Source organism: Triticum urartu, chromosome 7A (assembly GCF_056163025.1).
Source record: "Triticum urartu cultivar PI428250 chromosome 7A, HENAU_Tu73, whole genome shotgun sequence".
Lineage (NCBI taxonomy): Eukaryota > Viridiplantae > Streptophyta > Magnoliopsida > Poales > Poaceae > Triticum > Triticum urartu.
Window position 1 is genome coordinate 460,994,679 of NC_141879.1, and position 72,089 is coordinate 461,066,767.

The following is a 72,089-nucleotide window of genomic DNA, read 5'->3' on the forward strand; positions in this document are numbered from 1 at the left end:
CCGCCACTGCTGGAGCTGTCGCTGGGGGAAGAGCTGCCATAGCCAGATGAGACGCGGTTGGCACCAAGGGCGGGTTCGCCCTCATCCTCATCGCGGTTGTCGCCAAGGCCGAGCACCTCCTTGCCGTCGTTCACCTCGGGGCAGCACTCGACGCGGCGACCATCTTCCCCAAACACCCTCACATAGAGGGTCGCGTCACCGTCATACTTGAAGTGGAGGGTGCACCGCCTGCCCAGGCCGTGCGCGCGAGCGAACGTCTGCCAACCGTGGGCAAGAGCTATATTGCCCGCGGCGGAGACCTCGGCCGCGACCCAGGAAGCCCTGCTGCAGCAGCCGTCTGCCTGTAGCCAAAGCCCGCCTGGACCTAAGGCCGGCAGCTCGTCGGTGAAGAAGCGCGAGAGCTGAGGCCAGTTGCCGGCCGGGTTCTCCGACCAGACGACGAACTCCGGCAGCATCTTCGCCGAGTGGAAGCACGGCCGGGGAGGCCGCGCGACCATGGCACGTCTCCCTTCATCAACGGGACCGCCACGGCCGGAGCGACCCCTGCCCCGCGAAGCGGCTCCACCACGGCTGTGTGGGGCCGCGGCGGAGGTTGCGGTGTGCTTGCATGGACGGCCGCGTCCACGCTTGGGCACCGGAGAGCCGGGCCCCTCTCGAGGGGCCTTCCCCTTCTCCACGGTAGTGAACCTCCTCGACGGCGCCATTGGTAGTAGGAGAGGAGCAAGGATGGAGAAGAAGTGGGAGAGGCAGAGGAAAGATGGACGACTGGGGCTCCGCCCCACTCCCATTTATACCAGGAGAAGGCCAACCAGCACCCCCCATGATCACAGGTAATGATGGTTTTCCTTGCATGTCGCAGGGACTTGTCAAGTCGGGCAGTTGCCGAGGCAGTGTGGGGAAGCGGAGACGCCCACGTCCAATCAACCACCACGCGTCGACCAAGGCCCCGGGCTATTGGGGCCCGCGGCGCTCCACACTTGACCTTTGGCTTCGCCTCGAAGCCAAGCCCGATCGCGCCTTGGGCCCGGGGGCTACTGTCGGCATTCTAGGAACGGGGGTCCCTAGAGTTGCCTGCCTACGGCCCACGACGTGGCTTTGCTAGCAGGCCTATACGGCCCATCTTCATCAACAAGGCATTCAAGACATTCGCGAGGGGCCAAGCCTCGCGAGGCGGATGACACAAGACCTCCTCAGGAGCGGCCTCACCAGGCTGGCTCGCGAGGGGTGGAGAGTTCAGGGCCACGCAAACCTCGTGAGGTTCTCGTGACGTGAGCCATGACGATCGAGACCAGGCGGGCGCCAGCGCGCGCGGCGTCCTTGTTTCCTCTTTGGTGCTAAGGGGGCAAGCGCAGGCGTGGAGTACCGAGGCATCAAGCAAAGGTTTCCATATCGGTGCAACAAGACCAAGACCAGCAGGGCGGCAAAAGCGGAGGTCACCATGGAGCCCAAGGCGGCGTCACCACCAGAGCCTTTTGCAGGCGAAGACCACTTTTGTCAGGATAAGCTGTACTAGCTGCCCCCTTTCAAATTGGTCGTTGTTGGCTCCCTTCCTGCTCAATATTTTGGGAGAGGACCAGGGTCTCTATAAATATGACTAGCCACCACCATAGCTAGGGGGCCAGATCAAGAGAGACCAGAACACACACAAGTTCACCAAGCACAAGAACACCTCAACCTCAGGAGGCTGTTCTTCCCTTTGTATTGTTCATCCTCAGCCCTAGAGGCAATCCACCACCACCACACTGGAGTAGGGTATTACACCAAAACGGTGGCCCGAACCAGTATAAATCTTGTGTCCTTTGTGTTGCAAGTTTGTCGAGTTAGTCCGTAAGATCTTAGTTGAGTTAGGACATGGATCGGTAGGGGGGATCTTCGCGTGCACCCCAGAGTTCGAACCTTAAGGGTTTTGCCAGAACCCATGATCCAACAAAATTGATGATGTGGCTTTGAATGGTGCATTTTGAACACACATAAAGTCTGGAGTTCAAATAAGTTCAAAAAAAGAAAGCCATATAAAATAATGAACTTAAAATAATGAACTAATTTCAGGGTCATTTAGTGCAAAAAGAATGAACTAATAGCAAAAATAATGAACTTAAAATAATCAATTAAAATAGTATGTTATGATCAACTAAAACAAAACTATAATATTCTTCAATAACAAAAACAATCAACTAAAAAGTTTTTATAAAACTCTAATAGCAAAAGAAATCAACTAAGAAGATTTTATAAACCTCTAGTATTTTTTAAACTAAAATTATATAAAATTTATGCAACTAAAATTGTCAGAGTATTTTCTTTTCAAAACATTAATGGCAAAAAGAATTTTCATAAAGAAATTTTTTTGTTAAAAATTTTAATAGAAAACTAAAATAACAAAATCTATTCTTGATTAAAACAGATATTTAAAATAACCTAAAAATTATGAAATTTAATATAATGATAAAACACAATAATATTAAATAGCTGGAAAAAGAATCACTCAAAAATCTATTTTTCCAGTAAAGTTATTCACAAACTAGTAATTCACACTAATTTAAAAGAATTCGAATTTAAACTATTCAAATTTGAAAATTAATGACACTAACAGAAAGTCTATAATTTTTGTGACCTAACAGCAAAAAGAATTAAAGAAATAAAGCAAAAAACAAAAGAAAATAAATAATGCAAAAAACAAAACAAAAAACTAGAAAAAAAACTAGAAAAAAATGCCACCAATTGGGCCACCACTGGGTGAATACGACTAGAAACCCCATTGGGCCAGGATTCGGGCCCGCAGCAGGCCCAGCAGGACCACAGGCACAGAGATAAGTTTAGGCCAGAAGGCCTGCAATAGTGAGGAGTTCGAATGGGATGGCACATCAGCGCTTATAAACAGGTGCCAGAGCTCCTCAACTAGCGAGGTGGGACTAAACTTCCCACCGCACCACACTAGTACAAGGCCTTTGATCCCGGTTGGTGGCACCAACCGGGACTAAAGGGGTGCATTGGTATCGGCACCAACCGGGACTAATGCCCCCCTTTAGTCCCGGTTGGTGCCACAAAGCGAGACCAAAGGCCTCTGCTTCCCGCCCTTTGGGCTGCTGAAAAGAGACCTTTGGTCCCGGTTGGTGGCACGAACCGGAACCAAAGGGGGGCATTCGTCCCGGTTGGTGCCACGAACCGGGACCAATGCGTTGTGTATATAAACAGGACTTGTAAATTTTTCAGTTTCATCGACCATTTGCCCCCTGACGACGCCGAACTCATCGACGCCGCCAGGCTGCCCGTGCTCGTCGTCGCTGCCCCGCGGTCGCCGTCGCCTTCGCCGCCCGCTCCTCGTCGTCGTCGCCCCACGCCCTTGCCCTGCCCCAATGCGCCGCCCCGGCCCATGTCCTTGCCCCGACGTGTCGCCCCCGGCCCGTGCGTCTCTGCCCCGACGCGCCGCCCCGGCCGCGCCCGTGCCCCTGCCCCGACGCCGCCCCACGCCCCCAGCCTTCCCCGACCACACGTCGCCGCCACGTTCGGTCCGACCGCCGGCCTTCCTCTCTGTTTTTTTCATATATATGATGTGTTTTCAGATTATATGTATATGTGTGATTATATGTATGTGTGTATATATGATTATATGTCCTGTTTTTTCAGTTTTTTTGTTCATATATATGATGATTTGTTTTTTGTATTTTTATAAAAATGTATATATGTATGTATGTTCTTTGTGTATATATGTTCATATATGCAAAAGTTAGATTTTTAGAAAAGTTTTATCTATGTATGCAAAAGTTAGAAGAAGAAAGGGTTTTATATGTGCAAAAGTTACATTTTTAGAAAAGTTTTATATATGCAAGAGTTACATTTTTAGAAAATAAGAGAAGGAAGAAGGAGAAGAAGAGGGGAGGAGGAATTGGACAAATAAATAAGAAGAGGAAAAAGGAAGAAAAAAAGAGGAGAAGAAGAAAGGAATAGAGGAGAAGAAGAAAAATAGAATTATTTTTCTTCTTCTCCTCTATTCCTTTCTTCTTCTCCTCTTTTTTTTGTTCTTTTTTTTCTATGATATTCTCCTCTATTCCTTTCTTCTTCTCCTCTTTTTTCTTCTTCGATCTTTTTTCCTCTTCTTACATGAGGGTGGGGGGTCGATATACCCCCTCCCCGATAACTTCGACATGAGGGGGGTCACTGAGGGTTCGAGGGGCGAGGGTCGGGAACTATAGGGTAGAGGTTCGAGGGTCAGTGAGGGTTCGAGGGGCGGCGAGGGTTCGAGGGTCACTAAGTGTTCGAGGGGTGAGGGTCGAGAACTAGGGTAGAGGTTCGAGGGTCACTGAGGGTTCGGGGGGCGAGGGTCGGGAACTGGGGTAGAGGTTCGAGCGTCACCGAGGGTTCGAGGGTCGCCGAGGGGTTGAGAGATTGCCTAGTGTCAAAGTATTGAAGAAATCCATGGCTTCATCATTAGCCGGAAGTAACCGGGGCATGATGGTATGAAGTTGTGCAAAGTTGTTTTGGAACGGAGTTCCGGATAGAATAATTCGCCTTTTGTATGAATTTCAGCAAAGGCCTTCCAAATAGCGATATTCGGAAGGCTCTCGTTGAACTTTGTATGAAAAAGCGAATTATCCTATCTGGGACTCCGTTCCAGAACAACTTTGCAGAACTTCGTACCATCATGCGCCTGTTACTTTCGCCTAATGATGAAGACATGGTTTTGTTGAATCCTTTGACACTAGGCAAACGTGACTGAGGGGGTCGAGGGTCGAGGACTAGGGTAGAGGTTCGAGGGTCACCGAGGGTTTGAGGGTCGCCGAGGGGTCGAGAGGTTGCCTAGTGTCAAAGTATTGAAGAAATCCATGGCTTCATCATTAGCCGGAAGTAACCGGGGCATGACGGTACGTAGTTGTGCAGAGTTGTTTTGGAAGGAGTTCCGAATAGAATAATACGCCTTTTTGTACGAATTTCGGCAAAGGCCTTCCAAATAGCGATATTCGGAAGGCTCTTGCAGAACTTTGTACGAAAATGTGAAATATCCTATCTGGGACTCCGTTCCATAACAACTTTGCAGAACTTCGTACCATCATGCGCCTGTTACTTTCGCCTAATGATGAAGACATGGTTTTGTTGAATCCTTTGACACTAGACAAACGTGACATGAGGGGGTCGAGGGTCGGGGGTCGTCTAGGGGTCGAGGGTCCAGATTTATCAAGAATTCCCCCATTATGGATGTGCACAAGTTGATCCAAACCCTAGAAGCGCTACCGAGGCCACCCAAATTTACCAGGTTAAAAGAGCGTGGTCGTCGAGGCCACCCCGAACCCTAGAAGCATTGCCGAGGCCACACCAAACCCTAGAGAAGCCTCGAGGCCACTAACATGATTCCTTTTTGTGATTACTAGCTAGGTCTACGTTTGCCACTAATATATCCATCTATCATGTTTGTATAATAATTGCCATGTTGTAATATTTGCAGAAATTATGGAGCACGGCCGAGACGAGGCTGCAGAAGCGGTGTTGGGCGACATAATCGCAGCCGAAGGTGATGTCATGTCGTATCTCAACGACACTGATGGTCTGGAAGGAGAGGGTGAAGCAAGCTATGGTTATCAAACAATGGAGGAGGAAGGACATGATTATGATGGCTCCAGTGACCGAATGCCGATGCAAGAAGGAGACCGTGATGACGGCTCCGGTGACCGAACAGAGTCTGGCCAGGTATATACATTAATTAAGCCTGTGCTGACTAGCTAATTGATGCATTCATTGTCTTGGTATGTACACATATTAACTCTCATCTTTCTTCTTTTTTCTAGCCCTTCGGATCGAGCACAACTTCGGTAAAGAAACGAGGCCCGAAGAAAAAGTTGCGCCCGGATGAAAGGTTCACGATCATAGCAATCGTGCGCGATGGCCAACCGATTGAACCCATCCGGACCAAGGAGGCATTTGCTGCTCAGTGCAGGGTTCTTGTTAGGGACAAGATCCCAATCAGCATCCAGCAATGGTGTAAGCCTAAGAAGGATGTCAGCGATATGCAGAAAGATGATCTTTGGACTGCGTTGAAGGCAAATTTCACCCTACCGCCAGAGGAGGATCCGGAGAAGCCAGTTAAAGAGCCATTGATCGAGTCTCATGCTCTTAAGAAGATGGCAGATCTATTCAGGAGGTGGAAGAATGAGCTGAAAACAACGTTTGTCGACAAAAAAGAGACACCAGAATTCATCGGCCGGTATGAGAAGATCAGAGATCACTGGGACGCATTTATGGCCCACAAGACATCGGACAAGAGTAAGAAGATGTCAGCGACAAACAAGATAAATGTTGCGAAGAAGGAGCATCACCATCACACAGGGTCAGGTGGCTACCTCAAAGCCCGGCCGTTGTGGGCCATGGCTGAGAATGGCCTGCTTGATAAAGGGGTCGAACCAGAGACATTGCACTGGCCAAACCGTTGCCAGACTTGGTTCTTCGGGGTTGACGGAAGCTTGGACCCTGTAACAGGGAAGTGCATTTGGACGAATGAGCAAATGCGAATACCCGTCACGAATCTTCAGGAGTATATCACTGAAGCGCAGCAAGGGACGTTCGTTCCAGACAGAGAAAATGACGAGCTCACAATGGCCCTCGGGAATCCTGAGCACCCTAGACAGACACGAGGCACTCCAGGCTCCGTTCCATGGAAGGCTGGGTTTCCGGACACAGGCGGTTACAAATGCCAGGAGAGGAGGAAGAAAATGGAGCAAACCAAACTGTAGAAGCTGCACGCAAGGGTGCAAGCGCTAGAGGAACGAGAAGCAGTTCACAGCAAGCAACCTGCCGAAGCTACCCCCGAAGCTACCCCGCCATCTCAGCGGAGAAGCGGCGTGGCTTCCACCAAGCTGCTTCAGCTGGAGCCTGTCTTCACGGCTCCTGCTAGCTACCCCGTGGATGCTATCATGGAGTCTCAACATTGCCACCTTATGACGGAATGGCAGAACTTCAAAGTCAAGGCGGTTGTCGGCTCTGTTCGACCTCCTGAACCCGGCGCAACTTTTCACTGCCGTCCAATTCCAGAAGGATATGCTAGGGTGACAGTGGACGAAATAACGGAGGTATTTGAGGACCTCGAGCTTGACCACCCTACCGGTGAAGGGGAGACTCGGCTGGGTTCTGCTCTGAAGACTCCATGCCTATGGCGGAAGGAGCTCATCAACCTTCCTAACTAGACGCCTCCGCCTCCTCCTCCTCCTCCTCCTCCTCCGGTGAGTCAGGGCACTCCGCCTCCTCCTCCGACGAGTGATCAGGGCACTCTGCCTCCTTCTCCGGCGCGTGGCGGCACTCCGCTTCCTTCTCCGTCTGCGCCGGCGCACCCGAGCAGCTAGCCTCCTCCTTCTCCGCCTCGTCAGCAAGGGCGGGAGAGACCCGCCGCCGCTCCGGCTGCTCCGGCGTGTCGTACTCGTTCTCCTCTACCTCGTAAGCAAGCAAAGAAGACAGCCGCAGCCGATCCGTCTGCTCCGGCATCTAGCAGTACAGCCAGAGGCGGGAGGCAATTAAGATTCGATCCATCTCTAAAGCCTCTAGAAAAGTTACCATACGAGAGGTCTTTGGAGGAAAACAAGAAGATCGTGGAAGACGAAGTGAGGGACTTCTTTGAAGCGGTGAAAGCAAATAAACATCCACCTCCGGAGGAGAAGATAGATCTGGTGAAAGCAAAGCGCACACTCGATGCCCTGAAGAAACCACCACCATCTCCGCCGAAAACCAACTATGAGCGCATTATTGGAAAGTCATTTATCGAAGCGGAGCGGTCGGGAAGTACTATCAGTGATCGAAGGTTAGCAGAACGACGAGCTGGGAAAAAATTACCTAGCTCGGCGAACAAGCGAACCAATCGTGCCCCCCCCCCCGCTCAAGGTGTCTAGCGATATCGTCGCTAATGATCCGAGGATGGTGCCCGGTTATACCAATCTTGGAGATTACCTGTCCGATGATGTAAATTTTGATATAATGGAGGTGGACGAACACACATACTAGTACGGGAAGCCTCTCATCAGAGATAGAACTACTCTGACAACAATGATGCGAAGATTCCATGATTGGTACATGAAAACATGCAGCGAGCCTGGGGGGAAGGATACTTTGATGTTGAGAGTTAAAGAGGAGCACGACCTCGTCGGAATTGAACTGTTGTCTGTTCCATTTGAGGAGTTCTTCCAGTGGTTCAATCAAAAGGCCCTCGATAAATTAACGGTCACTTGCTACTGTCTATAAGTACAACTTCTGTCATTAAGTCTCTATATATATAGCTCAGCTCTTTCATTGCATGTATATATAATTATCCTCACTATATTATGCAGATTGAAGATCGTCGAATGCAGAAAAGCAGAAATCTATGATATTGGCTTCATTAACACAAATCTCATAGATGAATATATGGTTAAATTTGATGCCAAAGAAACCAAAGCCAACTTGCTCAAATCGTTGCTTCAAAATCAAAACAAAGATAAAATACTCTTTTCTTACAACTTCAAGTGAGTGTTATTGTCTTGTGCATATTCGGTTTTCCTTATTACTCGAGGTTATAGTAATGTAATTGATGAGTTATGCATGCATGTGCAGCTTCCACTATATTCTCCTGGAGATTAAACTTGAGCAGGGACTAGTAACCGTTTTAGACTCGAGACGAAAATCTCCCGAGACCTATGCGGACATGACTAAAATGCTCGAGAAGTAAGTTCAATCGATCATTATCGCACCATATCGGCAACTTTTTGATCATTTCCTGATATCAAGTAATTGTTTTCTTTGTCTCGCGGGGTTTGGAAAGTATTCACCCCACAAGCTCCGGGACTGCCGGGGGAGCTGCGATGGACATACCCGAAAGTAAGTAGTACTAGCCAGCTAGTTCCGCGCATCTCGATCCCGTTGATTCTAGCTACTTTCATCAATGCCATTTATAATGCCTCATTACCAGTTTGATTGACCTCTATTTCTCGTAAAGTGCTTGTGGCAGGAATAAGGGAATGATTACTGTGGATACTATGTTTGCGAGTTCATCTACAACGCGACTTGCAAAAAAATACGGGACTACTCTAAAAGACAATTTGATGTGCGTAAGCAATAATATTCACAATTCCATTATATTACCATCATTTGTGTTAAGTTTCATTCATATATATGTATTGATCCCCTTCTTCAAATTAGATGTGGCAGATGCGGGATGAACTCCTACCACAAAAACGCATCAAAGCAATTCAAGAGGAATTGGCGGGATTTTTTCTTGACCACGTCATCAATAAAGCCGGAGAATACCATCTGAAAGCTGGGTTCATATATAATTAGGGGATTATATTGTAAGAGATCTTAATATTGTATATATGTAGCCAGTAGCGCCGGATAGATATACGAAAACTTGTTATTCGACCAATCTCTCGAAGAAGGAGAGGTCGATATCATTTCTCTCTGTATGAATATGTTCATGACGAACTTTTGTACTTAATGGTTTCCTTCATTTGCTTACTAGCTAGCGTGTCGAGGGCCTCTCTATACATATAGTACGTAGCGTCGACCAAGCTAAGAGAGGACACTTCTCTCTATTAATTAATTAGCTACCTAATACAATATATGAAACCCCCAAAATTAACCATACAAAACCCCCCAAACCCCTCCCCTCTTTCAGAAAAAAAAACCAAAAACCCTAGCCCCTGAAATGCTGACTCGTGGATGCCTTTTGATCCCGATTGGTGCCACCAATCGGGACAAAAGGCCCCCCTGCCAGGGCTCGCCGCAGCGGCCACGTGGAGGCCCATCTGTCCCAGTTGGTATAAGAATCGGGACTAAAGGTGTAGGGCTTTAGTACCTACCCTTTAGTCCCGGACTTACGAAGTGAGACAAATGGGTCTTACGAACCGGGACAAATGGCCATTTTTCTACTAGAGTAAACAAGCTTTTTGTTTAGCTTTTTTACTTGTATAATGTTTCATGTCACGAGACATGTGTGGCCTAAATTATTGTACATATAACTTGAGTAAACCATGTGTGATGTGTCTTCTTTCTGATACAGTAGTGTAGCAGGGGCGCCTTGCTTTTTTTTTTGACAGCAGCAGGGGCGCCTTGCTAGTTAGCAAATGATTCATCTTTAAAGCATACTACATGAGATAAAAGCTATTTTAAACAAAAAGGACAATAAGATCTGGAAAAGAACCGAAAGTTAGATCATGGTTCTTTGAAGTCGTCGTTTCTAGCTTCAACTTTTGCGCCTCGAATTTTTTAACGTGACTCGGGTAAATAAACCCGTAGAAAAGTAAACATGCACAAGTTGGACTAATTTGGAAAAGCCGTTTGAGCTGCCTAGCTCAATAGGCGAGACACACTTCTTGCATGGCCAGCTATCGAACCGCTAATTCATCACCGAAAAAGACTAGAATCCATAAGATTGAAACAGGAGAACCGCTAATTAATATTGCTTGAGACTCAGGATGGTTTTGAAGACTCCGACCAGCACCCCGGCGATAGAGAGCACAGCAACGATGTTCTTGAAGTACTTGTACAAGAACTTATGCACGACGATCCGCACAGGCCTGCCACGCTTGTAATCATCAATCTTCTTCAGGATGTCGAAGTAGCGGCCGCCGAGGCGCAAGTGGCAAGCGAGGCCCTTGAACAAGTCTAGCATCTCTTGGTTGCTGAAGAAGCTACGCACGAGGTGCTTACAGCATCTCCAGCCGCGTCCCCAACAGGTTCCCTCAGGTCATTTTTTTGGTGTCGGCATGAAAAAAACGGCTTAGTCGGGTCTCCAGGACGCCGAAAATCGCCGGCTCGGTCCTTTTTTTCGCCCGGCGGTCTCAGACCGAATCCGACGCACTAGGGAGCAGTTGGGGGCTCCGGCACAAGGAAAAAGCGTGGCTGGCCCATGCCGTCAAGAAAAAAGTCAAGGTTTTCTTCCCCGACTCGCCTTTCACCCCCGCGCCCTCGGCCACCACTAGCTATATCCCGGCGCCGCCCGCCGCTCTTCACCGCTAGATAGCCATTCCCCGCCGGAAAAATAGCAGCGTTTCGCCGCGGCAGCCCCTCCAACAAGTATTTGATTTTTCTGTGATGAAATATGTGGTAAGAAAAAATTGTGTTGATAATTGAACGCCAAGACACGGCGAACCACGCCGAATATGGGCTTAATCTCGCCTATATGGGCCCTTTATTCGCCGAAATGGGGCTGCAAAGTGGGCCAATTTTGACGCCTGGGCGCAAAACCACCCCAGCGCCGATTGTGTCGCCGGCTCGCCCTCAGAGGATGATCTTTATGCGTCCTGGGGAGGCCAACGGATGGAAATGCTCTTAGCTCGCAGCTCGTGCAGGTCCTCCTCCTTGTCCATGAGCATCGCCAGGAGGGAGATGCAGGAGCTGATGGTGTGGCCATCGGACGGCCAGCCGCTGGACGTGCACGCTTCGAGTGCCGCCATGTTGACAAGCCAACAAGCAGTGTAGTCGTTGAGGAACAATCGTGTCAGGGAGAGCTCACCGACGAGGTATCCTTTCCGGATGCTCATGTCGAACCATCTCTTATTACTGGCCGTTAGCTGGACTCCGATTTCCGCGAGCTCGATTGCACTGCTTGCTAGCGCTAAGTGTCTGACGAACTCATGGTCAGGATATGCGGGAGGCATGTTGTCTATGAGATAGTACCGGAGGAACCCGAGGAGATGTGGCGGCCTGTACCTCTTGAGTTCATCCTCGGGAAGCCTTGTTAGAGTGGAGCCAGCGTCAAAGATGGACGACATGGAGGCAACGAACTGACACACAGGAACATGGGTAAAGGTCATGAGAGCCTCCAGCACCAACCACGGGAGCTGGTTCTCCAGCATAAAGATGTCCCTCAGCATGCAAGGCCCCGTGGACAGGACCGCCCGATTCGCGAACAAGGCAAATTCTGCATCGATAGAACCATCATTATACTGCACCAGGCTGTGCATATACTGCAGCAAGAAGCAACCATCCAAGAACATCATCGCCGCAAACTCCACGTCGCCGAAACGCATGACAGCGTCGTGGACGTAGCAACCATGGGCTTCTGCGGCGATGGTGAGGATCTTGCCGTAGAGAGTGAATTGCAAAAAACTATCACATTACAGTTTAGATTTACAGAAAAGATTCTTCTATGAAATATGACTCTTCTATGAATTGGCGGGCAAAATACACCGATCGATCGCTTAGACCATTTTAATCATGATTATGACATATGGGTCCCGTATTTGATGACGTGGCGTAATATTTTGTGGTAGACGATGTTAGGCTGGTCTTTTTTTGAAAAAACCCTCCCTCCCAAAGATAAATCCAGATCGCAGGGAGCGCTCGTCCGTCGAAGCTGCGATGCGCGCGGCCTGATTGCTCTGTCTCCGCCGGGGACAGTGGTGGCGCAGCGGCAATGGGCGCCGCCGTCGACGGCTAGGGGGTAGCCGAGGGGCGGCTCTACAGTCGACGGCCACAAGCTACGGATGCGGGGAAGGGGCGATGGACCTGGGGCGTCGGGGACTCGCGCGGCAGCAGCGACGACGAGCCTGGCGGCCTCCCCGACCTCGGCCCTGGCGCAAGCAGCAGCGGTCACGCCTCCCCTTCACCATCCCCCCTCCTCTGTTTCCTGAGCAGGCGGCGTACCTCTCGGCGGCCTCCCTGACCTCAGCCCTAAAGCAAGCAACGACGCGGCCTTGAGCAGCACGGGCACGAGCCTCGGCGGCGGCGCACAACACGAACACAAAGCAGCAGCGTCAGCGCGCAAGCAAGAGCAACGGCACGTCGCGCAGCCCCGAAGCAAGCAGTGTCAGCGCGGAAGCAGCTGCAACGGTGCGGCGGCGCCTAGCTCGGGAGCAAACAGCGGCCGCGCGCAAGCAACGGCGGCGGCCCGGCGGCGCGCAACACGTGCGCAACCAAGCAACTCCCCTCATCGGTGAGCTCCCCTGCTGCCGGGGCACCAGCGTGGGCGGCAGCGCACGAGCGCAGGATGGCCGGCGGCAAAGGACAGTCGAGTTTGGCATGGCAAGGGCCTGATTGCATTTCTATTTTCTGATGGAAGAGTGCCTCTGCAAAAATACCAGGGATTATTTGTAAATTCACATCACACCATGTCTAACACCGTCTGGGACCAACAGTTACGCCACGTCACCAAAGTTGGGCCCCACTTGTTATAAACAAGGTTAAAACACCCGAACAGACGGATCAATGCTTTCTGCAAAATATTAGACCAAGAATTAGTGTTTTCTATAGTAATTTTATAGAAGAGTCTTTTCTACAGACTTATGCTGTAATGTAGTGGTTTTCTGTAATTAACCGTAGACTTCCTCAACCGAGTGGTCTGACTTCAAGTAGAAGTAGTGAGCCGCCGCGTGCTTCACCTCCTCCGCTTCTTGCAGATGGGGTAGGCCATGGTGGTACGGCCCGAGGGCCACGAAGCTCGGGGCGATGTAGCGTGTTTGCTAACCAAGCGCAGGCCTGGAAGGAATTTGTGGATCTTGGTCCTAACGAGGGAAAAGTCTGCTTCAAGTCTCTCAGTGGTCTTCCTCACCAGCTCTTGGATAGGTAAAGGTTTTGATTGTGGCCGCGTCCATTGCCTGGCCTTGGGATCACGTGATGCATCCCGTTAAACATATAAGAGCATCTTCAGCCGTGTCCCCACAGGCCCTTTCAGGCGTTTTTGTTATCTCAGCGTCGAAAAAACGGCCAAGTCATTCAGAAGCTTGTTTTCGTCGGCTCGGATCGAAACTGATGCCGGCGGATCCAGGCAGAACCCGGCGCCCTGAGGGGCGTCTGGAACGTCGGCACAAGTAAAAAGGACACGTTGATCCGCCCTGTCGGCGAGTCCAGCGCCTATTCCTGCCGGTTTTTTTCTGTTTTCCCTTATTTCCCTCTCATTTTCTCCTTTCCTCCCGTCAATCTCCCTCTCGCTCCATGCTTTTCAACACTTTTGACAAATATATAACAATAGTATTATATATAACAAAGGTACAATGGATCCAAAAAAACTTGCACATCAGAAGCCTAATTAAGTCATATACAAATACAACTGTTGCATATGGATAGGAAAATTGCATATCAGAAAACTACAGGAACAGTCAACCCGTATCTAGTTGATATGCATGTAGATATCACCGTCGATCTACTGTCATGCAAAGTTCCAAGTACCAGGATATGATTTCACACCAGAAAGCTAAAGAAGATGGTCCAATTGATAGCACGAACAGATCGAACAAGACACATTCCTTCCTTTTTGTGACCAGCCAACCTAATTCATCTATTTGCCTAGTTACCTAACTAGAGAGATCAAGAACACATCAGAAAAATACAAAGGACAGACCACCAATTATACTCCACTAGTTATCCACTGATAAAAGAACAGATCAAGAACACATATTTTTTTTACTTCAAGATCAAGAACAGATCAAGAATAGATCATTAATAGACATCAACCTTAACAAATCATTAATAGATCAAGAACACATTTTTTTACTTCAAGATCAAGAACAGATGGAAATATATGCTATACATCAGCCTATAATAGATCATTAGTAGATCAAGAACAGATCAAGGATGCATATTTTTTTACTTCAAGATCAAGAACAGATCAAGGACGCATATTTTTGTACTTCAAGATCAAGAACAGATGTATTAGTAACCCTAACCTTGAGATCTGCAGTAGGAGAGTGACGGAGGAGGAAGAGATCGATCCGGGGATGGGCGGATGGGCCTTGCTGCTCCTCGTACGCGGCTTCAATGGTCCACCCTCACCGGCATCGGAGGCGGCTGGCGTGGTTGTTCCCGGCGACTGGTGTGGTGAGGTCAACCCGGCGGCTGGACCAGGAGGAGAGGACCGAAGGGGGTCGAGGGGAGGTGGTGGCTCGGCGGCGCTGGACTGGAAGGGAGGCGGCGGGGCGGCGGCGCAGCGGCGCGGGACTCGAAGGGAGGCGGCGGTGCAGACAGATCGAGGAGAGGAGCAAGTCGCGAGGAAGAGCGGAGTCAGGGACGGTAAGGAAGCCTTTACCGGTGGGGGTGGGGGGTATCGTTCGATAACTGACCTGAAACTAATTATAGAAGAACGTGATTACGGAGGTGTCTCACCAAACGCCCATAAGGATATCCGTTTACACTGTAAACATGTGATGGGCAGAATTTGACGAAACAAACACCTCCTCAAAGGAATTAGCTAGCTACGCCCGCAGGCACTAACGAACTAACGACTCCACTGCAACAAAACACATGCCCGAGTAACTAGCTGCTAACTCACGCCTCCGAGGTGGGTCGACTCTGCTGACCCATGGGGTCAGTCGGTGCCGGCTCCACTGACCCAACTATGGTTCGAGTCCGATCCACACGGCCCATTGGCCTCGATTTTTGGGCCGGGTCAGCGACCCGGCGGGCCGACCCAGCCCATTCCCATCCTGACCTCCGGGTCCGGGAGGCTCCCTCGACTTCTTGTCTTCTTGGGCGTTGGATGGTGGTCAAAATGGTCTTTTGTGTGATCTGATGCGTTGGATATTTGCGGTTGATTTTGATTTCCCAGTGATTTTCAGAGGGCCAATGACCTGTGGGCTCAGCCTCGCACGTGATTGACTGGGTCAACAGTTTCGGGGTGCGTGGCCGCCCCCTCCTGACGCGCCGCGTGCGCACGTCGCCCGCATCGCGCGATTCTCGGCTGGTAGGCTTTGACTGGTGGGCCCAGATGGTTGGGAGGAGATGGAGTGACGCATGCACACACAAGCCAAGATTTTCCGCACTATGACTGGTGGACCGAGTCGGTTGCTGCTCCCACCGGTCTGTGCCAAGTTCGTGTGAGGGATCGTGGAGCTGTGTTTCGCCTGTGGTTGGCCAGAGCAGAGAGAGGGGTGGACGCACGGCTCACCATAACAGGTGGGCTGCGTTTGCTTGCGGTCCCACACGTCGGCGGGTAGGCTTGTTTTTCGGTCATGTGATGAGTTGTTGTCCTGGGACAGATCCGTGCGACTGTGTCTCGTCTGCGTCTCATCTGTGGTGTGAATAGGGGAGAGAGGTCGGTGGGTTGGATTGTGGTGCCGTTGAGCTTCTTGGGTTGGGGAGAGCCGGGTCATGCGTCGTGCTCTGGTTGACTCATGCGCCATGCCGGTCGTGCGCAGAACGTGTTCCCTCCCATCCCGAGCTCCTCTCCTTCTCCTTTCTCCTCGTCAACCACCCCTCCGCCTTCTCGCTGCTTTGTCTCCGGCCTCCGGCCTCCCAGCCGCCCCACCTCCACAACGATGCTTCTCGAGGAGCAACGCGAGCGAGGCCAGCAGACGGATTCCTCACTCGGGATGCCAGCGAGGAAGGCGGCTTGGAGCGGTCACCGTGCCATGTCCATGGCTGCATTTACGACGGGATCGAAGCAAACGCCGCTCTTTTGTAGTATCTCCGTTCAATCCTCCTCAGCCCCACCGATGGCATCCATGACCTCGCATCGCGGTGATGCAGGCGCCGCCATGGTTTTGGTTTTCAAGGTTGTGGAGATCACAGCGTGCAGTGGCTTGCTGACCTCGAGCACCACCCGCAACAACTCGTCTCTAAGGTATTTACCCCCCTTATCCTTCCTCTTGCTTATCACATATACCTAGGCCCAAGCTAATGCACACCATCTGTCTGATGGAATGACAAGATGATTTTATTTTGCCGTATTTTCTCTTTTTCCCCTTCTCCATTTGTTTGAGTAGTTCTGCTCGGGTGGATGCAGGGTGCGGGCTGAGGTTTGGATGCCATGTGCCAGCATATGGAAGTGCTGCGACCACTATTGTCACAGCTTGTGAGCTACTATAATGCTAATTGGGCTTGTGAAATTAATTATCCTTCTATTGACTGGATTAGGAATAGTTGCTCTTGCACGTGACTTTTCACTACGTGATTTGAGGAGAGTAAATAGCATAAAACTACTACTTTACAGGCTAGGGTTTCAAAAAACTACCGGTTTTCAATTTTTCTCAGATAACTACCAAATGGGTGGTTGACTGTTTCAGAAAACCCAAATCGTGGAGTGCTTAGCTATTGATCATGATTATGACAAGTCGGACCCGCACCTAAACTCACCGTCAGTTTGACCGTTTAGTTTGACCGTTACCTGACGTGTGGGCCCGTCAGTGTCTCTTCCTCCTGCTCTTCTCCTTCCTTCTTCTCCTCCCTCCCCGCAGCCCCGCCTGCGCCAACTCAAGTCATGGCCGCCGGCCACCCTGCTGCCCACGCCGCCGCTCCTTGACCTCCACGGCGACCAGAAAAAACAAAGGCCGGCTCCTGGTGCAGCTCATCTCATCCACCAGTGAAAAAAACAAAGGCCAGCTCCACCTCCTTCGCGCGGCCATGGCCACCTCCTTCGCGCGGCCATGGCTGCCGGCCCTCGCTGCTGCCCACGCTGCCCCCTTCTGCGCGGCCATGGCGACCGTCTCTGCGCGGAGGCCGGCCACGCCACACGCCAAGCCAGGGAAGGAGCGCCGCGCGAGGAGCAGCCGGCACCCAGGAGCACGGCCGCCGCCAACCACGCGCCATGGCCAGGGGGCTGGGACTCTGGCCGCCACGTCCAGGGGGCTGGGACTCTGCCCGCCGCGCCCAGGGGCTGGGACTCCGGCCGCCGCCCCGGGGCTGGGACTCCGGCCGCCGCCTTCGGACTCCATGGCCGCCGTGCCTTAGAAAGAGGGAGAGGGAGAGGATGCACGGAGGGGAGCTCACGAGAGGGAGGATGACGCACGACGGCTGCGGCGGCGCTGGAAGGGAGCTCCGTCGCGACGGGAGAGAGCTCCCCGTCGAGCACAGCGGCGGGTGCGCTCCTGTGGATCTTGAGCACGGGAGGGACCCGATGGCTTTTTTTCAATTTCTTTGGAGGACCTGATTGCTTTTTTAAGTTTGCAGGGACACTGACATATGGGCCCTAGATGTCATTTAACGGTCAAACAAACAGTCAAACAATCAGTTTTCTTACATACGGGCCCCAACTGTCATAATCATGATTAATAATAAAGCATTGGACAATTAGAGTTTTTTGAAACAGCCGTCCCCCGACTTGGTAGTTATCTGAGAAAAATTAAAAACCGGTAGTTTTTTGAAACCCTAGCCTGTAAAGTAGTAGTTTTATGCTATTTACTCATTTGAGGAAGATGTGTGGTCTTCAGACTCGGAGAATTCTGTGTTTTCCATTTGATCATTTCTGCAGAGACTGTCCTTCTGTGCATTATTTGGTAACCATCTAGTGCTGATCAGCTAATGCCCTGCGGCTGCTGCCCTTCAGACATGGAAATACATTTCATAGGCATAGCAATGCTTAGTGTTTCACCCGGTGCATTGACGTAATAAAGTACACAGCCTGGTGATCACTGATTACTATGGATATCATAAGAGAATAATTTACATCCAGACTGAACTCCATGGCTGCAAAATGTTCATGGTTTCTTCAGCATATATATTCTCTATACTATGTAATTCTCTGTTCAACCAAGTTAGCTTTGTAAGAGCCAATAAAAGTACGTATAGACTTTCATAGAAATATTTCATTGTTTAATTTGGTGGCTCGCTTCTAATCTCTAGAATATTTAAATGTACGGCAAAATTCTAGGTATGTATTGTCTATGTTTCAAATAAATATTTCGCCCACATACTTTTGACATTATCTATTCTCACAGACGTAGCCATGAAAATATACGAACAACCCATGTAACCAGGATTTTGTCTAATTTTATTATGTTTCATGCCAATAAGTTTGTTTCCTTGCCGTGCAATTTGTTTTCCTGCAATTGGTAATTACATTTTTTTGCGGGGAGGTAACTAAATTTCTGCTGACACTGAAAAGGTTAAGATGAATTCTATTGTATAGATAACATCATAACAGCAAAAGCAATTGCTGCCCCAAGTGTGACAACATGGTTCACTATTTTTTTTAGAACGAAGACGCCAGGGGCGTCCGGCTTTAAATTAATAAAGCCCACATCAGGCAGCGTGCACGAAACCAGAGTCTTACATAACATCAACTGTTAGAGTACGTAATGGGCCTAATGGGCCTGGGCTGGCGGTATAGCCCGTTAGTCTTAGGGTTAATTAGAGATAAGGGTCGCTTGCTTAGGGGTCAAGTAAGCCTTGCTGGGGAGTCAAGTAAACCTCTCTATATAAGGGGAGGAGATGTATCAATCTAATCAAGCAAGAATTAAGAAGGAAATCCCTTCCATCTTGGCTGGCCGTGGGCAAAAGGCCCCCGGCCAGCCCTCTCGCGCCCTCCTTCTAGCAGCGCCATAACAATTTGGTATCAGCTTTCCCGGATTCGATCATGTCCAGCCCTCCACCGAGTTCTTCCCACCCGCCGCCGCCACACACCTACCCGCCGCCACCAGCGTCTTCATCGGCGCTGCTGCCCCATACAACAGGCGCGCTGCATTGGGCGTGCTGGCATCCTCAGGGGCGATTGCACCCTCTGCCCCGGCGCCATCCGCGCTCGTCCTCACCCCGGAGCAGATGACAGCCGCAATCTTGGAATTATGGCAGGCCGTGACGGGCACCAGGGCCTTCCTCATCGGGCCCTATGCGCCCCAGCCACATCCCCAGCAGCCACCTCCTCTGCCGCCACACCAACAACAGCTTCCCCCGCCGCTGCCGCCCTCGGACGCGACCACGACGCCGGTCATCTCGTACCAGTATGGGATGCCCTACGATGGGACTGAGATGACCTCGTTCCCATCAGCGTCGCCGCCGTCCCAGGGCGCCCCCATCCAGCAGATCAAGTTCCTGCCGTCGCCGTCACCGCTTTCTGCTTGGATCGCTACCCGCCACGTGTCGGCGGCGGTGAGGCTGCATGCTATTGCGCGCGGCCTCCTAGCGCGTCGGCCTGTGCGGGAGATGCGTGGTCTGCAGCTGCCGCTCCTCCGAGTTGCGCTTCGCTGTGCAAAGGACCTCGATCTCATCTGCTGCGTCGGGGATCTTGGGCATGCGGTTTTCCCCACGGGCGGCGGGCATGCTGTTTTCCCCACGGACAGCGACCTCAAAGTCTGCGACATCGGCGGTTGGGGGGCGCACCCCTCCTCGCCATTCTCCATCGAAAGCCCTCCACTCTTCTCTGTGCGGTGCAGACCAATAGCCGTCCGGCGGGGAGAAGGCATGGTGTCACCGACAGGAGCGCACCTCGTAGCACCACTGCATTCCGTCGCCGGCCGCCGCAAGGGCGCCTCTGCTGGTCGCTCTTGCGACCACTTCCAGGTGGCCATACATAGGCGCTCCTTTTGTCCAGATGGTGTCCATGGGATCCAGGTGGCTGTACACGTGCACATCCGACGTGCGGATGGTGTCCACTTTATGTTTAGGGGTCCAAAATAAAGCGTCCCAGTCCATTTCAGGTTGAGAGTAATAAAACAAGCGAAGCTGTAAAAGGCTTGTTTTTAGGTGTTAGGTTTGTGTTGCGTCGAGTCATGGTTATAAGTTGGTTAGGTTGCAGCTCGAGGACAAGCTGCATGTCCAGGTGGGGTGTAGTGTTAGAGTACGTAATGGGCCTAATGGGCCTGGGCTGGCGGTATAGCTCGTTAGTTTTAGGGTTAATTAGAGATAAGGGTTGCTTTCTTAGGGGTCAAGTAAGCCTTGCTGGGGAGTCAAGTAAACCTCTCTATATAAGGGGAGAAGATGTATCAATTTAATCAAGCAAGAATTAAGAAGGAAATCCCTTCCATCTTGCTCGGACGTGGGCAAAAGGCCCCCAGCCGGCCCTCTCGCGCCCTCCTTCTAGCAACGCCATAACATCAACACCCTCAAAAGATCGAGCTAAAGAAGGGAAAGTCTTGGATTACAAGCCACAGCCGGCTAGATCAGAGCACGCAGGCTCGCACAAGTGATACCAAAAGGTGCCTCACGACCCTAGGGAGGCGGCGCAGGAGCGAGCTGTAGAAGATCAGCGTCTTGGTGCCTTCCCAGCGGCGCCCACTGCTGCATGAAGATGACACATTTGAAGATCACGTCAGCGGGATGAGCGGAAAGGAACCCTCGATCGTTAGTTTGTTCCTAATATGCCACACCGCACATAGTAATGCCCCAACGCAGCACCACATGACACCTCGGATGCTACCAGTAACCGAGGACAGGAGGGCAACTAGTTCAGCACTGGATCTGGGATCCCAATCCCGTCCAGCAGCCTCACGGGCCGCGCTCCACGCAAAGCGAGCCAAGTGGCAGTTGAAGAACACATGGTTGGCGGTCTCCGGCACACAGCAGGGCCCGCTGGCCGGCCCATTGCGCTTGGCTATGTTGACGGACGTTGGAAGTCTATCACGACACAAGTGCCACAGAAATACCTTAAACTTGAGGGGAATCCTAGCCTTCCACAGCCCGGATGCCGACTGTTGATAAGGTCCCCGGGCAAGCGCTCGATAGAGGGAATTGACCTAGAACTTGCCAGAGGCGTTGAGGTGCCAGGACACGATATCCAAACCCTGGGATAGCGTTACCTCCCCAACGAGAGACAACAAGTGTCCCAAACTTGTTGTCTTCGAGCCGGTAAGCTCGCGGCGGAAGAGCAGCGCCGGTGGGGACACACCCATAGCCTGAGACACAAAGAGGTTGGGCTCAAGAGCTATGTTGTAGAGATCTTTGAACCTGGACCAAAGGGGTTGATCACCAATCCAGAGGTCCAGCCAGAAACGTGTCGAGCGCCCATCCTTGACGGAAAATTTCGCCCCCATGGCGAAGATGGGCTTGATCGCCTGGATAGAGTTCCAGAAAGGAGAACCCCTTCCCGTGGCCTCGAAGAAGTTGCCGGATGAGAAGTATTTGGCCCTGAGCAAATCAACCCAAAGTCTTGTCTCCCCTTGAGACAATCTCCAGATCCATTTGCACATAAGCGCTACATTCATCAATTTGGACTTCATAACCCCAAGGCCCCCCTGGGGCTTGGAGCGACAAACGGCCGCCCATTTAACCATATGGTACTTGTGCCTTGTGCCGGATCCTTCCCAAAAGAACCTCGACCATGGCGTGTCCAGCTTGGTATGCACACTGTCGGCCAAAAGAAAGAGGCCCATGGCAGAGAGGAGAGGCTGGAGTTGGTAAGGATGAGTCGAGCTCCAGACGACATAAATCTGCCTCTCCAAGGGCCTACCCGGCCCGCTACCGTGGTGCAAAGGGGGGCCCAGTCTTGAATGGAAGGCGCCCTTGCCGCGATCGGTAGCCCGAGGTACTGGAATGGGAGAGAGCCCAGTTTACAGTTGAGCAAGTCCGCCACCGCTTGTCCCTCGACGGTCTCCATCCCCATGGACACCACTTCACACTTTTGGAAGTTGATTTTGAGACCGGACATGAGCTCGAAGCTCAACAAGATAGCCTTGACCGTGGCTATGCTATGCCTGTCCGGCTCAAACAGCAGCAGCGTATCGTCTGCGTACTGTAGGTGGGAGACCCCTCCCAGAACCAAGTGGCTAACCACCCCCCTTAGGTGGCCTGCCTCCCGAGCTTTATCCAACATTGCCGCGAGGGCATCTGCCACGAAGTTAAACAGGAGCGGGGATGCTGGGTCGCCCTGGCGCAGCCCCCGCTTGTTACGGAAGAAGTTCCCTACTCCGTTTACCGCAATCGCCGTTTGGCCTCCCGAGACCAGTTGCATCATGCGGTGAACCCACATCAATGAGAACCCTTTTCCCAAGAGGACCTGTCTGAGGAAGTCCCAATTAACACGGTTGTACGCCTTTTCGAAATCGAGTTTCAAAAGAATCGCTGGTTGTCACGAGCATTTGAGTTCATGCACTATCTCAAGGAGAGCAAGGGGGGCCTCCAGAATGTTACAACCACGAATGAAAGCTGATTGGTGTCTGCTAATGATGCGGTGAGCTACTGGAGTTAAACGCGTGGAGCAAGCTTTAGAGCAAATTTTAAACGGGACGTTAATCAGCGCAATGGGTCTGAATTGCCTAATGTTATCCGCACCCTGAACTTTCGGGATTAGGGAGAGGATTCGAAAGTTCAGACACGAGATATCGACCTCCCACGCATGAAACCGTTGCAAATCGAGAAGATCGACGCCTTGAGCAGGGGCCAGAAACGTTTAAACATAGCCATAGGCTAGCCGTTGGGGGCCGTGTCAGTTTTCATGCCGAGGAGGGCAGCGTCGATTTCCTGAGGAGTGAAAGCAAGGCCTAGCTCCTCATTCTCGGAGTCAGACACCTTGCTCGTAGGATCCCACAGATCACTACGGAGGTGCGCTAAGGGCGGCTCGCACGCGCCCATTAGTTGGATATAGAACTCATACACATGGCGTATGATGTCCGCTTGACGCAGCAGGAGCCCCTGCTCTGATTGCAAACGGAGAATGGCACATTTACGGCGACGGCCATTCTCGTAGGCGTGGAAGTATTTGGTGTCCGCATCTCCTTTCAGGGTCCACTTGAGCCCCCCTCTCCTACGCCAGTACTCTTCCTCACCCCGAAGAAGGGTCTCGACCTGGCCCTCCAGTTCGTAACGGTGCGCCCACTCCTGCTCTGAAAACGGGCGAGAGTCAGCCTGCGCATCCAGAATTGTGAGCTCCTGGACTAAATGCGCCCTTCGCAATTTGTTGTCCCGCCCTTGGTTGGCCCCCCAGCCCTTAAGGGATGCGCGGAGACCCGCCCCCATTGCGACCCAAAACTCCATGGTCCCCCGTTGGGGGCCCAGCCTATGGAGACAGGCGTCCCACTTCTGCCTAAAAACCTGGTCAAAGCCCGGAATTTCGAACCACGCCGTCTCGAAGAAGAAATGGGGGCTGCGCCTCAGTCTGTCCTCTCCCGTAGACAGGACCAAGGGGATGTGGTCGGACCCAATTCGGGTCTCAGCCACTAGCGAACACGGCACCTCCCAGTCAGCCGAGACGAGAACCTGATCAAGAACAAAACGGACCGGCGACAACTGTTTGTTCGTTCACATGAATCTAGCGCTGGATCTGGCCACTTCCCTAAGTGCCATGGCCGCAATAGCATTATTAAACATGGACTCCCTTGTCCAGTTAATATTATCGTTATTTTTATCCGCTCCCGAACGGATCAGGTTGAAGTCTCCCCCTACCACCAGCGGTAGGTTGAGCAAGACAGAGTTCGCCACTTTAGACTGGAGCTCATCCAAGAACTCGAGGGAACGCGAATGATCGGCCGGGCCGTAGACCACGATCACCACCCATTCGCGGAGCGAAGCCCGCTGACGGACATGGACAGAAATGAAGAAGGTGCCTGCCTCCCAAGACAGCACCTCACAGCATTCAAGATTAAGGCCCAGCAACATGCCGCTCGAATGGCCCACCGTCGAGACCCAATTCCACGAAAAACGTTCAAGAGGGTCAATGGCCGGTAGTTTGTGATGATGAAACTCGACATTGATGGTTTCCTGGATCCCTACTGCGTCAATGCCCTCATTGTGCATGTACTCTTTGAGCTGGGTCCGCCTCCCAGCGTGGCCGAAGCCGCGGTTATTCCAAAAGAGGAACCGCATTTAAATTATACGGTTGCAGAGGCGGATCCCTCGAGAGGTCACCGCTTTGGCCACGCGCCTCGTCTTCGGCTGATGACGAGGAGGGGAATTGGTACCAGGCCCCACTGCTACCACTCCCTGATCGGGCTGCACAGCCACGGTCGAGGATCCCCCCCCCCCCCCCCCCCCCAATCCCCTACCAGAGCGGCCGCGCGCGCAGCCGCAGCTTGAGCTAAAGCTGCCTGCGCAAGTTCCTTCGAACGAATAAGGGAAATCAACTCTCTAGCCTCACCCTCACTAGCAATATCCACCCTGCTGTCCCCCAAAATTTCACACAAGTGCTCATCCGAAAAGGAGTCGAGAATCGTAAAACGTAAGGGGGGGATTACCTTCGATCTCCATGTTCTTCTCAGCTTGCAGAAGTTGGGCGCACTGGAGCGAGGGGAGGTCGCCCTTGGCACCCTTGGGGCGGTCACTGGTGCGCGCGGGGGTCGGAGCAGCGGCCACCGCCTTGGAGCGCTTGGCCTTGGAGATAGGAGGCGCCACGGCCTCCGCCAGCAGACCCGCAACGGGGCCAGCAGGAACCACCGTCTGCCAGCCCCCCGCCGCCGCAGACGGGGAAGCCAGACCATCCTGGTCGTGCCTTTCTTGGTTAACTGCTCTAATGTTCCAACAGTGCAGTTTTGTTGGGTTAGTAAAAGTGGTACTTAGCCTTGGTATTGGCAAACTCCAAGTCGCTCCGCCTAATTTGTTTGAGAATTAGGCAAACACAGAAGCTGTTATTTGTTGAATGCGACTTTCGCTTGCTGATAGATTCAGTTATGGTGTAGTTTGCACTACTCAAAATGATTTTATTTTGTATCACAAATTTCAGGAACCTTATCACAATAGATCATTGTCATTGTAGCTTCAAAGGACATGTATGTTGCATATCCCGTCACTGAACAAGATTCAATTTTAGTGTATGCCAGCCATCCTCCTCAATGCCCTCCTCTCAGCTGCTCAAGTAGTTCTTCCTTCTCATTATCAATTAATAAGTTGGTTACAAAGTATGCGTGAAGATTACTGCACACAGAGATTGCCTGGCAGACTAAAATAATTATGGTTTGACCATGTCAAATTTTACGCTAAGCAAATATTTGCATTTAGTACTTGGTTGAAATGCTTGATTTTCTTGGACACACACATACACACACTACTTATTCAGTTGTATGCCTTTTAACATGCTAAATGATTATGCAATAATGGCTGCTTCCTGCTACGCATTGGTTGCATCCGAACTGTGCATAATGTATGAACCGAAGTTCAAAGTAATATCCATACCAGTTGTAAATTGGCTGTCAGTTCTCTTATATTCAAATAAACAGGGAATCGATCTTGCTAAAAGTAATCATTTTATGTGATGAATATTTTCAGGAAACCTATTACAAAGGTGGGGTCTTTCTATTGTCTTTCACTAGCCATATGCATCATAGAGAGTCTAGCCTGCATCAATGTGGACTTGGTGAGTTCTATCCAATTTCTTTGACTGGTATTCAAATGAAGGAGAGAGATTGCAGAGTAGGATGATCTTGTTTCTGGCTTGATTCAGATTCTGATACAGTGTTCATACAATTAAACTCATCCTTAGATACCAAGCTAATCCTATTTGTACTTACTAAATGAGACAGATAAACTTTTTAAGTAGACTTATGCGATGACCAAAACGTGGATACTTTAGCTTGACATAAAAAACTTGGTATGTCAGCTCCAACATCTGATCAGGATAATGAAGTTCTATTGGTCCTTACTGCTCTTCCAAATCCCTCGGAAAAAACTACTATACTACTATTTCTATTTTTTAGTCTTGCTTCCATTCATGTATTTTGTAGTACCCTGGGTATATACAATAGTAATAGTACAGATGAACGTGTAGTAGTACTTGCATTCTTGCATAGTAAGTTAAGCATGCTATACTATATGTCAAACACTCGTGCCAACGATATTTAGATATGCTGTTGCAGCATATGTGGTACACTAGGACCCTTCACAGTTATCATGTGCAGAATCTTGAGTTTCCCTCTCCCCATTTGTTTGTTCATTCCGACAAGCATCTACAAAAGTTTTATAGCGCGAACATATCACTGATTTGCCAAGACACCAAAGTCTTGTTATTATTTTTAATCACTTTTGATCTTGAACTCCAACGACTGATAATTACGACTCTTTGAATAAGTCTCTGATCTTTATGATATATAAAAATGCAAGCAATATTTTGCTTGCCAGCTACTATGCGGTGTCCTTCATTAACTTCTGACTGACCTTATGTCAGTTGCATATAGCTTAGACTTTAGGCCCGTTCGGTGTCACTCCGCTCCACGCTCAGCTTCGGGAGCGGACGGAGTTGTAGTTCGAAATCTTGGAGCGGGCAAACAGCCACTCCGCAGATTCTAGGAGCTGGTGAATTCCCGAACGGGTCCTTTGATTGAAGTAAAGCACTCATGCTTTGCTGGCTATATTTACATGCAGTGCTTGAAGTTTAAGAGAGACCAGGCCTAGGACGCAAAGAAGATGGAAAAGTTTGACGACATCTTTTTCGCTTTCATGACTCATTGACCTCATGGTATTTTAGATCGTTTCTCGAGGGTTACGGTCATTTGTAAAAGGGCAGCCCGGTGCACGTAGCTCCTGCTTGCGCAGGGTCTAGGGAAGGAACTGACCGCTTTGGGTCTATAGTATGCAGCCTTTTCCTACATCTCTGTAAGAGACTGTTTCCAGGACTCGAACCCGTGACCTCATGGTCACAAGGCAACAACTTTCTCGAGGGTTACGGTCATGTGTACCAGACCAAAAATCGTTTCACTAATTTGGACATGTGATCTTTTCCATTATGCAGCTAACATAAGGGAAGTTTGAGTGAAGAAGCTAAATATATAGCACTCAAAGAAAGGAAGGGGTGAGACCATGAGAGAAAGAAATATCTTTTTTTGTTCCCGTATCTTTCAGAAAGTCACAACTCGCTGTGGTGGATGGGCATATGACAGTTGACAGACTCCCGTTATGCCTTTTATGTTGATCATGAATGAAGTGTGAGCTAGCGTTAGATTGTTTTCCTGGTACACAGTTGATATCTACACTTACTACACAATCATCATGTTTTGCTGGTACACAGCTGATATGTACACTTACTACACAATCATCATAATGTTCACCAATGTTTAGAGCTGTCTGAATCATGTGATTGCAAAGTAGGACTAATACGGTAATGAGTGGGAAAACTGTTAATCACCAGTGTTTTATTTGCTGGTGTGTTAGGCACATAAGTAACTGGTTTATCATTTTTCACAAACCAAGCTGAGGCTTAGCTTCTGATGTATATGGCCCCAACTCTATATTTTTATTGTAAAAAAAGTAAGTACAATGTTAAATGTGCTGGTTCACATGGCAATTGCTCCATTCTTCATATAGGTCGTTTGGGTTTCAAACTACAGTGAAGATAACTCAGCAAGCGATCAACGTGGCACCCGTCGAGGCTGTGAGCGCTGTGAATGGCGTCGGTCTTGTCAAACTTATGGCCGGCAGGAGCATGGGCCACATTACTCTTCATGCCACCCTAAGCAGCCGAGATGTTGGCTGCTATTTGAACCCTGAGATTGATTTCCACATTGGAGGGGAGGGAGGCCTGTTTGAGTTCCTGTATGAAAGGATAAAGAAGAAGGGGCATGTTGTCATCGTTGTTGTTGAAGGCGGTGATCAGAAGTTGATTCCCCGGACTGATGACCAGAAGCGAGAGCAGGATGAGTCTGATAACATGTCTTTTCTTGCCGTTGGCCTTCTTCTATAAAGTTTACATGCAACTCTCCTGTATGGTTAAAAAAAACTACTAATTGAAATGTTGTTTCTTTGATGATTACTCATATCTTTTACAGTTTTTGTATCAAAACAATTATATTTTCATTGATGGCCGCTTGGCCTCATTTTCTAGGAGAATGAGATGTGGGATAAACGACTCTGAAATGTTTGCTTCCCTTCAAACCATTTATTGGCTAACTAACTTTGGCTACTGTTGCACATGATACAATACTTTGTTGTTACCATGTTGCCTTTTATTGGAGCTTAACTCTCTGCAATCAATTGAACTTCTACACAAAAGGCTAAGTTCTTACCGTTTTACTTGCTCAAACACAATGTTACTGGAAAAAATGAAAATATTCTCAACGAGCACATGGTTTTAAATGGGATTATGTGCCAGTTAAGTGCCACAAAAATAGTCTCCTTAACTGGTATGTATTTGTTTGTATACATGGGGATCTAAATTCTTAATGTGCATGCTAGCTCAACAAAAGATCGCTGAAAAATGCACATATTTTCATTGTGGACACACCTTTAGCGTGCCTATGCGCCATTTGGCGCAACGGGTCCACTAGTCACTATATATCGCTCCGTAGAAAGGCATACATCCATGTTGAGTTACTTGGAGGGGGCGGCTGGGGAGAACCCTAGCCGCCGCCCACACTCCTCCTCCCCTTCAATCTCCCACCGCCACCAGAAGGCCGGCAGGCAAAGCCCAGCCCGACGGAGGAGGCATCGTCATTGCAAGTCTTATGTCCTCGCTCGGGCTACTTCGGAGAAAACCCCGGATCTTGGTTTCTCATATCACACGATGACGATGTTTGGCGCGGTTCTCCCTTCTAGGGTCATCATTTTGGAGCAGTCGCTAGAGGGGTCGAGAGGTGGAGCGGCGTCGTGTATACCACGTCGATAACGGTGGGTCTCGGCGGTATGCCAAACGTTGCATGGAAAACAAAAAAAATTCTACGCACACGCGAGATATATCCATGGAGATGCATAGCAACGAGGGAGGAGAGTGTGTCTACGTACCTTCATAGACCATAAGCGGAAGCGTTTAGTAACGTGGTTGATGTAGTCAAACTTCTTCACGGTCCAACTGACCGAGTACCGAGCGTACGGCACCTCCGCGTTTAGCACACGTTCAGCTCGGTGACGTCCTCGCTTTCTTGATCCAGCAAGACAGCGAAGTAGTGGATGAGTCCGGCAGCACGACGGCGTGGTGTCGATGGTGGTGATGCTATCTTCGCAGGGCTTCGCCTAAGCACTACGAAAATATGGCCGAGGGACGAAACTGTGAAGAGGGGCGATGCACACAGCTAAGAGATTGTCGTGGGTTATGTGTGGCGCCCCTCCCACATATATATAGGTGGGGGAGAAGGAGCAGCCAAGGAGGCACCCAAGGAGGCCGAATCCTCCTTGGGTTCCTTCCCTAGCCGCCCCCCTTACCATATTTGCCCGAGAGGGAAAGGAAAGGGGGGAGAGGGAAGGAAGGGGGGGTGAATCCCCCTCCTTCCTTTCTCCCACAGACCGACTGCCATAGGGGGGGTGCCAGCCCCTTGTGGGCTGGTGTGCTCCCCTCTTTTGGCCCATATGGCCCATATACCTCCCGGGGGTGCCCGAAACCCCTTCCGGCGATCCAATGACTACTCGGTGCACTCTGAAACTCTTCCAGTGTTCGAATATCATCGTCCTATATATCAATCTTTACCTCCGGACCATTCTAGAGCTCCTCGTCATGTCCATGATCTCATCCAGGACTCCGAACAACATTCGGTCACCAAATCATATAACTCATATAACACTATATCGTCAACGAACGTTAAGCGTGCGGACCCTACAGGTTCGAGAACTATGTAGACATGACCGAGACACCTCTCCGGTCAATAACCAATAGCAGAACCTGGATGCCCATATTGGCTCCTACATATTCTACGAATATCTTTATCGGTCGAACCTTATGACAACATACGTAATTCCCTTTGTCCATCGGTATGTTACTTGTCTGAGATTCTATCGTCGGTATCTTCATACCTAGTTCAATCTCTTTACCGGCAAGTCTCTTTACTCGTTACGTAATACATCATCTTGCAACTAACTCCTTAGTCACTTTGCTTGCAAGGCTTCTTCTGATGTGTATTACCGAGAGGGCCCAGAGATACCTCTCTGAAACTCGGAGTGACAAAATCCTAATCTCAATCTATGCCAACTCAACAAACACCTTCGGAGATACCTGCAGAGCATCTTTATGATCACCCAGTTACATTGTGACATTTCGTAGCACAAGGTATTCCTCTGGTATTCGGGAGTTGCATAATCTCATAGTAGAAGAAATATGTATTTTACATTAAGAAAGCAATAGCAATAAACTGAACGATCATAAGCTAACGGATGAATCTTGTCCGTCACATCATTCTCCTAATGATGTGATCCCCTTATCAAATGACAACACATGTCTATGGTTAGGAAACCTTAACCATCTTTGATCAACGAGCTAGTCTAGTAGAGGCTTACTAGGGACACAATATTCGTTTATGTATTCACACGTGTATTTAAGTTTCCGATCAATACAATTCTAACATGAATAATAAACCTTTATCATGAATAAGGAAATATAAAATAACAACTTAATTATTGCCTCTAAGGCATATTTCCTTCAAACATAGTCTTGGATGCGGATTCATCTTGATGGACGAGCACGGGGTGGTGGCGCTGTTTGGCGTCGTGGCGGCGTCGACGACTGGCCTGGCAAGGATAATGCAGATCTCTACCCTGAAGATGGGTCGACTGTTCGATGGTGGTGGCAGCTTCTGAAGTGTGTGATGGTGCACGCTTAGGATCTGCTGGACCGGATGTGTGCTCCTGATACGCCATGCGGGTGGCTCAATGATGACCCTAGTTTTGGATGGTGGGGCATTGTAGTAGCATCTCACATTGTTTAGTTTGTGGTGTGGAGTGGTGGCTTCAGATTGTTTGATGTATGTTTTTGTTAGATATTTGTATAATAATTTAATAAAGATGTTTGTGTGCATCTTTTGATGCAGAGACTAGAGTTTCAACCTCATTTTCTAAATAAAAAATTATGAGTTACTTTAAAATTTTAAAAAATATAAGAGTGAGTTCGCTTTTATCTTCTATTTCCTCTATCTCTAAATATAGCGTGTATTAACTATTTTTTGAGTCAAATTTCCTAATCTTTAACCAAGTATGTAGTAAATTTTATCAACATCTAGAAAACCAAATCGGCACCAATAGATTCATCATAAAATATAATTTCATATGGCATATATTTGGTATTGTAGATATTTATTACTTATTTCCATGTAATAAATTTGGTCAAAATTTGTGAAATTTAACTCCTAAGTACTGTATTACGGAATTACACCATTTATAGGAGGTCAGATTACCCTCATTTAGTGAAACTGAACCCCAATTTTGTTTATAAGCATTCTAACCCATTTTATATGGTGGGACCCACCCATCACGTGATTGGGCATGATGATAAGGCACACAACTAAGATGTATTTAGTCGAAGCGTTTTCGGCGTCCAACCGATATAGTCAGTTAATGAGAAATATATACTCAAGCGGATATTCTAGTCCCATCTCAGTCCTCGCCATCCCCGTACCCATCCCCAGTGCGGAGATAAGAAAAACCTCTTCCCATTTGCCATTGGGTTTTTCATTCTTGCAGAAAAAACCACACGTATTGGTAGCACACTATACATCAACAAATCAACCGTTGGGTTAGACTAGGTTCAGTTTTGTGTGTGTGGGGGGGGGGGGGGGGGGAGAGTGCGTTTGGGCTCAGCCGCTCCGTATCTTCGGGGTTTTTAAGCGACTATGCGTGGAGACTAAAATTGCTACTCACTCCATCTCAGTTTACACGGCTTGCACATGTATCTAGGTCATCCATGTAACTTATATAAAATAAATTGTTTAACATAAAAAATATATCATAAAAATAGAATATTTGAAGTTTGTAATGATATATTTTTCGTAATGTATGCCTCTTATTAAGTTGGTCAAATTAACGACCTACGTACACGTTCAAGACTTGTAAACTGAGATAAAGGGAGTAGTTAGATGGACAATACATTAAAGCTATTGTTTATGGAGCTCGACAATACATTCCTTCTGGTGGAGATTAAAATTAGCACATCTTTTTTCCCTAAGACTGGTTATAATGGGGAGTATCATATAGTAATATCATGCATATGATATTATTGTATGATACTACCACCCTAATGCATAGTATCATATATTAGTATCATGTAGTATTTTATTTATTGTCATGCATGACACAAAGTAGCATAGCATTTACTATGATAAGATATCATGATATGATACATCATCATCACTTTCTTCATTTAAGACCATGACACCTTATCAAAATTGCCTAGTTGACATGCATAATACTAACTATGATACTACAATTACGACTAACCTAATATAATAGAATAAATATCTAGAAGAACATAGGTAACAGAACACGTTGCCACCTTAAATAAGGGTGTGGTCGCATGGGCAATGGTGGTGCCGGTGTATGTTACACGCCTCCTACTCGTCCGAGCAAAGTTGCATTATAGAACTGCCGATCATAACGGACCGCGTGGATGCAGCCACAAGATCTTGCAAATGTCTGAGATGTGCGGCTTAATCCTATTTCTAGCAACCTTTTAGCAAGTTTTATTAATCGATAGCATTGACAAAGCATTGAAGGATTTACAATGAGACACAACCTTTTAGCATTTTTCTTTGTATTTAGTACTCAAAAGTGAACGTGAAGGAGTCATTTCAACTTTTGAAACTGGACTAAGTGCACCCCTCATGTTTTTTTTTCTAAAGCAACTAGATGAACATCGAGATCACTCTACCGACCATTGTTTTCTTCTCCGTTTCTAATTACTGAACTTTCACAGGTTTGATTACTTGCTAAACATGGCACATACATGCAGGCACATGCTCGTCACATGACATAACTTTTCTTAATTTCTGTTCTCTAATCACCACACTACCGTCGGCGTTCTGCGAACGGGGTCTCCAGACTTGTTTATCTGCGACCTATGGCGTGGCTCTACGAGTGGGCCCGTACGGCCCATCTTCATCAACAAGCATTCAAGACCCTCGCGAGGGGTCAAGCCTCGTGAGACGGATGTCACAAGACCTCCTCAGGAGCGGCCTCATCAGGCTGGCTCGCGAGGGGCGAAGAGATCAAAGCAAGGCAAACCTCGCGAGTTTCAATGACGTGAGCCATGACGATCGAGGCCAGGCAGGTGCCAGGCGTGCGCCGGCGTGCACGGTGTCCTTATTTCCTCTTTGATGCTAAGGAGGCAAGCGCATGCAAGGAGTACCGAGGCGTCAAGAAAATGTTTACATATCGGTGCAACGAGACCAAGACCAGCAGGACAGCAAGAAGGAGGTCACCGTGGAGCCCAAGACAGCGTCACCACCAGAGCCTTTGGCAGGCGAAGACTGCTTTTGTCAGGATAACTTGTACTAGCTGTCCCCTTTCAAATTGGCCGTTGTTGGCTCCCTTACCGCTCAATATTTGAGGAGAGGATCAGGGCCTCTATAAATAGGATTAGCCACCACGGTAGGGGGGGGGGGAGTGCGTTTGGGCTCAGTCGCTCCGTATCTTCGGGGTTTTTAAGCGACTATGCATGGAGACTAAAATTGCTACTCACTCCATCTCAGTTTACAAGGCTTGCACGTGTATCTAGGTCATCCATGTAACTTATATAAAATAAATTGTTTAACATAAAAAATATATCATAAAAATAGAATATTTGAAGTTTGTAATGATATATTTTTCGTAATGTATGCCTCTTATTAAGTTGGTCAAATTAACGACCTACGTACACGTTCAAGACTTGTAAACTGAGATAAAGGGAGTAGTTAGATGGACAATACATTAAAGCTATTGTTTATGGAGCTCGACAATACATTCCTTCTGGTGGAGATTAAAATTAGCACATCTTTTTTCCCTAAGACTGGTTATAATGGGGAGTATCATATAGTAGTATCATGCATATGATATTATTGTATGATACTACCACCCTAATGCATAGTATCATATATTAGTATCATGTAGTATTTTATTTATTGTCATGCATGACACAAAGTAGCATAGCATTTACTATGATAAGATATCATGATATAATACATCATCATCACTTTCTTCATTTAAGACCATGACACCTTATCAAAATTGCCTAGTTGACATGCATAATACTAACTATGATACTACAATTACGACTAACCTAATATAATAGAATAAATATCTAGAAGAACATAGGTAATAGAACACGTTGCCACCTTAAATAAGGGTGTGGTCGCGTGGGCAATGGTGGTGCCGGTGTATGTTACACGCCTCCTACTCGTCCGAGCAAAGTTGCGTTATAGAACTGCCGATCATAACGGGCCGCGTGGATGCAGCCACAAGATCTTGCAAATGTCTGGGATGTGCGGCTTAATCCTATTTCTAGCAACCTTTTAGCAAGTTTTATTAATCGATAGCATTGACAAAGCATTGAAGGATTTACAATGAGACACAACCTTTTAGCATTTTTCTTTGTATTTAGTACTCAAAAGTGAACGTGAAGGAGTCATTTCAACTTTTGAAACTGGACTAAGTGCACCCCTCATGTTTTTTTTTCTAAAGCAACTAGATGAACATCGAGATCACTCTACCAACCATTGTTTTCTTCTCCGTTTCTAATTACTGAACTTTCACAGGTTTGATTACTTGCTAAACATGGCACATACATGCAGGCACATGCTCGTCACATGACATAACTTTTCTTAATTTCTGTTCTCTAATCACCACACTACCGTCGGCGTTCTGCGAACGGGGTCTCCAGACTTGTTTGTCTGCGACCTATGGCGTGGCTCTACGAGTGGGCCCGTACGGCCCATCTTCATCAACAAGCATTCAAGACCCTCGCGAGGGGTCAAGCCTCGTGAGACGGATGTTATAAGACCTCCTCAGGAGCGGCCTCATCAGGCTGGCTCGCGAGGGGCGAAGAGATCAAAGCAAGGCAAACCTCGCGAGTTTCAATGACGTGAGCCATGACGATCGAGGCCAGGCAGGTGCCAGGCGTGCGCCAGCGTGCACGGTGTCCTTATTTCCTCTTTGATGCTAAGGAGGCAAGCGCATGCAAGGAGTACTGAGGCGTCAAGCAAATGTTTACATATCGGTGCAACGAGACCAAGACCAGCAGGACAGCAAGAAGGAGGTCACCGTGGAGCCCAAGACAGCGTCACCACCAGAGCCTTTGGCAGGCGAAGACTGCTTTTGTCAGGATAACTTGTACTAGCTGTCCCCTTTCAAATTGGCCGTTGTTGGCTCCCTTACCGCTCAATATTTGAGGAGAGGATCAGGGCCTCTATAAATAGGATTAGCCACCACGGTAGGAGGGGACAAGACGAACCCTCGGCCATCTCATCTTGGACTAGATCCAACCCATACACACACCCACCAAGCACAAGAACACCTCACCTTAGGAGGCTGTTCTCCCCTTGTACTGTTCATCCTTAGTCCGAGAGGCAATCCACCGCATCACATTGGAGTAGGGTATTACACCACAATGGTGGCCCGAACCAGTATAAATCTTGTGTCTCTTGTGTTGTGAGTTCGTCAAGCATGCCTTCGAGATCGCGGCGAGGTTGAGGGCGTGAGTTGGTAGGGGGAGATCTTCGTGCGCACCCCAGTGTTCGAACCATAAGGGTTTTGCCGGAGCCCGAGATCCGACATTTGGCGCGCCAGGTAGGGGTGCGCCGAAGCCTTCTTCTTCGTCGACCCACGCTTCGTCACCCCACCAAGCTCATGGCCGACGCTCGCCGGGCTCGCGCGAAGCGCCGGGCCGCTCTCGTCGCCCGTGTCGCTCAGACGGCCCCAGTAGGCGGGCCTCCCCGTCGTTCTCCGTCACCCGCCGCCAACGCCGTCACCGGTCCAGCGGCAAACGAGCAGCCAGCCTCTTCGCTGCATCCCTCCGTGCGCCGTGACGGCCACACCGCCACCCCATCGCTGACTCCGGCCGGCTCGTCATCTCACACTCGCCGCACACTCATGGATGCACAGGCCGCACTGCTCATGGCACACGAGCTCCTGCGCTACCGTCCAGTCAACGACCTCTACGAGGACTGGCTGGACCGCATCGCCGAGCTCGTCAGCGCCGCGGGAGGCTCTCCTGCACCGTCCCTCTCGCTGCCTCGCTCGCCCCCAGCTGCGGGCGGCGTGGCTCACGGAGCTCCTCCGCCCCCTCTGCAACAAGATGGCACCCTTGCACCGAGGCATGCGACTCAGGGAGCACCTCAGCCTCCCTCGCGTCAAGACGGCATCCTCACTCGAAGATGCGCGGCCCAGCGGCGCGGCCCACCGCGCCACATGCCATCGCACGAAGAAAGAAGCTGCCAAGAGATTCCCCGTCCACAAGGAAACGCTCCACCACTCCCAACTCCACTACGCCAGGATTGCTTGCTGTGACAGGGCCATGCGCCGGGTGTCGCAGCGACGCAGGGGCACCACGACCAAGCTCTGCCTCCACGACGACCCGCGGTGGCCACGGCGGGCTGCCGCGCCTTCACCCCTGAGCTGCGTAGCGTTGCCTGGCCAAGCAAGTTCAAGCCAGACTTGCCTCCGCGCTACGACGACACCCCAGACCCTGCGGAGTTCCTGCAGCTCTACGAGCTGAGCGTCGAGGCGGCCAACGGCAACGAGAAAGTCATGGTGAAATGGTTCCCCATGGCTCTCAAGGATGGTGCCCACTCCTGGCTCCTGAACCTGCCTCCAGGCCTGATCTCCTTCTGGAACGAGATGCGCGACCGCTTCGTCACCAACTTCCAAGGCACTCGCGACCACCCCCCGACTGTGGGTGACATGCGCCACGTCAAGCAGCAACCAGGGGAGACCCTCCAGAAGTACATCCAGCGCTTCAACAACGTTTGTCTCAAGATCCCCAAGATGACGGACGAGGCCATCGTCCCTGCGTTCTCCGATGACGTCCGCGACGTCAAGATGAAGGAGGAGCTCACCATCCACGAGGAGCTGTGCACATCCCTAGAGCTGTTCAACCTGGCGACCAAGTGCGCGAGGGCTGAGGAAGGGCGCCTTTCCCTTCTCGAGCTCCTGGCTGCCGACCTGGAGGAGAAGAAAGTCAAGGCCAAGGACGTGAAGCGCAAGGGAGCGGCCGTACTCGCGGCAGAGCCGGACACGAAGCGCGGCAGGGACCAGCCTGAGTCATCCAAGAGCAGCCGACCGTTCTGCGCCTTCCACAATGTACACAACCACAACACCAACGATTGTCAAGAGCTCAGAGCCATGCGCGACGGACGCTTCGGTCGACGCCCCGAGCACAACAACCGAGGCTACGGACGAGGAGGAGGACGCGGCGGAGGACGCTGGGATGACTGGGGCCCACGCCAGGAGTGAAGCGACCGGCCTCATGAGGACCGCTGGCAGGATCAGCCTCGCGAGGGTGCCTGGAGGGATTAGCCTCGCGAGGACCGTCCTCAGGGCAATGCTGGGCTTCCTCCACTGCCGCCACCACCAAGAAGGAACGACGGCCACCACCAAGACGAGGGGGCTGGGGGCTTCCAGGAGCCGCGTGCTATCGCCTGCATCTTGGGCGGAGCTCAAGCCCCAGCCTCACAACGCATCTTCAAGAAGTTTTCTCGCGAGGTGAACGCATTCCTCCCCAAGCTCGAGGCTACTCGCCCGCTCAGGTGGTCCAAGTGCGCTATTACCTTCAGCTCAGCAGACCAGCTCAAGTGCGCGGCCATCGCCGGCGCTCTCCCGATGCTCTGTTCACCCGTCATCAGCAACGTGCAAGTCACCAAGACTCTCATCGACGGTGGCGCAGGGCTTAACGTCATGTTCGTCGAGATGTTCAACAACCTTCAAGTGCCCTACGATCAACTTCAGCCTACCAAGCCTTTCTCAGGAGTGACCGACGGCTCCACCACCCCGATAGGGCAGGTCCGCCTCCCAGTCACCTTCGGACAGCGTGACAACTACCACACCGAGCTCATCGACTTCGACGTCACCCACATCCGTCCGCCGTACAATGCCATCCTCGGGTATCCAGCCCTGAGTAAGTTCATGGCGGTGACCCACCACGGGTGCAACGTCCTCAAGATGCCAGGAAGCGGCGGAATCATCACAGTCCCCTGCGAAGAAAGAGACGCGGTGTGCTCCCTCGAGCGTGCCTTCCAAGCTGCAGCAATCGACGACCCCGACAGCAAGGGCGAGTATCCTCCTGAGGCCATCCCCAAGAAGAAGAAGCAGTTACTCCGTGCTGGGCCTCAGGAGAACGGCGCCGCAAGTGGCGCCACGTTAGGATCAGCGCCCACACCTGGGGTGCCTCCCTCTGTTGCATAGGAAGGCGCGTCCAACGCCTTCCTCGGGCAGGGCTCGGGGGATCTCTTCTAGAGGGCCTCATACCTTGCCAACATTACGAGGAAGGCGCTCGGGCACCACATGGAGGCGTGCTTCGCGACACGTTTCCCTCAGGAGGGCACCAGGCGAAGAGCACCTGGCGCTCAGGAGTTCATCCACGAAGCCACTCAGGAGCTTCAGGAGGCAAGAGCAATTCGCGGCGACCGCCGCCCACCCGGCGCTGCTCCCCACCCCGGCAAGGGTGATGAGCTGCGCGTCTGCATCGACATCCCAGGGCTCAACTGGGCCGCATCTCAGGAGCGCTTCTGGCCTTCGCGTGCTGGACGCTGCGAGGGTCCACCGCACAGCTACATTCGCATGCCATTTGGCATGCCAAGCATGGCGTCCGCCTACCAACGCAACTTGCGGCGCGTCCTGGCGGCTCAGGAGGCCAGGCATCAGGCAGTCCTGGTGGAGATGGCGACGGTCCTCAAGGAACCGCCTGGACCCCCAGAGCCTCCCGAGGCTCAGGGCCCTGGTGGCTCGTGAGGAGCAACCCCTTCGCCGCGCACCTTCAGCTACCCCAGAATTCCTTCATCAATAGAATCAGGTGACATTTTCCAAGTTTATTTAGCTGCGAGTGCCGTCGGGCTACATCATCCCCAAGCCGCTCGGGCCTGACCCAGTGGCATGTTTGCTTTCCATGCTTAACCTATCTATGGCTATCACCTGCTTGATTGTCACCTACCACGGGAGCTGCTCACTCTGGCACGACGTTTGTGCTTGGGTCTGTCCTTGCAACATCGACAAATCTGAGCGACCGAGCTCTGGCTGCACGCGCCACCTCACCATGCCCTCAGTGCCTCCATTGTCTAGCGAAGCAATCAGTGGCCGCCCGGCTATCATAATGGCAACCTGCGCCCTCCCTCGTGCTGACTTGCAGGAACCTCGTAAGGACCTCAGCAGGCGGCACCGTGGGCTCCCTCTTCTCCCATGTAATCTGCTTGCGCGTTAAAAGGGGGGCTCCTGAGCATCGCGACTCAGGAGCTCTTACTGGCTCTCCAGCCCTCACCCCTGGCCTTGACCACGGCATCGCGACCTGATATACCACCGGCGGCTGAGCTCGCTCGAGGGCCGGGACCTGAGGACGTAGAGCACGAAGGAGAGCGTGGGAAGAGGAGGAGGCTCGTACGGGCCTAACCTGGCTAAGATACGACCGCCTACGCACGAGCCTGGCATCTCGCGAAGGACCAACCCTGGATTGCCAAGATAAGTTTCACGCTCGGGCCAACCAACCGCTACGGCATAGAGTTCTCATTTGTGTTGCCCCGCTGCGGCAACGTAGTCTCCCTTTCTTAACTCTCGGCGGTCGCTTGCACGCCAAAGGGGACCTCCTAAGCATCGCGTCTCAGGGGCTCTTACTGGACCTCGGGCCGCTCGCCTCCTGGCCTTGACCACGACATCACGACCTGGCATACCAGCGACGGTTGAAGCCTGCCTGGGGACCGGGACCTGTCGGTGTAGAGCATCAAGCCGTTGCGAGGTTGGAAAGGGGAAACCAAGCAGAAACGGAGCACACTCACGCACAACTTCATAATAAGGATAATATCAACAAAGGACATTGCAGACCCTTTACATGCCCCCATGGGGTACTTCTCGATTCCTCGCAGGGAACAAAAGGAAAGAACTTCTAGGAGCCCTATCTACACGCGCCCTAGTGGCTGACGCCATCATCAATAGTGGGCCACGGGAAGCTGGCGCCAACACCACCTAGATCAGCGGCGGCGGCGGCTGGATGCTACAACCCTACTCTGGGCTCGGCGAGAGCTTGGGGGCACGTAGCTGTCGTCGCTCGTCTCCAGAGTCTCGTAGAGCTCAGGAGAATTGTTGGACTCCCAAGTGTCGCTGCTACTTCCAGAGGAGCCGCTAGCGACGTGGACGGCATGCCCTGCCCCTGATGCGACGCCGTCCTGACGACCCTGGAGCAGCACTCAAGACGTCGGCCTTCTGCATCGAAGACCTTGAAGGACAGCGTGGAGGCGCCATCGTACTCGAAGTGGATCACGAGGGCGCCCTCTGCATGGCACACTCGAGTGAGCTCACCCCAGCCTCAGGTCATGAAGATCTTGCCCGAGGGGACGGCCTCAACTTCAGCCCCAGTCGCCGGCGCGTCGCAGTCGGCGTGCTGCAGCCAAAGCTCGAGGGCCCCCTTGGCGGCATCTCGGCAGAGAAGAAGGAGGGGAAGCGAATCCAAGTGCTCGAAGGCATCATCGCCCACAGCACAAGTTCGCGCGAGGAGTCCGTGCCGTGGACTCCAAGGGCAACGACGTGCGCCACCGCGGTACGGCGACCATGGCCGCGGCGCGTGCGGCGCCGCTCGCCGCCTCTTCCTCCTGAGCCCTCGGCATGGCCGTACAGGGGCAACGGATACCCAGGAGGAGGCCGCTCGTACCAAGGCCTTGTCACCTCCTGCATCACCACCACATCACGACGGTGAACCGGCGGGAGCGGCCCTGGCTCGTCGCGGGGAGTCTTTCCTTTCTCCGCGGCAGAAAATCTTTGGATCGGCGCCATTGGTATCGCTACTGGCGATGGAGCAAAGGGGGAGAAGTGAGAGGAATGGGAAGAGATGGGCGACGGGGGCTCTGCCCCCCTCCCCATTTATAGCGGAAGAAGGCCAACCAACGCCTCCCACGATCACAGGTAATGATGGTTTTTCCTTGCATGCAGCAGGGACTCGTCAAGTTAGGTAGTTACCGAGGCAACGTGGGGAAGCGGAGACGCCCATGTCCAATCAGTCGCCACGCGTCGACCAAGGCCGCAGGCTATTGGGGCCCGCGGCGCTCCGCACTTGCCCTTTGGCTTCGCCTCGAAGCCAAGCCCGAGCGCGCCTTGGGCCCGAGGGCTACTGTCGGCGTTCTGGGAACGGGGGTCCCCAGACTTGCCTGCCTGCGGCCCATAGTGTGGCTCTGCGAGCGAGCCCGCACGACCCATATTCACCAACAAGCATTCAAGACCCTCGTGAGGGGCCAAGCCTCGCGAGGTGGACGACACAAGACCTCCTAGGGAGCGGCCTCACCAGGCTGGCTCACGAGGGGCGGAGAGATCAAGGCAAGGCAAACCTCGCGAGGTTCCAATGACATGAGCCATGACGATCGAGACCAGGCGGGTGCCAGGCAGGCGCCAGCATGCACATTGTCCTTATTTCCTCTTTGGTGCTAAGGAGGCAAGCACGGGCGAGGAGTACCGAGGTGTCAAGCAAAGGTTTCCATATCGGTGCAACGAAACCAAGACCAGCAGGACAACAAGATGGAGGTCACCGTGGAGCCCAAGGCGGCGTCACCACCAAAGCCTTTGGCAGGCGAAGACTGCTTTTGTCAGGATAACTTGTACTAACTGTCCCCTTTCAAATTGGCATTTGTTGGCTCCCTTCCCGCTCAATATTCGGGGAGAGGATCAGGGCCTCTATAAATAGGATTAGCCACCATAGTAGGAGGGGACGGGATGAACCCTCAGCCATCTCATCCTGGACTAAATCCAACCCATCCACACACCCACCAAGCACAAGAACACCTCACCTCAGGAGGCTATTCTCCCCCTTGTATTGTTCATCCTCAGCCGAGAGGCAATCCACCACATCACACTGGAGTAGGGTATTACACAACAACGGTGACCCGAACCAGTATAAATCTTGTGTCTCTTGTGTTGCGAGTTCGTCGAGCGTGCCTTTGAGATCGTGGCAAGGTTGAGGGCGTGAGTTGGTAGGGGGAGATCTTCGTGCGCACCCCAGTGTTCGAACCTTAAGGGTTTTGCCGGAACCCGAGATCTGACAACTACCCTTACTTCCATTGTAAGTTTTGTTATACTATTCAGGAAAGCTATGGACGATAATACAAAGTCAGGCTAGTGCGGATTGCTTGGGTGCCCTTTCTGTGATATTGTTCTGTGGAATGCTTTTTCTTACGATTTCTCTCTCCTTCAGTACCCAAAATTCAAACGGAAGGAAGATATTGATTTTATTTATAAGGACACGTACAATGGTTAGATAGTCTTATCTTAAGCCTGTCATGTAATTAATCCAGAGAATACAATAAAAAATGTTGTACAATGAATTATCTCTTAGTGTTATCTCTCTCGAAATAGGCTTGTTATCGCTTTATAAATAAAATAACCATCACGTCCATACAACAAGTTTAGAGCATCTCCAACAACTGCCCTATTTTAGGGCACCGAAAAGCCTTTGAAGTAAAATTTATGGCATCAAAAAGTGATTTTTTTGGCACGACAAAGTGGCATCTCTGATAGCTTCCCTATAAGAGCATCTCCAACAGCCGCGCTATATAAGCGCCGCACTGAAAAATCAGTGTTTTTTGCGCGCACTACCGCTCCGGGTACTCCAGCGCAGGCGGAAAAACCGCGCGCGCGGCATATCTGGTTCAGCGCATGGGCCGAAACGCCATCGCGTGCCGCTGATTTGCTGCGCCCGCTCCCGCGCGCTGGACTCTCGAGCGCTCGCTCGCAACTCCACCTACCCCATCCAGCCACGGTGCCGCCGCCGCCCGCGCCACCCCATTTATTCCGGCGACCATTTCGGCGCTTCCCCGGCCTATCCCCGCGCCGTGGCGGTTACCTCCGTCTCCCTCTAGTCACCGCCGCCTCTCGCACGCGGGAGTCCTCCGACGAGCAGCGCCCGGCCGCTCGGCGCCTGCAAGGTGTTCGACAAAACGCCCACAAGGTATGTATTGCTCAAACTTCATGAATTTGGTGCAAGTTGATTGTAGTTTTTAAATAGCCTAGTATTGAACATTGTAGATGAGTTCATTGTATGATTCTTCCGAAGAAGAATTTGATATGGAAGAGGAGGAGGATCTTGCAATGATCCTAGCTATGCACATCAATAAAAAACCAAATCATGGTGGTTCGGTTATGGGTCGACAGAAAATTTGGAGGGGTAGGATCGATGCCCATAACAAATTGATGAGGCACTATTTCGTGGAGAATCCCACGTATCCGGAGTCGTACTTTCGTCGCCGGTTTAGGATGAGCACCGAGTTGTTCAGGCGCATTGCAGAGAAACTAGCGAGCCATGACCGGGTTTTTCAGCAAAGGAGGAATGCCGTTGGAGAGCTCGGGGATAGCACCTTTCAGAAGGTGACAGCCGCTTTGCGTATGTTGGCATACGGTATCCCGGCTGATCTAGTTGATGATCACTTGGCCATGGGTGAGAACCAAGCCATCATGTGCATCAAGTGCTTCGCAGTCGGAATTGTCCAAGTGTTTGGCCAGGAGTATTTGAGATCTCCCAATGCTGAAGATGTCGCAAGGCTATTGGAGATGAACAAAGCTCACAGCTTCCCAGGTATGCTTGGCTCAATAGATTGCATGCATTGGAGTTGGAAGAATTGTCCAAAGGCATGGCATGGGCAATTCCACGGCCAAAAAAGGGTTCCACTATAATCCTTGAAGCGGTGGCCGATCAAGAGACTTGGATTTGGCATGCTTTCTTTGGAATGCCTGGATCTTTGAATGACATCAACGTTGTCAATCAGTCACCACTGATGAATAAGATTGCAAATGGTGATTTGCCACTGGTGCAGTTTGTAGCAAATGGCCGTACATACAACTATGTGTACTATCTTGCGGATGGCATCTACCCAAAGTGGCAAACATTTGTGAAGCCGTTGAAAAAACCGGAAGGTAAGAAAAATCTTGATTTCCACAATGCTCAAGTGGCGGCTAGAAAAGATGTGGAGAGAGCTTTTGGGATTTTGCAAGCCCAATTTGCTATTGTGAGAGGACCGGCTAGATTTTGGGATCAAAAAATGCTTTGGTACATCATGCACGCTTGTGTGATCATGCACAACATGATCATCGAGAATGAGTGTGGCCAAGATGTAGACTACTCTCAGTATGAGCTCTTGGGACATCACATGCGAGTGCGACGGAGGGATGAAAGGGTGGCCCATTTTGTTGCCTCCTATCATGCCATTCGACGTCCCGCGGCGCATGATGATCTTCGAAAGGATCTCATTGAGGAGTGGTGGGCTTGGAATGGCCGACAAAGAGCATCATGATTTGTGCGTTTGATGTTGATTGTTGTGAACTATTTGTTGTATTATTGAACTATTTGTTATATTGAACGATAAACTATTTGTTTGAGTTGTAATAACGAAATTGAACTATTTATTGTTGATTTATTTTGTTTGTGTTTGATCTTTTTTCTTGTGTTTGGAATGCATTTGTTGTTTGTGGGTGAGTCACGCGTGCTGCATTTTAGCGTGCTGCTGGAGCTACGCGCGCGCATTGCATTTTAGCGCGGCTGCTGGAGCAAGCGCCGCCCGCCGCGCCAAACCAGGCGATGGGTGCGCGACAAAGTAGTTTTTAGTGCGCGGCGCGTTGGGCGGCTGTTGGAGATGCTCTAACAGGGCACCAAATATGGCACAATCACGCCAATAGCTACCCTGAAATATGGCAGCCGCACGTCAGCCACATATCTAGTTCTTCATCTCTATTACATACATATCCAAATATCAAATGCATCTCAATGAATTCAAAACAAACTAACAAATTATTACATAGTTCATCAAATTACTACATAGTTCGTCAAATCCACGACATAAATTTTTCATCAAACTCAACAATAAAGTTTAGCACACAATACAACAAAGTTCGTCACATAAATGCAACAAACATAGAGATAAAATTAGACCTGTTGTCTCCCATGCCATGCCCACAACTCCTCCATGAGATTTTTTTTTGAAGATCTTCACGCGTATCATCATGTCAAATGCCATGGTACACCTCAAGAAAACGTCGGTATCGGCCTTACCTCCGACTCGACCGTTGTAGCAGAAACAACGGCGTCATTACCGTCGCAACATGGTTGCCGCCGATGGTAGCTGCTGCTAATGCCAGTTGAAGCTCTTGTTTACCCGTTGAAGCTTTTTGGTGCTGGATGTAGCATTTTCAGCCGTCGGTTGCAGCATTTTGCGGTTGCGCTATGGCCGCCCCCATCTTCCCTGTGTGGTGTTGAAGCTTTTTAACATACTGGATGTAGCTTTTTAGGACGCGGTTGTAGCAAAAATCGAGGATGGTTGCAGCAAAAATCATCGTCCCCGCCATGACGGGTTGCAGCTCTGCCTTGAATGGAGCAAAAAAAGATCGTCGGGCGTAGCAAAAAAACATGATGGTTGCAACAAAAAAATCACTGTCACCATCACGAGGTCGCAACTCGGCCATGGATGAACGTAGCAAAAATTGTCACCGGCTGTAGCACAATCTGACGGCGGTGGCAGCAAAAATCGTCGTCACTGTTTGCTTGCAACTCACAGTCAGAGGTAGCCCCCCCCCCCGGTCGGCCTGTTGCATCTTTTTCTGTCGCCAGTTTGAGCACGACCGTTGTTGGGTTGCAGCTTGCTCAAGGGAACCATTCATGGCCGCCCTGAGCCTTTTTGTGTGGAGAAGGATGGGGAAAAGGTAGGTGATGGAGGAGGTAGGATAAAGGGAGTGAGCGGAGAAGGTAGGGGAAAGGGAGCGACTGGCGCGGCCATGAATCATGGGCGGCTTCACGAGGTGGGAGAAAAAGAGAAGAAAATGAACGAGCAGCTGAGGAGAACGAAGAAAAAGAGATAAGGCACAAGATTTGTTAATGTGTGGGCCCACTCCTTACGTGTCGCGATCTGAATCTCTAGCGACTGCGCGCGTGTGGATGCGACCGGCCGAAGCTTCGGTCGGCGCCCCGGCCACAAACGTTTACCTATTGGGCATGCCTGAACGCTTGTCGAGCAGCCATGTAGACACACCATGCACGCACTGAGGAGGGACACCCTGGCAGTGGCGCTCTGGAGGGCCCTCGAGGACGCTTAGTATTCATCCTTGCGCTGGTCATCCTCTCGCGGTGGGGTGCACTCCAGAAACAGAAGACGGCAGCGGGGCGTTTTGAGGTCAAGTGTGAAGGAAATATGCCCTAGAGGCAATAATAAAGTTGTTATTTATATTTCCTTATATCATGATAAATGTTTATTATTCATGCTAGAATTGTATTAACCGGAAACTTAGTACATGTGTGAATACATAGGCAAACAGAATGTCACTAGTATGCTTCTACTAGACTAGCTTGTTGAATCAATGATGGTTATGTTTCCTAACCATAGACATGAGTTGTCATTTGATTAACGGGATAACATCATTAGAAAATGATGTGATTGACTTGACCCATCCGTTAGCTTAGCACGATGATCGTTTAGTTTGTTGCTATTACTTTCTCCATAACTTATACATGTTCCTATGACTATGAGATCATGCAACTCCAGAATACCGGAGGAACACTTAGTGTGCTATCAAACATCACAACGTAACTGGGTGACTATAAAGATGCTCTACAAGTGTCTCTGATGGTGTTTGTTGAGTTGGCATAGATCGAGATTAGGATTTGTCACTCCGAGTATCAGAGAGGTATCTATGGGCCCTCTCGGTAATGCACACCACTATAAGCCTTGAAAGCAATGTGACTAATGAGTTAGTTACGGGATGATACATTACGGAACGAGTAAAGAGACTTGCCGGTAACGAGATTGAACTAGGTATTGAGATACCGACGATCGAATCTTGGGCAAGTAGCATACCGATGATAAAGGGAACAACATATATCGTTATGCGGTTTGACCGATAAAGATCTTCGTAGAATATGTGGGAGCCAATATGAACATCCAGGTTCCGCTATTGGTTATTGACTTGAGACGTGTCTTGGTCATGTTGATACGTCTCCAACGTATCTATAATTTTTGATTGTTCCATGCTATTATATTATCTGTTTTGGATGTTTAATGGGCTTTATTATGCACTTTTATATTATTTTTGGGACTAACCTATTAACCGAAGGCCCAGTGCAAATTGCTATTTTTTTGCCTATTTTAGTGTTTCACAGAAAAGGAATATCAAACGAAATCCGAACGGAATGAAACCTTCGCGAGGATCATTTTTGGAACAAACGTGATCTAGGAGACTTGGAGTGGATGTCAAGAAAGAAGTAAGGAGGCCACGAGGTAGGAGGGCGCACCCCCACCCTCATGGGCCCCTCGCAGCTCCACCGACCTACTTATTCCTCCTATATATACCCATATACCCTGAAAACATCTAGGAGCACCACGAAACCCTATTTCCACTGGCGCAACCTTTTGTACCCGTGAGATCCCATCTTGGGGCCTTTTCCAGCGCTCCGCCGGGGGGGGGGATCGATCACGGAGGGTTTCTACATCAACACCATAGCCTCTCCAATGATGTGTGAGTAGTTTACCACAGACCTTCGGGTCCATAGTTATTAGCTAGATGGCTTCTTCTCTCTCTTTGGATCTCAATACAAAGTTCTCCTCGATTCTCTTGGAGATCTATTCAATGTAATTCTTTTTGCGGTGTGTTTGTCGAGATCCGATGAATTGTGGGTTTATGATCAAGATTAACTATGAACAATATTTGGTTCTTCTCTGAATTCTTATATGCATGATTTAAATATCTTTGCAAGCCTCTTTGAATTATCATTTTGGTTTGGCCTACTAGATTAATCTTTCTTGCAATGGGAGAAGTGCTTAGCTTTGGGTTCAATCTTGCGGTGTCCTTTCCCAGTGACAGCAAGGGCAGCAAGGCATGTGTTGTATTGTTGCCATCAAGGATAAAAAGATGGGTTTTATATCATATTGCTTGAGTTTATCCCTCTACATCATGCCATCTTGCCTAATGCGTTACTCTGTTCTTATGAACTTAATACTCTAGATGCATGCTGGATAGCGGTCGATGTGTGGAGTAATAGTAGTATATGCAGAATCGTTTTGGTCTACTTGTCACGGACGTGATGCCTATATACATGATCATGCCTAGATATTCTCATAACTATTCGCTTTTCTATCAATTTCTCAACAGTAATTTGTTCACCCACCGTAGATTATGCTATCTTGAGAGAAGCTACTAGTGAAACCTATGGCCCCGGGGTCTATTCTCCATTATATTATTCTCCCAACAACTAGCCATTTTTGTTGTTGTTTATTTTGCAATCTTTACTTTTCAATCTATACAACAAAAATACCAAAAATATTTATCTTATTATCTTTATCATATCTCACTTTTGCAAGTGGCCATGAAGGGATTGGCAACCCCTTTATCGCGTTGGTTGCAAGGTTCTTGATTGTTTGTGCAGGTACGAGGGACTTGCGTGTAGTATCTTACTGGATTGATACCTTGGTTCTCAAAAACTAAGGGAAATACTTACACTACTTTGCTGCATCACCCTTTCCTCTTCAAGAGAAAACCAACGCATGCTCAAGAGGTAGCACATGCCTACATAGTTCTCGAACCCGTAGGGTCCGCACGCTTAACGTTCGGTGACGATCAGTATTATGAGTTTATGTGTTTTGATGTACCGAAGATAGTTCGGAGTCCTGGATGTGATCACGTACATGACGAGGAGTCTCTAAATGGTCGAGACATAAATATTGATATATTGAACGGCTATATTCGGACACCGGAAGTGTTTCGGGTGATTTCGGAGGAAACCAGAGTGCTGGAGGGTTACCGGAACCCCCCGGGGAATTAATGGGCCACATGGGCCTTAGTGGAGAGAGAGAGAGAGGGCCGGCCAAGGCAGGGCCGCGCGCCCCTCCCCCTCTAGTCCGAATTGGACTAGGGAAGGGGGGCGGTGTTGGGGAACGCAGTAATTTCAAAAAAAATCCTACGCACACGCAAGATCATGGTGATGCATAGCAACGAGAGGGGAGAGTATCGTCTATGTGGACCGTTGATGGCCCACAAGTATAGGGGATTGCAACAGTTTTTGAGGGTATAGTATTCAACCCAAATTTATTGGTTCGACACAAGGGGAGCCAAAGAATATTCTCAAGTATTAGCAGTTGAGTTGTCAGTTCAACCACCCCTGGATAACTTAATATCTGCAGCAAAGTATTTAGTAGCAAAGTAATATGATAGTAGTGGTAACGGTGGTAAAAGGTAACGGTAGCAAAAGTAATATTTTTGGTGTATTTATAGTGATGATAACAATAGCAACGGAAAAGTAAATAAGCGAAGAACAATATATGGAAAGCTCGTAGGCAATGGATCGGTGATAGAGAATTATGCTGGATGCGATTGATCATGTAACAGTCATAAACTAGGGTGACACAGAACTAGCTCCAGTTCATCAATGTAATGTAGGCATGTATTCTGAATAGTCATACGTGCTTATGGAAAGAACTTGCATAACATCTTTTGTCCTACCCTCCCGTGGCAGCGGGGTCCTATTGGAAACTAAGGGATATTAAGGCCTCCTTTTAATAGAGTACTGGACCAAAGCATTAACACATAGTGAATACATGAACTCATCAAACTACGGTCATCACCGGGAGTGGTCCCGACTATTGTCACTTCGGGGTTGTCGGATCATAACACATAGTAGGTGACTATAGACTTGCAAGATAGGATCAAGAACTCTCATATATTGATGAAAAGATAATAGGTTCAGATCTGAAATCATGGCACTCGGGCCCTAGTGACAAGCATTAAGCATAGCAAATTCATAGCAACATCAATCTCATAACATAGTGGATACTAGGGATCAAACCCTAACAAAACTAACTCGATTACATGATAAATCTTATCCAACCCATCACCCTCCAGCAAGCCTACGATGGAATTACTCATGCACGGTGGTGAGCATCATGAAATTGGGGATGGAGGAAGGTTGATGATGACGATGACGACGGATTCCCCTCTCCGGAGCCCCGAACGGACTCCAGATCAGCCCTCCCGAGCGAGTTTAGGGCTTGGCGGCGGCTTCATATCGTAAAATGCGATGAATCCTTCTCTCTGGGTTTTTTCTCCCCAAAAGTGAATATATGGAGTCAAGGTTGATGTCGGTGGAGTGTCAGGGGGCCCATGAGGCAGGGGGCGCGCCCAGGAGGGCAGGCGCGCCCCCAACCTCGTGGACAGGTGGAGGCCCCCCTGATGTGGATTCTTCGTCCAGTATATTTTATATATTCCAAAATAATTCTTCGTTGATTTTCAGGTCATTCCGAGAACTTTTATTTCTGCACAAAAATAACACCATGGCAATTCTGCTGAAAACAGCGTCAGTCCGGGTTAGTTCCATTCAAATCATGCAAGTTAGAGTCCAAAACAAGGGCAAAAGTGTTTGGAAAAGTAGATACAACGGAGACGTATCAACTCCCCCAAGCTTAAACCTTTGCTTTTCCTCAAGCAATTCAGTTGATAAATTGAAAGTGATAAAGAAAAACTTTCACAAACTCGGTTTGCTCTTGTTGTTGTAAATATGTAAAGCCAGCATTCAAGTTTTCAGCAAATATTATAAACTAACCATATTCACAATAACATTTAGGTCTCATGTTTACTCATATCAATGGCATAATCAACTAGCAAGCAATAATAATAAATCTCGGATGACAACACTTTCTCAAAACAATCATGATATGATATAACAAGATGGTATCTCGCTAGCCCTTTCTGAGACCGCAAAACATAAATGCAGAGCACCTTTAAAGATCAAGGACTGACTAGACATTGTAATTCATGGTAAAAGAGATCCAGTCAAGTCATACTCAATGTAAACTAATAGTAATGGATGCAAATGACAGCGGTGCTCTCCAACTGGTGCTTTTTAATAAGAGGATGATGACTCAACATAAAAGTATATGGATAGGCCCTTTGTAGAGGGAAGCGGGAATTTGTAGAGGTGCCAGAGCTCAGTCTTGAAATAGATATGAATAATATTTTGAGCGGTATACTTTCATTGTCAACATAACAACCGAGAGATCTCGATATCTTCCATGCTACACACATTATAGGAGGTTCCCAAACAGAATGGTAAAGTTTATACTGCCCCTCCACCAACAAGCATCAATCATGGCTTGCTCGAAACAACGAGTGCCTCCAACTAACAAGAGTCCCGGGGGAGTTTTGTTTGCAGTTATTTTGATTTGATTTTCATAAAGCATGGGACTGGGCATCCCGGTGACCAGCCATGTTCTCGTGAGTGAGGAGCGGAGTCCACTCCTCTTGAGAATAACCCGCCTAGCATGGAAGATACAGACAACCCTAGTTGATACATGAGCTGTTCGAGCATACAAAACAGAATGTTCATTTGAAGGTTTAGAATTTGGCACATACAAATTTACTTGGAACGGCATGTAGATACTATATATAGGTAGGTATGGTGGACTCATATGGAACAACTTTGGGGTTTATGGAATTGGATGCACAAGCGGTATTCCCGTTTAGTACAAGTGAAGGCTAGAAAAAGACTAGGAAGCGACCAACTAGAGAGAGACAACAGTCATGAACATGCATTAAAATTAATCAACACCGAATGCAAGCATGAGTAGGGTATAATCCACCATGAACATAAATATCGTAGAGGCTATGTTGATTTTGATTCAACTACATGCGTGAACATGTGCCAAGTCAAGCCACTCGAATCGTTCAAAAGAGGATACCACCCTATCATACCACATCACAACCATTTTAATAGCATGTTGGCACGCAAGGTAAACCATTATAAGCTCCTAGCTAATTAAGCATGGCATAAGCAACTATAATCTCTAATTGTCATTGCAAACATGTTTATTCATAATAGGTTGAATCAGGAATGATGAACTAATCATATTTACAAAAACAAGAGAGGTCGAGTTCATACCAGCTTTTCTCATCTCAATAAGTTCATCATATAATCATCATTATTGCCTTTCACTTGCACGACCGAATAGTGTGGATAATAATAATAGTGCACGTGCATTGGTGTAGCGACCCGACCTCAGACGGTCAAGTCTCCTTGTATCTGTGCCATCCCTGGATCGGTATGCTGGCACACACAGTACATCAATGTATATATCAAAGTGCAATCACATGTATAAATAACGTAAAACTGATATATACCTCATAAGTCTCAGTGGAAACAAACAATCGGGTGTGGAGTCCCATCAACGCCATCGGCAGGTTGAGTGTAGACCGTAACCCTGTACCGTACTCTTACTCGTCGGAAGTAAAATTTCTGCAACATGAGACGTTGCAGCCATGTAGGTTAGTACATTGAATGTACCGGCAAAATCACAACATGAGAAAGCAGATGATAATACTATTCTATATGCAATATGGCTTTGTGGCTCTGTGTCTGATGTTTTTGCGTAAAAACTGGTTTTATTTTCCCTACAACAAAGGAATATCAGGAGTCTGTACTACGGAGTTTTCTATCATGACATGGTTCCGCCAACCGATGTCTCATACCCAAATCATTATAAGTTGCCCACAAGTATGTTATCAGTCCGGTGTTGAGAGTTCCGAGATAGATCCAAGTTCAGAGGCTCAAATTGTCCGTAACCGGGGACACGACTAATTGATTAGGTTTTAACCCTCTGCGGAGGTTTATACACTTTACCCGCAAGATTCAATCCCTCTTTTTTTATGTTCTCGCACTTCAGGGTGTTTGAGAAAAAGATGACTGAAACATGGTCTTCCGAAGAGTTCCCCTAACCACTGTCCGGTGCTCATCCAATCCTACCGAAGTTCTACATCTGCTAGCACCGTCCCAGTCAGAGTCACCACTAAGGTCAACCAAGCCAGAGCCCATAGTGACTTGCGGTTGCACAGGTAAGCTTCCGGGCATGAAGTATTCTTCCGCCTCTTTGAGTCTGGGTGAAGCTTTTCGCAAGATGTCATGGCGCTTCTCCATGCATCCCGGCCATCCACTGGTTTCTCCAGGGTGCCCGTCAACCATCCTTCACCCAGTAGTGTGTATTGAATTCTTTTCTCGAGTCTCGGAATCTTGAGGTCTTGTCCTGAAGATGTAGTCCTTGCCGATGCCATCATGGAGTTGTCGCCATTGGCGTAGAGTCCTCCTTCTCACACCACTCACACGCACTCATACCAAACCCCGTCTACTATAGCGTAGCATTAAAACCATATAACGTCCCAGGCTTATAACAGGGAGATGGGTTCCTACCTCATGCATTCTACTCAACTACAAGAAATCAATATCACTACTGGAGGGATTATTGAAAGGGTGCTACAACATGCAAATAAAACATAGGTACAAAAAAACATGGTCAAAGTGAACTTGCCTGGTAAGTTGATGAAGATAATAACGCTCTTGAAAATAGCTTGGTAGAACTATTCGTCACTCCATTGAAAATCTATATAGTCCAACATAGCATTCATATAAGCAAACATACTAGCAAGCAATTCAAACACTCATCAATAAATAAAATGCAAACCAACAAGGGATACCAAATAAAAACTAAGGAAAACTACACGACGAAACTACTAAGAAAACTCACATAACACAAAATAGTTTTGTCCTAAGTAAAATTTAACAAAGAAAATAATAAAATTTAAATCAACTAAGTTAACAGAAAGTATTTTTCATAAAGTTTTACTAATAAAAGGAAACACACTAAAAGCTAAATTAAAACTCTAATTATGCTTAAAACAAAACTAGTAAGAAAAAGAAATAAAACATTTCATTTTTCTGTAAATAAAAGTTCACCCTCTATAACTACAAAAACAAATCTGAAATAAAATTTAGCATAGTTGAAAATATATTTTAAAAAATTAAAACAACAGAAAACAGCAGCAAGTTAGAAATAACTAGCACATTGTTGTTTTCATGAAGAAATAATTTTAATGAAAATTATAAATACCCAAATTAATCCTACTGCTAGGCAAGGTCAAAACAAAGCAGTGGCAAAAAGAATCACCTAAAAATATTAATTCTAGCTCATTTTATAGCAGAAATACTAATCTGAATAAAAGTCATAAAAACAATTTTGAAAAACTAAAACATGGCCGAAACTATTTTATACAGAAACTTTAGGAAATTTTCAGACTAGATCAAAAAGAATCAATCAAAAAAATCTAAATAACCTAAGAGATATAGAATTTACGAAACTGAAACTTTTCTGTTTTAAAAACAGAATCGAAAATACAGAAAAAAAACAAACGTGCGCTATTGGGCCTACGGGGGGTGCGATCTGTAACTATGAAACGCTCGGGCGAAACTTAACAATACGTACACGTGCGTTTATTTTTCTATAGAATAAAACCGATCTGCTAGTTTGATCAGAATCATACTAAACCGCTACAAAAAAACCGTAACTAAAACCGATCTAATGAAAATAAAACGATCTACTAAACCGATCTAATCTAACACAACATTTCGATCTAAAGAGAAAAAAAAACACTAGCGAACAGAGGAGAGGGTTCGTGCTTACAGAGAGGAAACGGGCGAGGCAGAGAAGAAGAGGCCGGTGGGCGGCGGGGCTCTAGTCGGCGGCAGCATCGGCGATGATGTACAGGTGATGCGGGGGTTCGGGGCGTCTGATTTTCAGTGGACGGTGAGGCGAGCAGATGTCGGGGACAGCGGAGACGACGAAGACGAGGCGGCGGAGCTCGGTGCTCCGATGGAGCACGCGGAGTTGGAGTCGGGAACAAGCATCCCACTTATGATTAACCTCTATTGCAAGCGTCCGCAACTACAACAAAAGTATTAAGGTAAACCTAACCATAGCATGAAACATATGGATCCAAATCAGCCCCTTACGAAGCAACGCATAAACTAGAGTTTAAGCTTATGTCACTCTAGCAACCCATCATCTACTTATTACTTCCCAATGCCTTCCTGTAGGCCCAAATAATGGTGACGTGTTATGTAGTCGACATTCACATAACACCACTAGAGGCTAGACAACATACATCTTATCAAAATATCAAACGAATACCAAATTCACATGACTACTAATAGCAAGACTTCTCCCTTGTCCTCAGGAACAAACGTAATTACTCATAAAGCATATTCATGTTCATAATCAGAGGGGTAATAATATGCATATAGGATCTGAACATATGATCTTCCACCAAATAAACCAACTAGCATCAACTACAAGGTGTAATCAACACTACTAGCAACCTACTAGCACCAATCCCGGACTTTGAGACAAGAATTGGATACAAGAGATGAACGAGGGTTTGGAGATGAGATGGTGCTGGTGAAGATGTTGATGGAGATTGCCCTCTCCCGATGAGAGGAGCGTTGGTGATGACGATGGTGATGATTTCCCCCTCCCGGAGGGAAGTATCCCCGGCAGAACAGCTCTGCCGGAGCTCTAGATTGGTTCCGCCAAGGTTCCGCCTCGTGGCGGCGGAGTCTCATCCCGAAAGGTTCCTTCTGATTTTTTCTCATTGAAAGACTTCATATAGCAGAAGATGGACATCGGAGACCCACCAGGGGGCCCACGAGGTAGGGGGCGCGCCCCCACCCTCATGAGCAGGGTGTGGGCCCCCTGGCCTTCATCTTTGGCGAGGATTTTTCTTAAATTATTTTAAGATGTTCCGTGGAGTTTCAGGACTTTTGGAGTTGCGCAGAATAGGTCTCTAAAATATTTGCTCCTTTTCCAGCCCAGAATTCCAGCTGCCAGCATTCTCCCTCCTTATGTAAACCTTGTAAAATAAGAGAGAATAGCCATAAGTATTGTGACATAAAGTGAAATAACAGTCCATAATGCAATAAATATCGATATAAAAGCATGATGCAAAATGGACGTATCAGGTATTACCACAAAAATAAATTGTACTAGTGCATCCATAATTCATACTCTCTTCATATCAAATTATGTATTACATCCTTAATCACTACTCAAAATTCAAATTCCAAAAGTACTTTATTACAAATGTTGCCATCCACATAGTTTGGTATGGTCAAGCATTACTTCCATCTTTATTCATTTTCCCTACTTGAAGATGCTTCAATCCCACTGGAATTGTTCGATGTGATTCTTGAAATCATCGATCTTCTGCTTCATCATGGTGGCCATCAGCTTCATCTCCATCATCTCTGCATGTACCTCTCTCAGGTATTCCTGAGTGTGACGGAGTCTTGCTTCAAGTATTTCTCCAATCTGACGTATGGCTTCCAAAGCAGCTTCACCAACAGAGTCGAAGAATGTTGCTAGTGGTACTCGAGAAATGAAAAAGTATTGACCCGTAGTCTTTGGGCAAACTCCCTTCACACGGTGGAGGTGTAACTCCACGTACCAAAGCTGAACTCCATTCTCCATGAAAGGATAACCCTTGTAGACTGCATCTCCTTTAAGATGAATATGCTTCATCATGTCCTTCAGGATCTTTGGGTAGTCCTGATCACTAGTCAGGGTAATGATCGTTTCCGGACCCTTGAGAAAAGACTCGTAAAGGCTTGTCATCTGCAGGTATAAGATATCAGGGGTACTCAGGGTAATGTATGTATTTCCTTGGGTGAAATGTGATTTTTTTGGGGAAAGGTTTGGGACCAGCTTGTCCATGGGTTCAAGGTTTAAGTCTGGGTGAGATAATGAGAGAGGCACTCACAATCAACAACAACTCATAACATTTCACATGAGATTCCAACCACATCAACTTTTATTGCTTCATGAGCTATCACAATTTCCATTTCATAACTCAACTCAACACCCCCAGAAATAAAAGTGTATTCCACATTCATTACATGCTTTATTCCAATATCAAGATCTCAACTACTCTGCTCAAGCTTTCCTCGGTCTGAACATTCTTCGGGAAAATGTCCTACTCCTTTGCAGCGTAAACAAAAGACTTCAGACAAATCCAGGGGCTTCCTGGTGGTTATCTTGGCTCCTTGGGTTGTTGGCTTCCTTGCTTGGCATTTGCTAGCATAATGACCTAAATCCTTGCATCTGTAACAAGTGATATGACTCAGGTCCTTCTCTGCAAGAATTGGGTTGTTCTAGGATGCCTTCGTTTTCTCTTCCTGGATTTCTCTGTAATGATCAGAGCTTCTATTTGCTGAGGGTCAAACTTCACTTCTGCTATCGGGAAGTCTCTGAGATACTCTTGGCTTTCCTTTGTGCAATACTCTGAAAAATGTCCTTCTTCTCCACATGAGTAGCAGGCTTGGGCGAAAAATCTATTTAGGCCTTCACCATCAGGGTCTTCAATAACTTCCTCCATCACGGGTTCTTCTAAACTTTCCCTGAGGGCTTCTTTCATGGCTTCCTTCCGCTGCTTGGTAATTTCTTGTACCTTGGGGTAAATCTGACATTGAGCAGGGTAGTGCATAGTTCCTTCACACAGGAAACAAGTAACATGCCCAGTTGGGCATTCTTCAGCTGGGTGATTTCCGTCACAATGAGGGCATCCATCCTTGTGTTCTTCATTGGTGTGTCCTATTTCTCCGCAAATCTTGCAGGCACAAGGTTTCTTCATCGGGTTATCCCAGTGCTTCTGAATGAGACGGGATCTTAATGGAGTCTTCTTGAATTCCTCCCAAGTTCTTGCTCCGTTGCATCCTTGTATGGCTTGATGCATTTTCCACCAGGTTGCAGCACTTTCTGTAAAGTACCGAAGAGCGTACTGAACCTCATACTTACTTCCAATCAAGTTGTTCCTGAAGTGATCCTCAATATTCTGAATCCATAGTTCTACCTCCCGTTGAGTCATCGATCCAGAGAATACTAGTCCTTCTTCATTCACCATCTATTGGATCCAAAGGTTTTGGGATGAGATACGAGAGAAGAGTGAAGGGAGATACACACAATACAAACAATAGTTTTGAAGAAACGGGTTTTCTTTTGTGGCTGTCGGAAAAACATCAAACAATTGACAACTCACAAATCGCCGTATCTAAGGTAAGTATATAACAAGGGTTTAGTCTTCTAAGGGTCAAATAATTCTTCAGATTCTTCAAGTTCTTCAAGCCTTCTGAGTCTTCAACTGTTGTAGCATCAACTCTTCTAATGCATGGTGAAATCCTCTTTACTCTGAAATGGTCATCGATTGTCCGATATCTTGTCCTTCTTGGAGCGGCTTCAGTTGATCCTCCGTGTGGTCAAAAGGGAAAAGGGGTATATTCTAACTATTTGAGGTAGGAGAGGATATTTGGTAAAATCAGAAAAGATGAGAAGTAATGGGTTCTTTTGAAAATAAAGTTTTAGAAATTTCCTGTCCTAGGAGCTTTCCGATTTTTAGGGTCACGTCCTACAGTCAACATGTGCTCTGATACCATCTCTGTAGCGACCCGACCTCAGATGGTCAAGTCTTTGTGTATCTGTGCCATCCCTGGATCGGTATGTTGGCACACACAGTACATCAATGTATATATCAAAGTGCAATCACGTGTATAAATAACATAAAACTGATATATACCTCATAAGTCTCAGCGGAAACAAACAATCGGGTGTGGAGTCCCATCAATGCCATCGGCAGGTTGAGTGTAGACCGTAACCCTGTACCGTACTCTTACTCACGGGAAGTAAAATTTCTGCAACATGAGACGTTGCAACCGTGTAGGTCGGTACATTGAATGTACCGGCAAGATCACAACATGAGAAAGCAGATGATAATACTATTCTATATGCAATATGGCTTTGTGGCTCTGTGTCTGATGTTTTTACGTAAAATCTGGTTTTATTTTCCCTACAACAAAGGAATATCAGGAGTCTGTACTACGGAGTTTTCTATCATGACATGGTTCCGCCAACCGATGTCTCATACCCAAATCATCATAAGTTGCCCACAATTATGTTATCAGTCCGGTGTTGAGAGTTCCGAGATAGATCCAAGTCCATAGGCTCAAATTGTCCATTACCAGGCACACGGCTAATCGATTAGGTTTTAACCCTCTGCAGAGGTTTGTACACTTTACCCGCAAGATTCGATCCCTCTTTTTTTATGTTCTCGCACTTCAGGGTGTTTGAGAACAAGATGAACGAAACATGGTCTTCCGAAGAGTTCCCCTGACCACTGTCCGGTGCTCATCCAATCCTACCGTAGTTCTACATCTACTAGCACCGTCCCAGTCAGAGTCACCACTAAGGTCAACCAAGCCAGAGCCCATAGTGACTTGCGGTTGCACAGGTAAGCTTCCGGGCATGAAGTATTCTTCCGTCTCTTTGAGTCTGGGTGAAGCTTTCTGCAAGATGTCATGGCGCTTCTCCATGCATCCCGGCCATCCACTGGTTTCTCCAGGGAGCCCGTCAACCGTCCTTCACCCAGTAATGTGTATTGAATTCTTTTCTCGACTCTCGAAATCTTGAGGTCTTGTCCTGAAGATGTAGTCCATGCCGATGCCATCATGGAGTTGTCGCCATTGGCATAGAGTCGTCCTTCTCACACCACTGATGTGCACTCATACCAAACCCTGTCTACTATAGCGTAGCATTAAAACCATATAACGTCCCGGACTTATAATAGGGAGATGGGTTCCTACCTCATGCATTCTACTCAACTACAAGAAATCATTATCACTACTGGAGGGATTATTGAAAGGGTGCTACTACATACAAATAAAACATAGGTACAAAAAAACATGGTCAAAGTGAACTTGCCTGGTAAGTTGATGAAGATAATAACGCTCTCGAAAATAGCTTGGTAGAACTATTCGTCACTCCGTTCAAAATCTATATAGTCCAACATAGCATTCATATAAGCAAACGTACTAGCAAGCAATTCAAACACTCATCAACAAATAAAATGCAAACCAACAAGGGATACCAAATAAAAACTAAGGAAAACTACACGACGAAACTACTAAAGAAAACTCACATAACACAAAATAGTTTTGTCCTAAGTAAAACTTAACAAAGAAAATACTAAACTAATAATTACAGAAAATAAAATTTAAATCAACTAAGTTAACAGAAAGTATTTTTCATAAAGTTTTACTAGCAAAAGGAAACACATAAAAAGCTAAATTAAAACTCTAATTATGCTTAAAACAAAACTAGTAAGAAAAAGAAATAGAACATTTTATTTTGCTGTAAGTAAAAGTTCACCCTCTATAACTACAAAAACAAATCTGAAATAAAATTTAGCATAGTTGAAAATATATTTTAAAAAATTAAAACAACAGAAAACAGCAGCAAGTTAGAAATAACTAGCACATTGTTGTTTTCGTGAAAAACTAATTTTAATGAAATTTATAAATACCCAAATTAATCCTACTTCTAGGAAAGGTCAAAACAAAGCAGTGGCAAAAAGAATCACCTAAAAATATTAATTCTAGCTCATTTTATAGCAGAAATACTAATCTGAATAAAACTCATAAAAACAATTTTTAAAAACTAAAACATGGCCGAAACTATTTTATACAGAAACTTTAGGAAATTTTCAGACTAGATCAAAAAGAATCAATCAAAAACTCAAAATAACCTAAGAGATATAGAATTTACGAAACTGAAACTTTTTTGTTTTAAAAACAGAAACGAAAATACAGGAAAAAAACAAACGGGCGCTATTGGGCTTACGGGGGGTGCGATCTGTAACTACCAAACGCTCGGGCGAAACTTAACAATACGTGCACGTGCGTTTATTTTTCTATAGAATAAAACCGATCCGCTGGTTTGATCAGAACCGTACTAAACCGCTACAAAAAAACCATAACTAAAACCGATCTAATGAAAATAAAACGATCTACTAAACCGATCTAATCTAACACAACGTTTCGATCTAAAGAGAAAAAAGTACTAGCGAACAGAGGAGAGGGTTCGTGCTTACAGAGAGGAAACGGGCGAGGCAGAGAAGAAGAGGCCGATGGGCGGTGGGGCTCTGGTCGGCGGCAGCGTCGACGAGGATGTCCAGGTGATGCGAGGGTTCGGGGGCGTCCGATTTTCTGTGGACAGTGAGGCGAGGGGATGTCGGGGACGGCGGAGACGACGAAGACAAGGCGGCAGAGCTCGGTGCTCCGATGGAGAGCGCGGAGTTGGGGGCGTCCTCTGTGGATGACGAAGGTGAACAAAAATATGTCAAAAAGATTTGTGGGCACAGGCTAGGCCGATAGCAGAGGTTAGAGAGGTTGGGGATGCTCATAGGCGAAGAAAACGGCGGTGGCTCGGGCGAGATCGGAACGGAGATGGTGGCGGACGTGGGAGGTTTTTGTGAGGGTTTCTGAAGGGGATCGCGGGAGGACGGGTAGGGGTACTTATAGACGTGTTACTTGGGCGAGGGGAAGACTTTAGCTAGGGTTTTAGCGAGGGCGCGGACGCGACCTGCGTCGGATGGAACGAGATACGGACATGGGAGTATCGGGAGGAAAGAGATAAGGCGGTGGGATCCAGCGGTCAAAGAGAGAAAAAAATGAGAGAGAGAGGGTTACGTGAGAGAGAGGCAGCGGCGCCAGCGAGGGGATCGAGCGCTGGGGGCACGGGCTGGATGCTAGCCTGCTGCGTGAGCGGCTGGTGGGCCATGGGTCAGTCGGCTGGGCCCGCTGGCCTGGCGCCTGGTGGGCCGGTTTTATTTTTTTTAAACACAGACAAGAAAACTAAACTAAAGGGAAATAAAAAGTCTTATATAGGCATATAATCTATAGAAATTTTTAGAAAAATTAATCCTAAAGCATGAACATATTTTCATGTACAAATAAACTACACAAAAATTAAAACAAAGCAAACAATGCTACTGTTGCATTTTAAAATCAAATAAAGTTATTGTTAAATACCAAAATGATTTCAAACTCATTTTTCTCCATGTGTTTACTGTAGGGAATCATTTTACCCTATTTTCAATATATTTTATTTTTGGAGAAAAATAATTTGAATAAAAACCAAATAACTCTAAATTGAAAGGGGATTTAAAAATACCTTCAAAGGGACTTTCAATTTGATTCTTTGAAACTTCCAACTCATATTTCACATAATTTGAAGAAGTCATTTTCTCTTCTCTCATGAAAATCATTGAGTTGCATAAAGTTTCCGAATTTGAAATATTCTCAAACGGAATTCAAATCATTTAAAATCCCTTTTCATTTCTTTAAATGGAAGAAGTCATATCATCTTCACTCTAGGGTGTTGTAATTGAAATGAATTTGAATTCTTGGAGATCAAGATGCAAGGTGAAAGTTTGGGAAAGTCATATCATTCCCTCTCATTCAACTTCGAAAGTTTAAAATTTCACTCACTTTCAGTCAATCAATCAAACAATCAAACATATATTTAGTTAATTAATATAACATTCCAAAATTTTGAATTTTGGGATGTTACAATTGGACTAAGATGGAATCTGCAAGCATTCAATTCAAGAGAGAAGACAAGGTAATATGGGCTCTTTGTTAGATCAACAATAATGCATATAAGAGCCACTCAACATTTTCATTATGGTCTTCTCCTCTTGACCCCCAAAGAACAAGAAAAGAAATAAAACTATTTACACGGGAAAGCTCCCAACAAGCAAAAGAAGAACAAGAAATCTTTTTGGGTTTTCTTTTTAATTACTACTACAGCATGAAAAGTGAACTAACTAAAAGCTACAACTGCTTTTTTTATTTTTCTTAAGTTTTATCAAACACACAAGAAGAAAGCATAAGAAGGGAAATAAACTAGCATGGATAATACAACAAAAAAGTATGAGCACTGACAACTAGCATGAGTGTGTGAACATAAATGTAATGTCGGTGAGAAATACGTACTCCCCCAAGCTTAGGCTTTTGGCCTAAGTTGGTCTATGGCCACGGCTGGCCTGGCGGATATCCAAAGTTGTAGTTGGGGTCGTACTGAGATGCAGCGGCTATTGCATCATGGGCTGCAGCGTGGAGGCGAGATGTCTCCACCCTCCTCTCATACCCGTTCGCATCTTCCCTAGTTATGACATATCTCCCTTTTGCCTTAAAGTCAAAGAAAGTAGGAGCAGGATAGCAACGTGATAGGTGTGTCGTCTGTCAAAGATTAGTCGGTACTGGAGAAACTGATCGTTCCTCTCAACAACCTGATGACGAACCATAGCCTCATAATCTAAATAAACAGGAGGCAACTCAATATCATAACCATATATGGGTATATCAAGAAAATTAGCTAGATGGGTTGCATAAATTCCACCGAAGAAATCTCCATTAAATCTATTATTATGGAACCTACGTGCAACAATGGCTCCCAAATTATAATGTGTATCTCCTAATACAGCACTCTTGAGAACACTGAGGTCAGGGACACACATGTGACATGCTTCATCCTTACCATTTATGCACCTACCTATGAAGATAGCAAAATAATGTATAGCAGGAAAATGAATGCTCACTATGGTAGCTTGTGTTATATCTCTAGATTCCCCCACAGTTATACTAGCAAGAAAATCTCTAAACTCAAATTTGCGAGGCTCACTAGTGCTGCCCCATTGTGGAAGTTTGCAAGCAATATTAAAATCCTCTAAGTCCATAGTATAAGAATTTTCATAAAGATCAAATAGGACAGTCTGAGAATTGCGTGATGATGAAAATTCAAACCTTCCCACAAAGGAATCGGTGAGATAGTGGTATTGGCGGCACTTATCTACCTCGAAGTTCTCAAGATCGGCATTACGCACATACGCGTTAAATTCTTCATTGATTCCTGCTCGATCCATAAAGTCCTCTGACGGCCATTCACAAGCCCGCACCTGAGCTTCCCTCGGTGGTTCATCATTGGCATCGCGTATTGCGAGCCTGGGTCCTTGCTTCCTTGAAGGACCACCTTGGTACATTTTCCTAAACATATTTCTTCCTCTGAAAAATTTCTGAAATTTTTAGTAACTTCAAAATAAAAGTGAACCAAACTCAACAAAATTGATAGCAACTACTCCCACAAGTGCCTAGAGGATATATCATGCATTAAAACTACTTTTGACCATATAAATTTGACATGCAAGCTCAAGAATAGGGTCACCTAAGCAGCAAAAATTTGCAATGAATAAATCACTAGAACAAAAACTAATTGGACCATTGGAGGAGTCACATACCAAAGAACAATCCCCCAAAGCAGTTTTGTGAATGGAGCTTCGAGCAAGGAGATCGAAAATGGCAGCAAGATGAGCTTGGACTCGGGTTTGAGCTGGCTAGTGATATTTGTGGGAGGAAGGAGTGTGTGGTAACTAGAATAAGTGGAGGGGAGCCACCGTGGGCCCACGAGGCAGGGGGCGCGCCCTGGACCCTCGTCGCCAGGTGCTTGCTCCCCCTGCTGTGTTCTCAATGCCAGATATTCTCAAATATTTCAGAAAAAAACATATTTAAATTTCAGGGCATTTGGAGAACTTTTTTTTTCGGGGTATTTTTATTGCATGTATAATTCAGGAAACAGACAGAAAATACTATTTTTGCTTTATTTAATATAAATAACAGAAAGTAAAAAGAGGGTACAGAGAGTTGTGTTTTCTAAATTCATCCATCTCATGCTCATCAAAAGGAATCCACTAACAAGGTTGATCATGTCTTGTTAACAAACTCATTCCGAATAACATGGAACCGGAGAATTTTTGAATAACACTAGGTTACCTCAACAGGGATATGCATGTCCCCGACAATAAGAATATCATATTTCTTCTTGACAGTAGGAAGAGGAAATTCAAAACCTCCAATAGTAATAGTTGAAAATTTTCCAATAGAATTGACACTATGGACTTGAGGTTGTTTCCTCGGAAAGTGTACCGTATGCTCATTACCATTAACATGAAAAGTGACATTGCCTTTGGTGCCATCAATAACAGACCCTGCAGTATTAAAAAGGGTCTTACAAGAATAATAGACATACTATCGTCCTCAGGAATATCAAGAATAACAAAGTCCATTAAAATACTAATGTTTGTGACCACAACATGCACATCCTCACAAATACCGACAGGTATAGCAGTTGATTTATCAGCCATTTGCAAAGATATTTCAGTAGGTGTCAACTTATTCAAATCAAGTCTACGGTATAAAGAGAGAGGCATAACACTAACACCGACTCCAAGATCACATAAAGCAGTTTTAACATAGTTTTAACATAATACGGACGTGGGTAACCCAACCGTGCCATCAATTTCGGCGCCTGGGGAATAAGCGGTTTACCAGGCAAGTGGGGAGACGCATCGCCTCTTCCGCCCTTATATAGGGACAAGGATTCACTCTTTTCACCCACGCCTTCTTCCTCCTTGCTTACCCATTCCCGCACACTCGAGCTCTAGCGCCCAAGCTCGCGTTCCTCTTCTCAAACCACTCCAAGCATGTCCGGAGCAGGAGGCAAGTGGATGGTCTCCTCCGTCTCGGAGGAGAACATCAAAAAGTTATAGGAAGCCGGATATTTGGCCGCGGATATCGCGCACCGGCTGCCAAATGCGGGGCAGATCATCCCAACGCATGAACCCCATGAGAGGGTAGTTTTTCTTACCCATTTTGTCCGCAGACTGGGATTTCCCCTCCACCCGTTTGTCTGCGGGCTCATGTTCTACTATGGGCTGGATTTTCATGATCTGACCCCCAATTTCATCCTCAACATCTTAGCGTTTATCGTCATGTGTGAGGCCTTCCTCCGCATCAGGCCCCACTTTGGCCTATGGCTGAAAACCTTCAATGTTAAACCGAAGGTGGTGGGTGGCCAGCAAGCAGAGTGTGGAGGTGCCATGGTGGGCAAGATGCCTAATGTCACCTGGCTCAAGGGCACCTATGTGGATACCATAAAGGGGGTGGCAATCGGGGTGGTTCTACATCACCGAGCCGCGCGACTCCAACTAGGTGGCGGCCCCCAAATTTCGATCCGGAATCCCCACGCGGCTCACCTCCTGGAAAGAGAAGGGCATGTCCTGGGGTTCTTCGGTAGAGTTGACCGGACTCCAGACCTGTATCCGGAACATGACGAGCAAAAAAATCAAGCTCGTCAACATGGTCCAGGTCATGCTCTTCCGCCGGATCCTCTCGTGCCAACGACGGGCATTCGATTTGTGGGAGTTCGACTCGGCCAAGCACCAGACGCTGCGAGAGCTCTATGACACGACGCACGAGGATGTCTGGAGGGTGCTGTTCAAGGGCGCCTGTCGGATTTCGGGTTCTGGCAGACCCTCGAGGTTCGAACACTGGGGTGCGCGCGGAGATTTCGCCTTCTACCTACCTGCACCCCTCCGCCTCGCTAATATCTAAGCTATGGAAAGAACAGCACAAGAGACACAGGGTTTATACTGGTTCGGGCCACTGTTGTGGTGTAATACCCTACTCCAGTGTGTGGTGTGGTGGATTGCCTCTTGGGCTGATGATGATGAGCAATACAAGGAAGAACAGCCTCGCGAGGGTCTGTTCTTGGCTGGGGGGATGAACTGCTAGGAGGAGTTCAGTCACCCTTCTCTCTCTCTCTCTCTCTCTCTCTCTCTTTTCTCAATTATCTCTCTGATTTCGATCCGATCTCCAATCTCCCCTCTACCCTGTGGGTGGCTAGTCCTATTTATAGGCAAAGGCCCTGGGACTCTTCCCAAATATTGAGCGGGAAGGGCGCAACAATTGGCCATTTTGAAGGGGAACATCTGGTACACTTATCCTGACTAAAGTTGGTCCTCGCCTGCCAAGGGCTCTGGTGGTGACGCTGGCTTGGGCTCCACAATGACTTCCTCCCTGCCGTTGGACTGGTCTTGGTCTCGTTGCACCGAAACGGGTGCCTTTGCTTGATGCTCTCGCCTGCGCTTTCTCCCTTTGCACCAAAGAGGAAAGGAGGACACTGCGCGGCTGGCGCCCGCCTGGCGCATTTGGTCGTCATGGCTTGCATCACGGACACCTCGTGAGGTACCCCGCCTTGATCTCTCCGCCTCCTCACGAGCCAGCCTGATGAGGCCGTGCCTGAGGAAGCTCCGTGTCATCCGCCCCGCGAGGCTTGGCCCCTCGCGAGGGTCTTGGGTCTGTGTTGATGAAGATGGGCCGTGCTGGGCCCCTCCTCGAGCCACGCCGCAGGCAGGCAAGTCTGGGGACCCCCGTTCCCAGAACACCGACAGTAGCGCCCGGGCCCAAGGCGCGTCCGGACTTGGCCGTGCAGGGAGGCGAAAGGGCAAGAGCGAAGCGCCGCGGGCCCTAACAACCTGCGGCCTTGGGCTCTGCGTGGCGGTTGGCTGGACGTGGGCGCCTCAGCAACCTCGCGAGTTGATATGGGAGCGGCATCTGCCTAGGCTTTGCTTTTTTCTTTCTCCGGTTGCTGCTTAGATCCCCTTTCTTGTGCCTCTCCTTCCTTCCTCCAAAATTTCCAGATCTACTTCGACCGTGTGACCTAGGAAGCCATGGCGCCTCGTCAGTCCCCGGCCGGAGCTTGGTACTCGTCTGCCCTGGACTCGCCGAACGTGTCTGAGGCGAGCCTCGCCCGGTTGCGCCGGATGGCGGCGGCGCAGGGCATCGACGGGGCGAAGGTGTTCAAGGCCGGCTCCGCCACCCCTGAGGGCCAAGGGAGCACCTTCTATCCGTTCTTTGTAAGCGCCATTGCTGCTGGCCTGGTGCCTCCCTTCTCGGAGTTCTTCTTCTCTGTCCTCCGCCATTATAAGCTACAGGCTTTGCATCTCCACCCCAACTCCGTCCTTCTCCTGGCAATCTTCGCCTATTACTGCGAGGCTCACGTTGGGTTGCAGCCCTCAGTGGCCTTGCTGCGCCACTACTTCTACCTCCGGACCTCTCGCGGTCCTGCTTCCGCGTGCGCGAGCTTCATCGCGTATGGTGGCACCATTGCCATTTCAAACCCCGGGAAAAGGATTGAGGGCTTCAGGAGCAAGTGGGTCTTGGCAGATGCTGGGCGTATCCACCCTCGGCTGATCTTGCCCACGGAGCAACCCACGAGCTCCAGCGATTGGGGTCGAGCAGAGCTCGCAGACCCCCGCGCGAAGCTGGTGTTGGAGAAGATGGACGCGGATCTGAGGCTGGCCAACATGGCGGCGGCGAAGCTGACCGGCGTGTCGCTGCTGAGGGAATTCCTGGAGCACCAGCTGGCTCCGCTTCGGCAGTACTCACTTCCGATGTGGAGGCCCCATCCGAGCGCCGCGGCCTTGGCCGACGAAGATCGGGCTGCGGTCCTCCAATCTCTGGTCGGGGGTGATGTGGCGAGGTTGGAGGGCGCTCCTACGCCCTTGTTCCTCCGCGACGACTGGGAGCAGGTAGTGGAGTCCATGCCCGTCTTCAACGGGGACAGGCCCGTGCCCATGGAAACTCCCGGGGAATCGGTGGACATGTCCTCCGACGACTCCAGCGAAGAGGAGGAAGGAGGGGAGCGGGAAAAAGGGCCTGACTCCGAGGCGACTGACGGAGAGTCGAGGCCTCCCCTCCCCCGGCGCAGGTCCTGCGCTCTCCGCCTCTCTCCGAGCGATGATGACGAGGATGATGACGAGTAGGGCGGCGGGAGCTTGCCCCCGAACCCGAAGAAGGACAGGACCGGGCTGATCTCCTGCGGGTCTGCCCCGGCCCCGAGGCGGACCGCAGACGCGCCTTCCGCTCCCGAGCTTCCCAAGGTTGACCCTTCCAGCCGGCTTTCAGGCTTCAAATTTGGCCGGAGGCTGCCTGAGCTCACTGGCGATGACCCGTAAGCGCTTGATTCTTGTCTTTATTTCTTGTTCTGCTGCTGATGCTTGACGTCCACATCTTTTGGACAGGCTGGCGCCCGCAGCAAAGAAGCCGAAGGGAGCTCCTGAGGTTCCATCCGTGGCAGCGCCTCTGCCCGCGAAGGAAGGTGACCGCGATGCACGGGTTTCTCCTGCCTGGTCATCCTCGCGAGGCCTGGCTGAGCCGGCTGGGGCGAGCTCAGCCCCCATGGCCCAAGTCACTCCCGAGGTGCCTTTGCGTGCTGCCGCCACTACAGCCGTTGGGGCGCAGCAGGCTCCGCCTCAGGATGCTGTGGTCGCGCTGCCTCCTTCTCCTACTCCACCGACTGCTGTTTCTCCAACTCCTCCTGCCGTTCTGGATCGTGCTGCTGCTGAGCTGGACCGGCTGCGGCAAGATCTTCTTGGCGCCGACCCTCGCTTGGTGGCCGGGCGCTTGGAGCTGGCTTCAGGATGGATTCGCTTCGACACTTCGATTCAGGCGGCGCTGGTCCAGGCCTCGACGGCTTGCGATGAGGAGAGGCAGACCGTCCTTGAGGCGAAGGCTGCTCATGACGCAGCCCTAGGGGAGGTGGTCGACGTCCGTGGTCGCTGCAAGGCGTTGGAGGATGAGCTGCAAGGCCTGCGGGACCAGCTCGCGAAAGAGGCCCGCCTTCGCCAGGAGCAGGAAGAGGGCGTGAAGGCTCGCGAGGCGGCCGTCAAGGAGAGGGAGGTCAAGCTCAGGAGGCGCCGTGACCGCCTAGGCGCGCTGGAGCAGGAGTTGGGGGCGAGGAAGGTCGAGCTGGATGACAAGGCCCAGGTTCTTGCCGAGGACCGCGTGGCCTTCGCCGAAATGGAGGCGAAGGCTCGCTCCTCGCTGAGGACGCTTTACGACAGCGGCCTGGAGAGCCCGCTGGCTGGCGCCGAGGACGGCCCCGCCAAGCTGCTTCCCTTCCTGGTTCGCGCTCTTGAAGATGTCGCCCTTGGCCTTGGCCCCACGGTCGAGGCCGAGGCGCGTGTCCTGTCTTCTGCAACACTGACACGGGTCCTCACCCACATCTACCTTCGCGATCCCGGCGTCGACCTCGACAGCCTGCTGGAGCTAGTAAGCGGCGAGCGTATCGCTGCCGCTACCGAGGCCATGAAGGGTCGCGCGGAGGCTCTGCTGGGGAAGTTCCGGGCCTTCAGCACCAAGCCGAAGCAAGGCGCTGCCGACCCCACTGCTCCATGAGGCGAACCCACTCCGCGCCGCTCCTCCGCCGACAAGTGACTTCGTTGTGGCTCCTGTCCTGCCTTTAATTCCTGCACTTGTATCATGCCTCGGGGAGGTGTTTAAACTTGCGTTTGGCATTGAGATAACAGTGTGGACTGTAATATTTGCTTTTGAATTCCTTGAAATTTATGCTTTTCCTTCCTACTTGCTTATGTTCTACGCTGGTAGAGCCCGGCCCCGCGCATACCTCAGCCGCCGTTAGCCCTGACCGGAAACCAAGACGGGACATGGGAGTGAGGGGCTACGTGACAAGTTAGGCTCCTGAGTCGCGATGCTCAGTAGTCCCCCTTGGCGCACGAACAACAAGTAGGGAGGTGTGATGTGGGTGGATCTACCGTTCTACGTCTGCAGAGCCCGGCCACGCGCATACCTCAACCGCCGTTAGCCTTTCGGAACTAAGGAGTGAGGGGCTACGTGACCAGTTAGGCTCCTGAGTTGCGATGCTCAGGAGTCTCCCTTGACGCTCAAACGGCCTTCGTACCTTGGCTCCGCTCGGGGAGAGACGCGCGACGAACCAGGCCCGGGGGGGCCCTGGCTGGGTGGCGTGCGTCTGGGCGTGACCCAGGCGTAGCCCCCGTGCCCAGCCCCCTCACGCGGCACTCTCGAGGGGAGGCGTTACGATGAGGCTAGACATTGAGCTCTGGGCTCCCTGAGGTTGATGCGGCCCGGGGGCCGCCCTCAGTTGTTTATCACTAGCGCGGAGCATAGCGCTTCCGTATGTGTACGGGCATAGCCGCTCATCGGCAGTGTCGTCAGCCAGCGCGGAGCATGGTGCTTCCACTGGTACGTGGGAGGGGGCTCCCCTCCGGGAGGAGCCCCCGGGGCGTGTACAACCCCGCCCTGACACGTGGCTAGTACGGTAGGGCCTGGCGAGGTGTATCTGGGCACCCGTGAGCCAGCGCGGGACTCACGGGGCCCTACCTCTAGGCGGGTTGCGCCTGGCACTGGGCCTTATCTTGTGATGTGTCCCTGCAAATTTGGTTAGATGCCGGCACTCTACGTCCCCGGGTCCCGGCCCTCGAGCTGGTCTCAGCCGTCGCTGGTATGCCAGGTCACGATGCCGTGGACAAGGCCAGAGGGTGAGGGCTGGAGAGCCAGTAAGAGCCCTGAGTCGCGATGCTCAGGTACCCCCCCTTTAACGTGCAAGTGGTCGGCATGGAGAAGAAGAGGTGCCATGGACAGGCATCAAATAATCAAGCATGGTGGGTTGAACGCATAGCCGGAAATAAACGCAAAAGGGGATGCATGCCGCTGGGTCTGGCCCGAGCGACTTGGGGGATGATGCAGCCCGAGGGGCGCCCCCAACAAGGTAAGCTAACAACATAAAATAAAAGGGATACATGCCGCAGGGACGGACCCACGCGGCCTGGGAAAAATGCAGCCTTGGGGGGCGCTCCCAGCTGGAAATGAAACTTGAAAGATGTCACCTGATGATGTTGAGGACGAAGGAGTGTTGGCGTAGCAGACTCGGTGGGCTGCGGAAGCCGATCCTCACGAGCCCCCAGGCCCAGGGGCCTCGGGAGGCTCTGGAGGCGCTGGTGGCTCCTTGCGAACCATCTCCATCTCCGCCAGGGCTGCGGAACGCCTGGCCTCTTGAGCCTCCATGATGCCCCTCATGAGGCGCTGGTACGTGGCAGCCGCGTTCGGCAAGCCATAAGGCATGCGTACGTAGCTGTGGGGTGGACCTTCGCAGCACCCCACTCGTGAGGGCCAGAGGCGCTCCAGAGAGGCGACTCGATTGAGCCTTGGTATGTCGATGCAGACGCGCAGCCCACCATCCTCGCCTGGATGGGGAGCCACAGCTGGTAGGCGGCGGCCGCCTCTCATGACTCTTGACTCCTGTAGCTCCTGAATGGCCTTGCTGACGAACTCCTGAGGGTCTGGCCCTCCTTGCCTTACTCCTTCTTGAGGGAAACGTGCTTCGAAACACGCC

The 72,089-nt window shown here is 49.0% G+C and overlaps 3 pseudogenes across 1 annotated transcript; 2 read left to right on the top strand and 1 right to left on the bottom strand.

Annotated features, from left to right (window-relative positions):
• Window positions 1–10,399: 10,399 nt before the first annotated feature.
• Window positions 10,400–14,190, bottom strand: LOC147959943 (UPF0481 protein At3g47200-like; annotated as a pseudogene).
• Window positions 14,191–16,741: 2,551 nt separating this feature from the next.
• On the top strand, window positions 16,742–27,879 carry LOC147959944 (uncharacterized; annotated as a pseudogene). Its single transcript, XR_015612380.1, has 2 exons — window positions 16,742–25,876; window positions 27,820–27,879. The product of XR_015612380.1 is annotated as an uncharacterized LOC147959944 (transcript).
• Window positions 27,880–37,477: 9,598 nt separating this feature from the next.
• On the top strand, window positions 37,478–38,580 carry LOC147959945 (uncharacterized; annotated as a pseudogene).
• The last annotated feature ends 33,509 nt before the right edge of the window (window positions 38,581–72,089 follow it).